Source organism: Monodelphis domestica, chromosome 3 (genome assembly GCF_027887165.1).
Source record: "Monodelphis domestica isolate mMonDom1 chromosome 3, mMonDom1.pri, whole genome shotgun sequence".
NCBI lineage: Eukaryota > Metazoa > Chordata > Mammalia > Didelphimorphia > Didelphidae > Monodelphis > Monodelphis domestica.
The window spans coordinates 181,537,242-181,609,330 of NC_077229.1; the positions used below are offsets into that span (position 1 = coordinate 181,537,242).

General features: G+C 36.4%; 1 long non-coding RNA gene across 1 annotated transcript; it reads left to right on the forward strand.

Annotated features, from left to right (window-relative positions):
* The first annotated feature begins 13,841 nt into the window (after positions 1-13,841).
* On the forward strand, positions 13,842-39,396 carry LOC130458352 (uncharacterized). The gene is made up of 2 exons (XR_008917577.1): positions 13,842-14,123; positions 38,985-39,396. It is a non-coding gene; the product is annotated as an uncharacterized LOC130458352 (long non-coding RNA).
* The last annotated feature ends 32,693 nt before the right edge of the window (positions 39,397-72,089 follow it).

Sequence of the window (72,089 nt, forward strand, 5' to 3'; positions counted from 1 at the left end):
GAAATTGACGGAATCTCAGCCACAGCAGGGGAGGGGCCCCAGGAGATATTCTGCAATCTGGGGAGAGCAAGAGTTTCTGTCAGAGAGAGGCAGTTAGCTCTCAATCCTGAGACAGCCTAAGGAAAGGTCTGGTCAAGACTTTGCTCCTGAGAAAAACTTACATCTTTTTCCTGGTGATTTGGACACCCTTCCCCCTACCAATTCCCAACTGAAGTGGTGAGTGTTGGAGAAGACAGCCAAGCAACTGACAAGATCACCTCACAGCTCCTGGTGCCCTGAGTTGGAACTGTGCCTGTGGACCAAGACCAGGGCCATCCAAGCCTGAATCTCTCAGGGGTCCAAGGTTGCCAAGGTCTGGGTTCCCCAACTTTAGGAGGGAAGTAAGGGTGGCTAGAATAGGGATGCCTTTTTACCATATTTCCTCACAAAAACCCTTCTCGCAGCCATTTCCTTGTGTTATTCCCCAACTGAATTAGTTTAGAATAAAGGTTGTCATTTTTCCCCAACTGACTCTAGTATGAGTGGGAAACAGTTCCAGCTTAAGAGGAGGTAACTCCCTCTTTGAGGAGCAGCCCTAGCTGAGGGGAACTACTCACTCATCCTCTCCTCTCCCTTGGCCAAGTTAAACAGCAGCTGTTTCCCCTGAACCCCAATTTGAGAAGGGAGGTCTCTACTCTTTCTCCCTCTCTCTCTTTACCACGAGACTAACCCTCTATTACAGAGCTTTACATTAAAAAGTTAGGGAAAGAGAAAACCTTAAAGTATTGGCCAATCCAGGTGCCAGAAATGTCTGAATAACATTAATATATTTGTAATATTAATGTTATTCAGACATTTTTCAGTTGTCTGACTCTTTGTGACTGTGTGTGGTTTGCCGATTCCTTCTCTAGCTCATTTTTCAGATGAGAAAATCAAGGCAAACATGGCTAAGTGACTCGCCCAGAGCCACATAGCTAATAAATATCAGAGGCCAGATTTTTTTTTTAAACCCTTACCTTCCGTCTTGGAGTCAATACTGTGTATTGGCTCCAAGGCAGAAGAGTGGTAAGGGCTAGGCAATGGGGGTCAAGTGACTTGCCCAGGGTCACACAGCTAGGAAGTGGCTGAGGCCAGATTTGAACCTAGGACCTCCCGTCTCTAGGCCTGGTTCTCAATCCACTGAGCTACCCAGCTGTCCCCTCAGAGGCCAGATTTTTTAAAAATAAATTTATTTTGGTAAAAATATCATCCTGGTTTGAAGTCCAGTGCTCTATCCACTGTGCAACCTCAATGACATCATCATCATCATCATCATCATCATAACTTACATTTATATAACATTTTAATGTATATAACATAATATACAAATATCATTTCATTTTATCCTCACAACGACAGTAGGAATAGTTACTATTATTATTAACATTTTACAAATGAGGAAACAGGCAAAAATGAAGTAAGATACTTGATAATAAGAATCTGAGGCTAAGTTTGAACTCAGTTGTTCCTGCCCTGAAGAGTAGCACTCTGTTCACTGTACTAACCTGTTACCTAATGAATAGTTGTCAAGATTTAGCAATTTATGGGACACAATGTGCAAAGTGAGCTTACAATAAAAGTATGGTTCTCTACTGTGTTGAAACATAAAAGTTGGAGAATAAACAAGATAAATGAAATCCTAATAAAAATAGACACATCTGACCCTTTTATTTGTCCCTAAGCCTTGTTAAGATAAGATTCATAATTTGAATATGTCTATGGAACAATAGACCTTATTCTAAAAGAACAGAATAGATAAAAGAAGAAGCAGAATAGCCTTATATATTTACAATATAATGTTTTAATACTGTAGTTACAGTAAATTTTGTTAGTCAAATTAGCAAGGATATTTTGAGGTCCAGACTTTTAGTACTGGTATTTGTTTGTCAGGCCATCAGTAAGCTTCTATTGTAAAATACGACCTGTTTTGTTTTCCTAGTTATTATGGCATCACTTCATTTTTATAGCCTGTAGTGATATGTTGCATAATTTTCCACTGTCCTCTTGAGCAATCTATATATCACTAAGTCAGAGCTCCTAAAATCTAATCTTTTTGTAATTTCTGGTAGCAATGACCTGTTCCTGAATTGCCACCATTGACGTCTCCATTTCCACAAATTAATCTACATGGCTCAGATATTTTTTTAATATGTATTGACAAATCATTACCTGAGTTCATGCAAATGTATCCCATGAAATTCCTTTTGATGAGATTCTGGAATTTTATCTATTTTTAGGTTGTATTTAGAGTTGAATCATATTTAATGTGCTCAAAGATAGTCTATCAGTCCTTTCTTTTTGGCAAGGAAGTATTAATATTTTTTATAACAACTTTAACCTTTGAGTTTGGTGTGTATTATATTGGTTATGGTCAGCATGTGTAAACCTTAAAAATTTCACAGACTTATGAATGTTAAAAATTTTACTCCACATTGAGGAATCCTCTAATTCCCTACTTGAAATAATTCCTTACCAGATAGTGAGAACTCTACTTGAATGTGAAAACTCCTTGCTATGAGAGTATCCCTACTCCACCCCTACTTAAGACTGCTTTAGGACAGAAAACTCCTTGCTAAACAATGAAAGTACTTGAAAACCATACTTATAAAGGAAAGGAGTTCTTTGAGCCATGCCTGTTTTTGGAATTGATACAATGGGATGCTAGATGCCTATAAAGGTGGGGCAACTTGTAAACTACTTAGACCTAAAAGGTGAAAACTTACTCAGAGGTTTTCTCTTAATGAAATTAGTCAACACAGCAGCATTTTTTCCTGACTTACTAAAGAGATTAATCTACTCAGCTGTGAATTCAAAATGGGCTGTCTTTTGGAAAACATCTACAGTGATTGGTAGATGGAAGAACTTAGGGGAGGTGACATAGGAGATTTTGCCCTTAAAAATAAGAGCTCAGAGAAGAGCTGGAGGTCATTCTGAAACATTCAGATTGAGGAGGTCATTCTGAAACATTCAGATTGAGGAAGGACTGATTCTGAAACATTCAGATGGAGGAGGGAGCTGGTGAAAGCAGCTGAGATGATGCTGGCCTGGTGTCATTAGAATCCTTGCTTAGGCAGACCTTGTGGTGAGTGTTAAAAGACTGACTGACTGATCTCTCTCTCTTAAGACTCAGGTCTAGGCCATGTTGGCTTAAGGCCCTTCATACTTATTTCCTTTTTCTCTCTTTCTCTCTTTTCTTTAATTCCACATTTGTATTAATTAAAATCTCTATAAAACCCAGTTGACTTGGGTATTTGAATAATTGGGAATATTTCCCTGGCGACCACCTTATATTTGATTTAAAAACCTAGACACTGTAGTGAAACATATTTTCTGCGTTCAAATTTACTCACCCTCTCTTATATCTATCACAATTTATATCTTCCACTATTTTAATCACTACAGTTTAAGAGCTTCACTATTTTAAATCTCACAATGTTTTCCAAGTCTCTTATGGTCCATTTTATAATTCCATATATTAAGATTGAAATTGTATAAGTTAATTAAGGGTGAGGGGTCCATTGATTATCCTACACAACTTAAAAGTAATTATCTTAGGTAAGACCACTTCTTGATGGAATCAATCAATCAGAATTAGGTGTGAATAAGGCATGGACAACTCCTTGAATCAATCTAAGGTAGTTCAACTAGATGTGGCAGGAATTCTGTTCCAGTTGGGTGAGAGACTTGGTTATGTACTGAGAAGCATGCATAAAAGTAGAATCTAATTCCAAAGAGGGACTTGAAGTGTCTAGCAGTAGAGAAGGAGTATGGACATCAAGACCTGAGCTAAAAAAATTAGCAGCAACTACTGATAAAGTGGAGGGTATATAGTGAGAAAGAGAAAATAGGACAGTTGTGGTTGTGGTTGAAAAGAGAGAAAAGGAGGTTTTTCTATCTGCTCTTAGGGCCACCTGGCAACTGAAGACCATTTGATACTTCGGTACACAAGACTACAACTATTGCAACTAGTAAGAACCACTCCTTTAAGGACTGAGAGAAGTCCTAAGAAAATGTTTCCTCTGTCTCCAGCTTTCCTTACCAATATTTGTTTATTCACAAGGACTATAAAATACTCTGTTGATTCTATACCTAGTAAACTAAATTTTGCTTCAAGCACAAAGAGACCACGGGTCAGTTAGCAAAAATATAAATGAAAATTAAGGCAGAGACTTAACTTCTGTGTAAATATTAGAAATTTCCCTAACTGGGGGCTCAGAGGAATTATGATTACATTTTTAAGTTTTCATTTAAAACAAACTCTATATAGTAGTAGAAGATATAACCATGTTGACTTGAGGGGATAATCCATTGCTCCAGGCTTACAACCAATCTAATTATTATAATGGAGTTATAATGCCTTAAATATGTTTTTTTTTTAATTCAGATTTGAGTTCAAGGTGCCAATAAGTCTATTAACCTATTAAGCCACAACTTTCTCCTTGTTATCTTTATGCTAGCTACATCTTGCCTGGAGGACAAGATATTTTTAAAAATTGCCTTAGTTCATTGGTTAAATTTTACCACTGCATTAAATCCTGAAGCTTTCTATCTCTATCCTTCCATGACAAGCATTAAGAATTGTATATTATCATAGTATAATATGTTGCTATATTATATTAACTTCAAATAATACTTTGATGTGATTAGAAAAGGATTGCTTGGCTAGAAGGAGCTGTTTAATGTTTTTTTTTTATGAAACCTTTCAGACTGATTTCATCCAAGTGTATCAAATGATTAATAAAAAGTTCTTGATTCAACTCATTCTTTTATTTGAAAATTATATCCAGTTCTCTTTTCAAGCGATAGCAATAAATTTAAGACTAGACTGAATTATAAGGGGTTTAAATATCTTGAGAAATACCATGCTTTCTATAATTATTTTTGGTTACAATGGTGTGATTTCATCAAGAGAACAATATTCAATCTGGCATCAAGTATCCCAATGTTCTCACCAAATATCTTTAGTATATGACAAGTCATAAGTCCAAGACTACAATTGTCCAAGACAGTGTAAATGTTACTTATCCACTGGTGACTGGAATTTTTTGATACATCCTTTTCCCCCTTCAGCAAGTATGTCAGTTTTTGTTTATGGATTTTTAAAGACCTAATTTCATCCCTGGCTTTTTGGTCACCCTTCTCCTTCTGGTCTGATTTTCTTTGGATGTCATCTTTCATTTTCATTGCCCCATCTTTCATCTCCTTTGCCTCATTTTCAAGCTGATTAGTTTTGGCTTTCAAGACACTATTTTCTCATTTTAGTTCAAGTGCCTCTCTTTCCAAATGACTTATCTTGCTTTTTAATTTCTTTTCCCAGTTGTCTTCAGCCTCTCTTAATTGTGTTTTGAATTGTATTTTGAGTTCTTCCAAAGCTTGTGTCCAATTCACTAGAGTTTCTGTGTTTCTGCTTAATGTTCCTTGATCCTTCTTTGTTACATTTGCTCTTTTTTTTAAAACCCTTACCTTCCATCTTGGAGTCAATATTGTGTATTGGCTCCAAGGCAGAAGAGTGGTAAGGGCTAGGCAATGGGGGTCAAGTGGCTTGCCCAGGGTCACACAGCTGGGAAGTGCCTGAGGCCAGATTTGAACCTAGGACCTCCCATCTCTATTACATTTGCTCTTTGTTCATTGCCTGGATAGAAGCTGTTGATTGTCATTTCTTTTTCTATTGTTTGCTCATATTTGTCCCTTATTTTTACCCTGTAGTTGTCTGTAGTCTTGTTCCTCTCATTATGTGCTTGATATGTGGGTATGGGCTTTTCTGTCAGCCTTTACCCTTGGTACTTAGTCAGAAAGGCTCTCAGAGCAGTCTGTGGGGGAGGGGTATTGGAGCTTGAGCTTCCCTGCCCTCTGAAGGCTTGATAAGATTAAACCTAGCAGAGTTGATCTTGCAAAGCTTGATGAGCCCTGAGTCCAAAACCTGTGTGTGTGTGTGGGCAATATGGAGTGTCTCAGCTGCAATTGGGCTGCCTTCCCTGAGGTTCTCTTCCAGCTGCCTCCCCACTGCCTGTGTTGAAAGCCTTGAGCCTGGCACAGCTTTGCCCACAAGGGACTCCCTCCAGACTAGTGCCCTTGCTTGCCCAGAGATTCCAAACACTGCTGGAGGCTCAGTACTGTAGGTGGGGGAGGGGTTCTAGGACCTTCCCTCTTTCTTCCCCTTAAACTTGAGGGTTCTCAAATTCAGGCTTTTGGGAGGCTTACCTTTTAAGTTAAGTCCAGCAGGAGGGTTCCTTAGCTCTGTCCTATTGATACATTTGGTTTTCAGTCCCCTAGAAGCTTTTTTATTTTAATTGGTGAGGAAGGGTTTTCAGAGGTCTGAACTTTTTGCTGCCTCTATGCCAACATCTGACTGTGCCTCCCCTGTTTATGGATTTTTAAAACTGATACAGTCTATGAATACTTTGAACAAAATATATGAACATGTTAATTGGCTTATATTTAGAGAGGTCCTTGGTGTTTTCATCTTGTAGGTAAATGATGTAAGTGTCTCACTAGTAATTCATATACTGCTGAGGAACATTTGAGTCAAATTGTCTACAGAGGCATACAGAATTCCTTCAACTTCTGATCACAGAAGGACCAGGAATGGATAGGTTACAATTTACATAGTGAGTGTCATCACATTATTTTTTTTCCTTTCCACTCTTCTGACCTTCCCCCTTTTCCTTGACAGGACCACTTCCCTCTAATACCCCAACTAAACTTCCTGATTATCTTTTACTCTTCACTCAATTGAAACTGTTTTCTACAAAGCTATCAATGATGTCTTAATTACTAGACCTGGTAGGCTTTTCTCAATTTTCATCCTTTTTTACTTATCTGAATGAATCATTTCACATTTTGAACACTGTCCTAGATATTAACTCTTTCTTCTCTGGGTTTCATAATATGGTATAAGTGTGTCATATACATTTTTTTAATATGGACACTTTAAAATATTGGATATAGTATTTATAACCACATTTTAAAATCTTCCAAAAGACTTTCAGTGAGTTTTGAATCTATTTATTAAGAACAAAGGAAGGCAAACCTTCCAATTAATCTTCATGGACGATAGATTGACATCAGAGAATTCTGAAATTAACTAACCAAATTTCAACAAAAAGCTTTGTAAAACTGGTAGAAGGGATTAGAGAAGGTGTACTCTGATTCAGTAAATGCAGGCAAAAATGCACTTTTTCCATTTGATTCTATGAATTTTTATTATGTATTATATTCAATTATGACAGAAGTTAAAATTACTTTTAATGGTCCATAAAATCACATCAGCACAAAAAGAGGTACCCTTAAACCAAACTCTTAGTGCATTATTTTCTTATTTCAAACATATGGAAGAATCAGGTGAGATGATAGTTATTACATCCTCAGAATTTTTTTGTGGGGGTTATGTTGTATTAAACTAGTATGAGAGCTTTAGAAAAATTATAAGGAAAATAATAATAACTCAAAGCTTCATAGTGGTAGGGGTTTTAGTTCTTAGAGGAGCAAATTGCTCCCCACCATTCCTCAACAGAAAGGCATCTTTGAGGAATAGGAAGAACCAAATGGGTTTTGGCTGATGCTCAGTAAATATATCTAAAAATATGTTTCAAATGTTTTCAGTTCAACTAAACTCAAAACACATTTTTTCCCCCCTGGCTCTTTTCTCCTTCATTTTTAAGTGTGTATATGTGAGTATGTGTGTTTCAGGGAAATTTCATCCATGTGGCACTAATTTTCACTTAACTCATCATAATATTGTTTTGTAAGAGAGATTCAATGTCCAAGAATTCCCATGAGCCCTTTAAAAAAATAAACCTTTTAAAGTCTTTATTTCTTAGAAATAGGAAGTCATAGAAACCAGGATTCAAAAAGAAACACTCCTACAGACCCTTTCTCTGCCAGGGCAAGATTATTCTCAACTTCATTTTATCTGGATAAATTTTAGCTGTCTGGAGTCACAGGACTTCTATTTCATCTCTGAAAAGATCATTCCATTAGCCAACTTTTATGTAATGTAGTGCCATTTGAGCTTAGGAGGTGTTTCCTTGCCCCTGTGTTATGCTGAAAAGCAAATAGTATCCAGTTTGATTTCAAGATGTCCTGAAGTATAATTTCTTTGGAGAGAAATCATCTCTAAAATCTTCTCCAGGTTCTTCAGAGAATGATTAAATTCTCAACCTTTGTTCTCAAGCTATCTTCTGACTTTTCAGAATATCTCTGGAGTTTATTTAGTCTGTGTACAAAAAGGTTAGAGTATTACTAAAATAACAATGGTTTTCATTGCTGTAAGAACATAGAGAAAGTTCTAGAAAAGTCATGTTCTTTATTGTATATGTGACCTTTAACTTTCTCTGGATCATAAATTCCTCATTTGTAAAATGAGAGTTGAAGAAAGTAGCCCCCGAAGTCCATTCCAGCTCTTGACTTGGAATTTATTAGGGAGAATGTCCTATTTTCCAGAAATTACCTGTGTTTTCTTCATTATTTACTTCATTATTTAATAGCTCACCCTAGTGCACAGGACCAACAGATTTAAACATTGAGTCCAGTTTTCCTGCTGTCTTCTTCAACTTTTTAATTACTTTCAGTCATGGTAAGTGTAAGCAATGGATAGAGACCAGTGATGAGGCATGGTGGTAGTATAACAGATCTTTTCTTGAGTTCCAGTAACATGAAACAAACTACCCATTGTAAACTTCAAACTAGATACCATAGAGGTATCTAAAATTCAGAATTTTAAAAACAGAACTCATCTTTCCACTTTATCCTACTTGTTATGAACTTCCATATTGCTATTGACAACATTTCCATTTTTTTCAAATCTAATCAGGGTTGAAATGCTGGTGTCATCCTCAAACTTCAATTGCTGAATCATGGTGTTTTATTTTTAAAATTCAATTGTATTTTACTTTCAGGTCAGAATCCTCTCTGTCCCAAGTTCCCTGACTCACTCATGGAAAGAGCAAGAAAAATAAAACATTACAAGTATGTACATGTGTATAAAACAAATTCCTGAATTAACTATGTCCTCCACCAAAACTAATGCTTCTCCCTGTACCCTAAATCCATCATCTTTCTATTTTGAGGTAGATAGCATGCTTCATCTTCTGGAACTGGTCATTGTGTTGATCAGAGATCTTAAGTCCTTCAAAGTTATTTGGCTTTATGATATTATTATTATTGTATAAAGTGTTCTGATTCTGCTTGCTTTACTTTTTATCAATTTATATGTCTTCCCAGATTTCTCTGAAACCATCCCATTTATCATTTATTTCAGTACAATATTCCATCAAATTCCTATACTATAAATTGTTCAACCATTCCCCAATTGATGGGAAACTCCTTAGTTTGCAATTCTTTTCTATCATGAAAAAAGGTCCTATAAATACTTTTGTATGTATGTATATTTTCCCTCTTTTGTTGGTCTCTCTGGGTTATATATTTGGCACTAATTTTGCTTATTCAAAGGATATTCATGTTTCAACAGCATTTTGAGTATAGTTCCAAATTACTTTTCAAAATGGTAGAAACAGTTCGTAGGTCTACCAGTTGGGCATTAATATGCTCCTCTTCCCAACAACTCTTCCAGCATTTGTGATTTTCCCTTCTTGTTAACTTTGCTAAAATCTGAGAGAGTTAAGGTGGCACATCAGAGTTATTTCCATTTCTCTAGAGTGATTTAGAGCAGAGGTGAGTAACTTGCAGCCAAATAGGCAAAACTCCTGAATACCTCTGGAAACCAGATTAAAATGTTAATTGGGCAATGTTTATGTAGCTTGTTTTAATATATTGTGTGATGCTGATTTATACTTAGTTTATGCCTGACTATTTTTCAAATTTTCCACGACTTTTTGTAAAATAGTGAATACTTGCCCCAGTATTTGGGATCTTTGGATTCATCAAACACTAAATTACTCTGCTTGCTTGCTTCTGTATATTGTATAACTAATCTTTTTCACTGATCAATTTATTTTTTTTATTTTAAACCCTTAAGTTCTATCTTAGAATCAATACTTAGTATTGGTTCCAGAGCAGAGGCAAGGGCTAGGTAATTGGGGTTCAGTGATTTGACCAGGGACATACAGTTAGGAAGTGTCTGAGGTCAAATTTGAACCCAGGACCTCTCATCTATAGGCCTAATTCTCTATCCATTGAACCACTTAGCTGCCCTAGTCAATGCATTTCTTAAAAAGGACCAAATTGTTTTGATGATTACTTTGAATTGTATTCGGTAATACACTATACTATGTGTTGATATGATGCTGCTAGAAACTTTTCCTTCACAGTTTTTCAATAATTTTCTTGATATTTTTGAAACTTTGTTTCTCCAGATGAATTTAAAATATATTTTTAAGCTCTCTAAAGTAATCCATTGGCAATTTGATGTTATAACAATGAATAAGTAAATTAATTGAGGAAGTATTGTCATTTTTATGATATTGAGTTGGCCTACCCATAAGCAACTACTATTTCTCCAAAAACCTATATTTCTTTTTATTAGGTAAAGAGTGTTTTGTAATTATGTACATATAACTCCTGTGTTTGTAGATAGATTCTTAAGCATTTTATGCTATTGAGAGCAATTCTGAATGGACTTTCTCCTTTTATATTTTTCTGTTAGATTTTTCTTTTTGATATATAGAAATGCTAATGATTTCATCTTATATCTTGTAACTTTGCCAGTTTTAAATTATTTGTTAGTTTTTTTAGTTGACTCAGTGTTCTCTAGGAAAACTATCATATCTTCTATACAAAGTGATATTTTTTCTTTTTTTTGCTTATATTTCTTCAATTTCTTTTTCTTTCCTTATAGTTATAGTTAGCATTCCTGCTATATCAATAAGAAATTGTGAAATTGGACATCTTTGCTTTTTTCTTGATGCTATTTAAAAGACCACTACCTTTTCTCCATTATATAATGCTATTTCTTTGTTTTAGATAGATTCTAACAATTATTTTAAGGAAAAAACTTTTGTTTCCGTACATTTTAGTACTTATAACAGGAATGGAGGTTGTATCTTGTCAAGTCTTTTTTCTACTTCTATCGATATATGATTTTTGTTGTTTTTTTTTGTTATTTTTTATGTTCAGTTATGTTTATAATTTTTTAAAAACAGAAATAGTTCTGCATCCCTGTTGTAAACCCAGCCTGGTTGTAGTATATGATCTTTGTGGGATTCTGTATTCTCCTAACTAATATTTTCTTTAAATTTATTTTTTGCAATGACGTTCATTCAAGATATTTGTCTATACTAGGTTTTGATTCTTCTTGGTTTCTATTTTAAGACCACATTTGGATCATAGAGGGAACTTGTAAGGACCTTTTCTTTTTCAATTTTTAAAGACAGTTTATTTAGGATTGGGATAAATTGTTTTTTTAAACTTTGGTCAAATTTGCTTGTAAATTCATCTTGTCCTGGGTTTTTTCTTCTGAGTGTTCATTTATGACTTGTTCAATCTCTTTTTCTAAGGTATGGTTATTTAAATTGTATATTTTCTTTCTTATAATTTGAGCAATTTCTATTCATATATGTTATTATTTCATATCCCTTTCCTTGCAAGCTACTGCCATAGTTCAAGACATTTTTCAGGCCCACCTAAACTAGTACAATAGCTTCCCATTTGTTTTTTCTGCCTAAAGCTTCTCTTCACTTCAATATGGTCACAAATACAGCTACAAAGTGTGTGACAAGATCATTCCTCATCCCTACCATCACAATATGTCTAAGGGGATGTATTAGTACCTTATTTATTACATCTAAAAACAAATGAAAGTTCCTTTGTTTATTATTTAAAACTTTTCATATCTTGGCTACTTCCTTTCTCCTCCACATTCTATCAGCTAGCCACACCAATCTACTTTTTATTCCTCAGCTGTGACATTTCATATCCAATTACTAGCTTTTCCTCATGTCTGAAATGTATTCCTTCCTCACCTCCAGAGTCCTGAATCCTTGCGCTCCGTTAAACTTCAGCTCAAAAACCACCTTTTATATGAAGACTTTCCTGATCTGCTATGCTGCCATCTTTCTCAAAACAATACTATATGTTTAATATATTTATATATGTACATATTATACATATGAACAAGTAGAAGTTGCTTTCCTTTACTTTGTATCCCAAGCACTTAGCAAATTAAAGAAGAATTATCACCATCCATTTTGCAATTGCACCCCAAAAACCATGGGACCTCTAGGGGATGCAGTGGATAGAGCACAGGAGTCAGGGAGACCTAAGTTCAAATTCAGCTTCATAAATTCACTGATTGTGGGATTCTGGGCAAGGCATTTAACCTATTTTTGCCTGCTTCCTCAACAGAAAAATGGGGATAAACAATAGGATTGTTGTGAAAATCAAATGGGATAATAATTGTAAAATGCTTAGCATAGTGTCTGGTACATCACAGGCATGCTATAACTGCTTATTCCTTTCTCTTCCCTTTCTATTGGACCTGTAATTGAAATTTCTTATGTGTTTTGCATATGTATTTCCAGAACAGTACAATGTTTTGCCCAAAGTAAGTGCTTAATATATGCTTTTACAATTACTATAATAAGCATAAAAACACTTTTTTAAAAAGTGTTTTTTTAAAAGTTCGAGATTAAAACACTCCAACTGCATATCAGGTTTGTTCCAAAGACTATTTTTTTTCAGTTCACCAAGGTTTAAAAGGCAAAAACTTTTCAGAGATCAGGATGCTTCTGCATATATTGCATGAAGTCATATTGAATATTAAATTCATATCTCTCATTTCAGAAAATATGCTATTCTTGAAAATTGGGGATAAAGAACCATATTTCTGGACTTTCACTATATCATATTCCTTATTCTTTCATAATTTTTGTTTGTGCTCAAAAACCTTCTAAAATTCCAATTGATATTAAAAAAAAATAGTGGTACATTTCTTCTTGGCTGCTTGCAGGAATTCCTCTTTGTTATTGTATCCTCCAAAATCAGTTTTCTGGGTGAATTAAAGGTGATTTTCATCCTGGTAGCATGCAGTGAATTAGGTCCATTTGAAATATTTCTGTTGGATTTTTTTAATGGGAAGTTGTCTTTCATGGTTTCTTAAAATATACCACTTTAGTACTTGAGAGTTTTGTGGAAACACAATAATTTTAAAATGTTTAATGCTTAAGATTTAAAATATTCTTGTTTCATCCAACCTACAAATTTGTCACTTTTTTTCTAGTGCTTCCAAATGTTTTTTTTTCAGTTGAGTAAGCTTACAGTTTTCCTTTCTCTTTTCACTATTATTTTACCATTTCTCCTTTAGTAAGATAATTTTGCTTTCTATCAAATTTAGTTTTGTTTATAATTATAGATATTTCTGAATTATTTAGTGCTACAACCACTACTAACCAATAGTTATGTAGTTTTGCTATGTGTCAGGCATTTGATAAATATTAATTCATTTGATTCTCATAACAATCCTGGAAGATAGGTATGCTTATTATCTCTTTTTTTTACAGATAAATAAACTGAGGCAGAAAGCTGTTAAGTGACTTGACCAGGGTCATAGAACTAGTAAGTGTCTAAGACCAAATTTGGATTCATATCTTCCTGAATTCAGGCTCAGGACTATAAGCACTATTATCACCTGGCTTCTTGATATTCTTTAGTCACTTTTAGTTCTTTTTTATCTCATATGTTTTGCTAATTTATTTGACAAAAATTCCTTAAATACATTTATTATATGTTTGTCTTGAGAAAATTCTAACTTTGTTTCCTGATGCGTATTACAGAGATGAAATTAGGAATATATTGATAAGGTCATTTGATAAGTTAAGGAATTTTGTAAGGTTGTCTCAGAGGCTGGGGAGTGATTGAGGCAGAAAGAATTCTGTGCATGGTTTGGAACTGGAAGGAGGAAGGGCAGGGAGAGTTCTGTGTCAGTTAATCCCTGATTACTGTGGGGATTAGCCAGCTCTGTTCTCTCTCTGAGGTGAAAGAAAGAAACTCTTGAAATATCTTGAGGGTTTTTTCCTTTCCTCACTGTGGGAAACGTCAGGAAGAAGACTGGTTTATACCTGCTGCTGTGACAACTTTTGTTTGAAGGAAGAAAGACCAGAAGACCTGCTTGCCTAGACTCTGAGTCTTACGTCAGAGCCACACTCTGTTCAGTGAGTCTCTGACATTTTGGCTAACTGTCTGTCTTTGTATACTTGAAGACAACCTTAATATAGATAATTTTACTTACATATAAGGATTTAGTTAGCCTAGTTACATAGCATTTTTGGGTTTAGTTATTGATAAGGAGTTTGGAAGAGTAGCTTGGGTGAATTCCCAAGAACAAGAAGAAATTTGCCTTGTGGTAAAAAGAAAGTGGGTGGAGAATTTAATTTCCTTAAAGTTAAGGCATTCTGCCACAGTAATCCTTATATTTAACTATGTAATACAAGTAAACAGATTTTATATATTTAATAGTCTCCAAGGCAGTTTGTGCACTGAGCCCAGTGAAGGGAGGTTCACTCTTGGGATTTCCTTCAAGGAGGAGAATGGGAATATTTTGTAAACATCTAGCAAAGTATATGTAACCATATCCTCCTTTTTAACATATTTATTATTATCATTATTAAATTTTGTATGTGTATGCTATATATTATGTTTTTTATAAATTAGTAAATACAATATAATACTACATTATGATAGATAATTAGATTGAAAATATGGCAAGATCATCCATTGCATCCCAGGCCATCAGCAGTCCTCCTGATTTTTGTCTTGCCACTCGACTTAGATGACTATTGACGAGAGAATGAGACTGAAAATTTAGTACAGCTCTGCCTCACTTCAGTTCATTTTACTTGCAAGTTAAGGTATCATAACTGGTGTCATTGGTCCTCTCCTTTGAAATGAAGGAGCAACATTAATAGTAGGAGACAACACAACTAAGGGAATAATGGCTAAGAAAGGGAATTTTTGTCTGCATAATATTGGGATGGTGAGCTGATCCATAAAGTAGCCAATTGCTATGTGCTTCCTAAAAACAGTAGTATTCATTAGATCGCTGAGATCAGGGAAAGAGATGGAAAGATAATTAAGGGAATTGGGGTGGGGGGGCATGAACAACAACAGAAAGATGGCAATATGGATGGTTTGGGTAGTTGAGTAAGACATGAAGCATGATCTGGGACTAAATGTTGCAAGCTAACTAAACCTGTACTTATTAAGTCACCATTTGATACATTTTACTCCCAAAGCAGGAGTTTTAAAACTAAGTGGATTAACTTCCTCTGGCTCTAGGGTCATAGTTATTGGATATACAGTGTAAAGAACGGACAAAGTAAGAATCAGAAAATAGTGTCAACGTAAATGTCAAGAAGACTTGGGTGGATTGCTTATATAGATAAGACAATAATTTAAAAAAATGAAAATGGCATGGAGTAATAATAACAGCTACTAGCTCACATTTATGAGGGACTTTCTATGTACCAGGAACTGAAGCAAGCACTTTATAATTAGTGTCTCAGTTGATCATCACAACAATCTAGGTAGGCAGGTGCTTTCATTATTCCCTTTTTTATAGGTGAGGAAACTGAGGTAAATAATAGTTAAATGACTTGCCCAGGGTCACACAGCTAGTGTAAAGGGTGAAATTATGGTTGAGACTGAAAAAAAAATCAAAATTTAAGTGGTTGCTAAGGGAAATCCCAAATAATAAAATACCCAAGTCAGCTGCCAAATTTTATGGTGATTTAATTGATATAGTAGAGAAGATTTTAAGAAGGAGGAAGGAAGGGGCTAGGATAGATAGGGCAGCCAGATAGGAGATCTAGAAAGTAAGGTTTTGAGTGTGAAGGAGGAAAGAATCAGCCTGACCTCCAAAGAGGCTTAGCTAAGATGCCCAAACCTGAAATCAGCTCCAGGGCAAAACTTACCACCCAACACTCCAAGATGTCGGAATGCTTAGCATGCTGCCAGCCAGAGTTGTCTCTCCAGGGAAAGAGGAGGGGTCAGGAAGTACCGTGCCTTATATGGATGTTTTTACATCATTTTTTCTGTGTCTCATCTGTACCAATGAGGACTTAGCTTGACCTAGGACAGCCCAGAGGTCTGTCCTTTTTTTTTTTTGCACATGTCTGTTGAAGGCCATTTCCTCAGATAATTAAATTTTGAATTTGATGCAGACCTTCGTAATCTTGTTAAACTAAGAAGGGCGAAGAATGCCAAGTTTCCAAGATCTGATTCTGTTATTCCAAGTATCTCCATTGTTATTGATCAGGAAATAACTAAATCATATCTTCAAAAAAATGGTCTGATTAGGATGGAATAATTTTGAAATTCACACTAGTAAGTATCTATGGCTAGATTTGAACTCAGGTTTCTTGACTACAGGCTCCATGACATAGCCATTGTGCCACCTAATTTGTTAATGCTATTATTAATGCAGAAACTAGGCATAAGAAGTATGACAAAGAAATTCTTCTGAACAGAAAATAGAAAATGAACTATGTGGATAAAATTCTATTTAGATGCACCATATTGAATTGACCTCAATTGTTTTCATAACCAGCATTGTCATTTATACTTATTTTTTTAGAAGAAATGTTTCCCTGATGACTCTATTTTGACATCACAGACATTTCTGGAAATATCCCTCAGATGGAAGTGAATGTTTATTCATGGCCTCTGAATCTTACACATTGCCATGGAATTGAAAGTGCATTAAGGAGATATTCTTTTTGCTTCTCAAAGTAGGAGGGAAGGACCAAAAAGACAGACACAGGCAATCAGCGGATACAGGTCCCTTCTTCAAAGTTTGCACACAATACAAGGATGAGGCAAATTCTATACACAGCAAGATAAAATGTATTCAAAGTATGTCTTGTGGCACTTCACTTCATGTGAATCTCATTTTCTAACAATGCCAGATGGCTATAGGAAAAGTCACTCGGACCAAATTTTGCCACATTTTTTTTTTCCAGTGACAATCCAAATTTACTTAATTTCCTCCAAGCAATCATTTTGTGATCCTTTTACATTAAGCCTTCAAGTTTGTTTAGAGAGTGTTTTCTCCTTAACTTGTCTTTCAGGCAGGGATTTTTATTTTCCATATCTTGGACAGGGCTAACATCACTTCTAGTAACTAATTAAAAACTACAATGATTAGGTTGCTAAGATATGACTCCTTCTCTGGAAACAATTATTTTATACTTAGCTACATAATTATTTGTAGAGGGATGTTGCCTATGTGTTTAAATGTTTAACAATAAGCTCTAATATATATCTATATATATACACACACACACACACACACAGGACATTCTTTTTTTTTTTTTTAAACCTTTACCTTCTTCTTGGAATCAATATTGTGTTTTGGTTCCAAGGCAGAAATGCTGTAAGGGCTAGGATTTGGGGGTTAAGTGACTTGCCCAGGGTCACACAGCTGGGAAGTATCTGAGGCCAGATTTGAACCTAGGACCTCTTGTCTCTAGGCCTGGCTCTCAATCCACTGAGCTACCCAGCTGGTCTCCCCCCCCCCCTCCCAGACATACTTTTAAGTTTAATATATGCCACTTTTTAAAGTCTGGTCAGTCAATAAAATGTCAAGCCTTTTTTTCTTTTTCTTTTTTTTTTGGTAATTTCTGCTGATTTCAGAGATCTAAACACCGACACCAAAAATTTTTAACTTTTGAAAAAAAAATTGTAATTGGTCTTCTGTGGTGGCTCCAGCATACATCTGGTCTTAAGCATTAAAGACTATGCCTGTCTATAGACTGCCCAACACTAGTTATGTTCTTCCTAATCAATCTCCTTCCAGGATATGAAAAGTAAGCTTAGTTGTCTGAGGAAATAGTAGAAAGAAGACAGTAAGGACAAAATTTCAGGAATTCTTCCCACAGAGAATGTGTAGACACATTCTATGGAGTTAAAACCTGAGGTGCTTGACTGGGTTTTTCTCCCATCTCCAACAGTTCAGTTATAAAGGGAGTTGTAGAAAATCCCATTTTTAAAAATAAAGTGCAGTTCTGGAAATGTAAGATATTTACTTGCTAATTCAAATTAACCAAGTTCAATTCAATTCAATTTATAGGTAGTAGGCCCTTAATGATAGAGGAAATAGTTCTACTGTATTCTGAGCAGCTCAAGTCTGGTGTATGGTTCTTAGTACTGGATATCACATATTGGGAACAATATTGCTAATGGTTACAACTTAGACTGAGGTAACTGAGATGTAAGAACACTTGAAGCCAAAGTCTATTAGTATCAGTCGAAGGATCTGGGATGGTTTAGACTGAGGGGGGAGAAGAGCTGGAAGAACTTAAGAGAGCTATCTTCAAATCTATAAAGGGCAAGGATGTGAGAAAAGACCCCACAGCTGAAGTGGGAACAATGGATAGATTCTAGAGAGAAAATTTTAGATTTGATGTAAAAAATAGCTGTATAAAAATAAAAACAAACCAAACCGATTAGAGCTGTTTTAAAAGGGAAATAACTTTGTGAGATAATGGGTTCTCCTTTAATGGAAGCCTTTTGGTCAAAGGCTGGGTGATTACTTAATGGACACTATAAAGAAGATCTTATTCAGGTCCAAGTTGGTCTAGATGATCTTTCAAATCCCTCCCAAGTTTAGGATTTCGTAATTCTGCAAATTCTCTATAGTGCAAAATATCTCATCTCTGATGGTCAATTAGCAAAGTCTTTCTAGTGCAAGGGTTTCTGAATTATGAATGTGGAAGTTTGTCATCTGTGTGTCTATTGGCCTTCATCAGTTCATTTTGTTCCTATGAAGTTGTTTTTCATGGAACTTGTTTTATATCTAACTAGGAAGTAATGGCTTGCCTTGATACTGTGATCTACAATTCAGATAACCCAGGCTTAGGTTGTTTGGTAGAGTTCTCTTGTTGAGAGGTTAGTCAAAGTTATTTTTCCTCAAGAACTATTGGTAGAAAAGTTTGTAATTTTAGAAGATGAAGAATGCCAGAATATCTAACACATTTTGTTCTTAAATTGTACACTGTCTTGCCTTTATTTTTTTAATGGGGTAAACTCCAAAGCTCTTTTAAAAATTCCAAATTACAGGAAATGGGAGGACAGAAAGGTTCAGTCTATTCATTGTACTTTGGGAAGAAGCAGTCCTCTGAGCTTTTAGAATCATAGTCAGCCTCCAAATATTTCCTGATCCTTATTTGAGAAGGGACAAGCCTTCTGAGTGCTGTAAGTTTTAAGCCCTATTTTGTGAACTCCTCATCAAAGTTATTAATATCTGTTTATCCCTAGAGAAAGGGAACAAAGAGTGTTGGTTACATAGTTGCCAGGTGAAGAACATCTCCTAGCCCCATGTGTAGAACAATGATTATTTTTCAATGTCCTTGGCATCCTACTGTTGTGGGAGAGACACACCCAAGTTTGTAGCCCTAAGAATGGGAGAGTCAAACTCCATTCAATCCAGAAGTAAGAAAATAACTTTATTTGAAGAAGAGGTTCATGATGGCAATAGCTTGAGGCTACTCAGGTAGCCCTAGAACTGATGGATTAGCCCAGGGGCTAATAGAGCAGCCTCTCTGGAGCTGATGGATGTGGGATCCCAGGTGTGGGATAGCAACTCCAGCTGAAGAATAGTAGCTTTGGTGCTGTTAGAGTAGCATCTCTTTGGATGATGGAGTAGCCCTTGATGTTGTGGAGTAGCAGCCCCAATGTGGAGTTGGGGCCTGAGATGTGTGTCAGGGTTTGCATATTTATTAGGGTCTGGGATCTTGTCATCTCCCATTCCAGAGAAATCTTTACTTTTACTGAATTCTGGAGAATAAGCATGGCCAAATTTAGGTAGAATTGTATGTTTGGGTTTGATGCATATACCATTGGGAATAAGGAACATTTGCAGTTTTTGGGGATTCTTCTGGATAGTGTAAATCTTGAAATCTCTCAGACTTGTGAATGTTAAAAAATTTTCATATTGAGGAATCCTCCATTGGAACAAATTCCCTACTGGAAAACATTCCCCATTTTGATGTGAGAACTCGCCAGGATCAGAAATGGGAGGACCTCTACTCCACCCATACTTAAGACTGCTTTAGGGGAGAAAACTCCCTGCTAAACAATGAAAGTACTTGGACCCATGCTTATAATAAGGCAAGGAGTTATTTGAACCATGCCTGTTTTTTAGAATTGATACAATGAGATGCTAGGTACCTAAAAGGGTCGAGCAAGTTTTCTCTTAATGAGATTAGTTGACTCAGCTGTGTTTTCACTGGTTCAGATTTACTGAGGAGATTAGTTGACTTAGCAGGAATTCAGATGGGCAGTCCTTTGGAAAACATCTACAGTGATTGGTAGATGTAAGGACTTAGGGGAGGTGACATAGGAGAAAAACCCCTATATAAGAAAAAGCAGGATCTCTTAAAAAATCCTTTTGGAGGATCTCTGATGAGCATCGCTTGGGAAGAATCTCTTGAGAGAGGCTCTGGAGAAGGGAAGCTCTTGGAGGACAATCTCTAAGGAGGTCTCGCTGGAGCTCCTCTGAGGGGACTCTGTCCCTCTGGAGGCTCTGGAGAGAGGCCCTTTGGAACAGTCTCTGGCTGGAAGGCTCTTTAAGGAGGACTCTGGCTGGAACTCTCTCTGGTGAAGTCAGCTGAGATGGAGCTGGCCTGGTGTCACTAGAATCCTTGCTTAGACAGACCTTGTGGTGAGTGTTAAAAGGCTGACTGACTGATCTCTCTCTCTTAAGACTCAGGTCTAGGCCATGTTGGCTTAAGGCCCTTCATACTTATTTCCTTTTTCTCTCTTTCTCTCTTTTCTTTAATTCCACATTTGTATTAATTAAAATATCTATAAAACCCAGTTGACTTGGGTATTTGAATAATTGGGAATATTTCCCTGGCGACCACCTTATATTTGATTTAAAAACCAAGACACTGTAGTGAAACATATTTTCTGAGGTCAAATTTGCTCACCCTCTCTTATATCTATCACAATTTATATCTTCCACCATTTTAACTCACTACAGTTTACAACATAACGCTTTTAACTGTTACAGTTTATCCCTCATCAATTTTAAATGTTACAATAGCCTGAGTTCTTTGTGGACAAGTCCCACTTTCCCCTCATTGTCTACCTTGTCACTGGGGGAGATATTACTGCCTTTCTGGAATAGGAACATGGAGAGGGGGGATGCAGTATGGTCCTAACAGTTCAGAATTAAGGTAAATAAAGAACAATATGAGTAATTAATAAAAACAGATTAGGCACAAAGTTCATAGCCCAATTACTGGGCTTATATGTTACTGAATCAGTACTAATGATCAATACCAAAAATATATGCTTGACTAATGCTGCAGTTGTGAGGAAAGCAAGATTGCCCAATATGAAGGTCCCACTCCTAATACTACTCCTTACTGCCTGCTGCCAATCCCCATCATTACTCAAAAGATGATACTGTCAAAGACTTCTTCAGTATCTCCAGGGAAGGGAGGCTCCTTTCTTCCAGGATGTCCATTCCCTCCAGCCCTTAGCACAGTGTTGGGTATGTAGTACATGCTTAATAAATGTTAATTGATTAATTGATAGGTGTTTAATAAGTGTTTGGTGACTTCACTTGATTTAATTGTTTTGAGTGGTAGTAGGGTTTCTCTGAGTAGATTACAGAATTCAGGAGAGATAGTTTGGTAGAATAGAGTCAGAAAGTCTAAGATTTAAATCCTGTCTCTGGAAAAAAGAAAACAACTGGCTATGTAACTCCCCTGTAAATTACTTAATCTTGTGGTTAACTTTAATTTTTAGCACCATTATAAAGATAAAATGAAAGCATGTGGAAATGTCTTAAAACCTGTAAAGTGCTTTCTAAACATCAGGTAGAGTTAATGCTTTGGGAAGAAATCCATAAAACTTTGTTGTCAATAGTGAAGAATATCTACTAGTAAAAATGTCAAGGAATAGAAATGTACATGACTCTTTACAAGATACTTCTCAAGATGTTTCTGATAATCTAATCAAAAGCATCTGAAGTGGGGCAGCTGGATAGCTCAGTGGATTGAGAGCCAGGCCTAGAGATGGGAGGTCCTGATTCAAATTTGGCCTCAGGCACTTTGCAGCTGTGTGACCCTGGGCAAGTCACTTAACTCCCATTGCCTAGCCCTTACTGCTCTTCTGCCTTGGAGCCAATACACTGTATTGACTCCAAGATGGAAGGTAAGGGTTAAAAAAAAGCATCTGAAGCCAAAGGGACCAATACCTTCCTACTACATCATTGCATCCTTCTCACAACACACTGGACATCACCCAAAGGTATATGACATGCATTTTTGCCTTTTCCTGAAGATGGCATTGATAGAGGTCAAGGAGGTGGGTATGGATCCTCAATGAAGAAACAGTATTCTTCACCATCCTTGGCTGGGCAAAGTGATTTCCTTCTTAGTGATTAGGAAATAACCTCATGATGACTGCCTTAACTCTTCAGGAAAAAAAAATGGTATTTGATTTTATTTAATGTGGAATAAACATTAGAAAACTAAGTACCATAAATAAATAACCTGAGAAATAGATTTTTCCTCAACTTTTTAAATTTCCTCTATTTTAAAACATGAAGCAGATCTTATAAAATACTTCAGAACAACTTAATAATAGTGAATGTTTATACAGTTCATTAAGATTTGTAAGCCCCTTTACATATTTTTTTGTTTGATCTCCATTTTGGATCTGCTACTTTGCCTGGTTTTATCTGCCTGTAACCAGATGCCCTTCTGGGGATAAGCCAATCATTTTTAAAAAAATTAAAATCTATTTATTTATCTGTTATATAAAATATTTTGTTGACTTTCTCCTTCCTTCCCTTTCCCCCTTTAAAAAAGGCATCATTTGATTGATAAAAACATATATGTATATAAGTTACATCTTACATATTTCTATTTATCACTTCTTTTGCAGTCATTCTTTAGAGACATTCTTTAAACAATATTTTTGTTACTGTATATAATATTCTCATAGCTCTACTCGTTTCACTCATTATAATTTCATTTAGGTCTTTCTATGTTTTCTCAAAATTAATCTGTTTACTATTTCTTACAGTGCAGTTATTTTATCAACAATAATTTGCCCCAACTTATTTAGCTGTTTGCCAATTGATGGGCATCCCTTCAATTAAAGAGAGCTGTTATAAATATTTTAGAAACATAGGTTCTTTTCTTTTTTTTCTGTGATGACCTAAGGGAAATAAACTTAATAATGGTATTGCTGGGTCAAAAAGGCATACATAGTTTTATAACTCTTTGAGCATAATTCCAGATTGCTCCCCAAAATGGTTGGATCACTTCACAGTTCCACTAACAGTGTATTAGTATCCCCATTTTCTTACATCCTCTTCAAAATTTGTCATTTTGCCCTTTTATCATTTTAGCTAATCTGATAGATATTAGATGATATTTTAGAGTTGTTTTGATTTGCATTTCTCTAAACAATAATGATGTAGGACATTTTTTCATGTAGCTATTTATAGCTTTGATTTCTTCATCCAAAAGCTATCTGTCCGTATCTTTTGACCATTACTTCTAAACTCTCCCTCATGCTGCTAACTCAAGCCTTGAATGACACTACCTCCTTTAGCCTCTTCTCTCCTCTGATTAGGAGATTGGAGGATAGAGTACCAAATTCCTCCCAGTGCTTTCCTTTATAGAAGGCAGAGGCTGGACTCAATTCCTTTCTGCATCTGCTTCCTGGCATGGTTTCAACTACGGGGAACAAGATGCTGTTGGACTTGGTAGCCTGTAGTATCCCTCCCCTTATGCTTTTCTTCCTCTTTTGTGTGTGTGTGTGTCACCGTGTGCATGCGTGTTATCTTTCTGTTTAAATTGTAAGCTTTTTGAGGGCAATGACTATCTTTCATTTTATTAATTGTCTCCCTAGTGTTTAGCACTCTATGTGGCTTATAATAAGTGCTTAATTGGATTTATAATTGGATTGAATTAGATTGGATTCTCAGAGTGACCCTGTGAAGTAGGTGCTATTCTTATTCTCATTTCATAAAAAGGGAACTTGAGATTGAAAGAGGTCAATTGATTTTCTAGGGGTTTAAGGCAGAATTCTAACTCAGATTTTTCTGCATCTTGAGAAGTCCACTCTGTCACCTACTTGCCTAGATGGCAATAGATTTTGACATTACCTAGAAAAACAAGCTGAGACATTCAAGACAATTCTGAAGTGTAGTAAATGTGATTCCAGTGATTCCAGTGATAAACAACAGGTATTTACTTTCTTGGGTGCAATTTTTCACTGAAGGTAGTTCCTATTTTGTAGAAGGGAAAGTGTACGCAAATGTGAAAGTATGTTTTATATATGCTTATAATATATATGTATGTTGATGAATTTTTGTCTGAGCAAACCTAAGACTGTTGCATGCCATTAGAAAGTATACTTTCTGCTCCTGTTATTGTGTTCTTGCAATGACGCATTCTAAATACTTTTTAGCTCAATGCACCGGAAGCCATTTGCTAACCAGAATTTTAAATATTAATGCTAGAGTGTTTAAGACATGTCCATTAAGGCTGGTAAAGTTGTGTTTGATTAACGGGCTTTTCATAAATGCACTGACACAAACTTTTTTTTTTAATTAATTCAGCCTGCAAATGAACATCCTCCATTTCGCTATCATATTTTATCAGTCTGTAAAGTGCATTCTCACTTCAGTTTTCAGCTCTGAATGCAGAACACTTTGTGAAAAATGACAGAATTTTAATGAGAAAGTGAACAACATGCCATCAACACCCTTTCGCCAGTAAAAATGGCACAACATCAAAGCTTTAAATCATGTTCCCTCCACACCTTTGGACATCTGCGATTCTGTCTGAGTCCTCAAAATCTGCTCCATCTATCACCAGGTGCAGCCTTTAAACACGGAGGCTCTGTCTACTTCACTGGTTGGCATGGCAACAGTTGTCAAATCATCCCTTGATAATGCTCTTTAATTGATTGTATAAATTATTCTGAGATATGTGATTGCAAAATGATGTACTGAAGCTCTTAAGTGAGCAGATCAGACGATCTGCATTTAAAAATGCATTGCATTCCCTGCCCTTATCCAGGAAACTGACCCTCTTACTAGGCTGAAACACTCAGGATGAAGCGTAAACATTAAGCATTAAGGAAAAGTTTAAAGCCAAGGCAAAGATAATTGCTACTCCAAGTGCATGTTAACCATACTGAAGACCAGGGTGCAATATACAGAACACAGATGTAAATCCCGAAATCACATATAGAAACATTACTTACTCAAAGAAGCTGTAATTACCTATCCTGTGTTTGTGGCCATATGGGTTGAGAAGTCATAATGTGCATGGAGACACAGAGGCAGCATATTTTTTCATTAGCCTACTCTTGACTTTTTTCCTTTTTCTTTTCTTTCTTTCTTTTTTTTTTAATCTCAGGACTCTCTCTACAACTGATTTTGTGCATTGCCAGTTGTATTGGCTCTCCTTTTTCCTCCATCACTCAATGGAATGGTATTCTGTAATTTCTGGCATTTCTATTAAATCACGAGTAACATGGAAATGATTAGCATTTGAAAACATGCAGAAAGCACCCTGCTCTTTTCTTATTGCCAATATACTAATTCTAGTTATTTAGAGAAATGGTTATGTTAATTGTGTTCTATGTGAAAAAAAAAGGCAATGGACTTTAGAATTAAGAAAATAAAAGTTTCCCACAATATACTGGACCTGGTTCTGCCATCTTGGGCAAGTCACTTCAACTCATCTGGGTCTCTTATATTATTTATAAAATGTATAGGTGTAGGATTAAATAGATTCTAAAGCCAGTTCTATCTCTAGGTATTTAAGAGATGGTTAGGATTATAAATATGAATACTCACTGTTTCTGTCTTTCTTGTCCATTTGCATATGCATGTTTATGCAAATATAGACATCACCCATCATGTTCAAAGATAATACTGTTACCCAGCAATACCACTACTAAGTCTATATCCGAAAGAGATCAAAGATAGGAGAAAGACTTACTTGTATAAAAATACTTGTAGCAACTCTTTTTGTGCTGGCAAAGAATTGGAAACAGAAGGGATGTCCATCAATTGGGGAATGGCTGAATAAGTTATGATATATAATTTTTTTAAAAAAAACCCTTACCTTCCATCTTGGAATCAATACTGTGTATTGGTTCCAAGGCAGAAGAGTGGTAAGGGCTAGGCAATTGGGGGTTAAGTGATTTACCCAGGGTCACTCAGCTGGGAAGTGTCTGAGACCAGATTTGAACCTAGGACCTCCCATCTCCAGATCTGACTCTCAATCTAATGAGCTACCCAGCTGTCCCCATGATATATAATTTTAAAAATTATTTTTTTACCCCAGATTATATGTTGATACAAATTTAAATATATTAATTTCCTAATATTTAATAATGCATGTTTTCTCTACTCCTTCCACCCCTTTCCCTCCTCAAGATGATAAGGTATTATGATATAAGTTGTACATATATTGTCACATAATGCATATTTCCATGTTTATCTTATTGTGAGACAAGACACATATTGCTTACACTAGAGAAAAACTCATTGAATAAATGTGGTGTATGATTGTTTTTTTAAAAACCCTTACCTTTCATATTAGCATCAAGACTGTGTATCAGTTCCAAAGCAGAAGAATGATAAGGGCTAAGTGATGGGGGTTAAGTGACTTTCCTGGAATCACACAGCAAGGAAGTGTCTGAGGCCACATTTGATCCTAGGACCTCCTGTCTCTAGATCTGGCTCTCAGTTCAATTAGTTGCCCTTTGGGGCATATTGTTGTAATGACATACCATTGTGCCATAAGAAATGATGAATGGGACAATCATAAAACAAATCTGGAAATACTTTATAAAGTTATATAAAGTGAAGTGAGCAGAACCAAGAGAATGTTAGATATAATAATAGCAATAATATACAATGACTAATTATAAATAATAATTATTATCAGCAATCAAACTGTACCATTTTTCATTTTATCTTCTTCATGAGTTTTTTTCCATATATAAGTGATCTGTGTCTTATTTCACAACAGGACAAACATGGAAATATCTATGATACATGTATACTATGCCATCTTACAGAAGGGAGAGAAAAGGAGGGATGGAATGAACACAAAACATAAAATATCAGAAAATGACTATTAAAAATTATATCAACATATATAAAAGGGAAAGAAGACAAAATAAATATTTTCCCATTCCCCCAAATTACACCCCCAACCAAAAAAAACCCCAACTAAATCCAGAAATATAATAGTATTAAAGTATGCAATTATAGTTACATTTCATGTTTAGGTGAAGGTGGTGGTTCATCATCCTCATAATGTACATGGTACTTTATGTTTTGCAAAATGCTTTATATATTTTTCCCATATGATTTTTTGGCTTGCAGTTGTAGGGGATAAACTTAATATGGTTTGATTAAATATAAGAAAATGTGGTTGCTGATATTATAACTCAAGACAAAATGACTTTTTAGTAGCTTTTATTTACAAAATAGAGGGAAAGAGTAAAGAAGAAAAAATGTGAAAGAGGGTAGAGTAAGAAGTCTAGCTAATCACCCTAAATTTTTCTCCAGTGCCTGGCTCAACTCAGGCAGGGCTCATTAACCCTCCATTGGAGGACTCTCAGCCAGAGGGCCATTTAGCCAGAAGACATGTGGCCTCCTCCTGAAACTAATCTCTCCAGAAGTCAAGAAAGGAGGCAGCTTTTCATTCATTCACTCTGTAGTCCAAAGGGGAAGATCCAAAAGCAGTTTTACTATGTCCTAGTTCCACACTGAAGAAGGTTCTCCACCAGTCTCCAGAGCTTCAAAAAAGCTCTAAGACCCCATAACAGGAAGTTTCAGCCACTTTTAAAGGCCCTTCTGTATATCACTTCCTGTTCTTTCCCCCACTTTAGGGGACCAAGTGTAGTCTTTAAGTTTGCTTAGGACTGCCCAAGTGACAGTCAGGTGCTCCTGGAGTTGTAAACCTCTTTAGTAAGTAGTTTGTGGACTTTCCCTTCTTTAGGGCTAACTAGGGATATATTCACTTTTTGTTGATTAAATTTAAAAGTAAGCAAGGGGAGAGTTAATACCATCTTCACACAGTCATAGTTTGCATAGGTTGTGATGACTGCCATTCTTTCCCCTTTACACATCAAACATCTAATTATATGATGAAGTAACTGAATCATGGAATTTTAGATCAGCAAGGACCCAAAGCCTCTCATTTTTCAGATGTGAAAACTAGATCTTAGAGATTTTAAATGTCCAGTTAGAATTCAAAGCAAGGCCTTTTGACCCCCATTGGTTCATTAGCTATACCAAGTTCTGCCATATGCAAACTGCAAAGAGATAGTCCCTGGCCTCAAGGAGCTTATATTCTAATGCGTAAAGATGTCACATAACTGAGAGCAGAGGGCTATGTATGTAGAGAGAGATGGCATCTGTATGGGAACATAATCTGGAAATTCAGAAGTAGAATTGGGAGAGGACTGAATGTTGATTGGCCTAGGTTTCTTCCTGAAATAGAGGACCCCCAAAGGAACTCACTAGGATGACAGAAGGATATTCCTTGGTGAGGAGCCTACAAAGGTAGACAGATGTCCCAGAGTTAGAAGACCCCAGATTTTGAGGGAAGTTCCAAAGTGAGACAGTAGCTAAGGCATCATGATGGCAAAACCCTGGAATTCAGAAGTGGAACTGGTAAGGGTGTGAAGTGTGAAGGATGGCCCAGCCTTTGTACTTTCTCAAAATGGAGGTCCTGGGCAGGAACTCATGAACAGGAGAAGAGAGGCCAACATGGTAGAAGAATGTTCCTGAGTGAAAAGGCCTGAATCAATTTGTTTTACATCCATTAAGGAAACTTTGAGAATAAACCCATTAAAAAGTAGTTGCAAGTATTGTGATAGGCATGGATATACCATAAAAATGAAACCAGAAAGGTTGTCTGTGCTTGGTCCAAGACCAAATCTCCCACTACTTACTCTTCCTAATCTCTTACCACCTTCAAGCCATGATTAGATTTCTTGTTTTCTTGGCACAGTCTGTGTCTTTTTTTACACCACTCTGGCAAGGTAGCAGAATTCATGAATTCAGTGTATCAGTTGCTTTGTCCTAAACACTACACGGGACAAAAGGATAAGCAGGATAGAGGTGGTCCCTTCTGTCACCGAGTTTACAATCTCATAAAGCAGAGAGATAAGAAGAGCACAAATGTATAGGACACATTGATAGGAATGGATGAGAGACAGTGTGAGATATGGATATAGAATCTATAGGAGTTGGAAACTAATTGAATATAGGAGAGATAAGTAGGAATCCAAGATAATACCAAGATTTTGAACATGGGAAGATGGATAAAGCTGCTGACAGAAATAGTGAAATCAAAAGAAAGAGGAGGGTGTGAGGAGAAGATAATTAGCTTGATTTTGTATCTATTGAGTTTTAGCTACCAGAAGAATATCCAAGGAGTGCTATCCTACATGTAGATGGATGGAGGTGCATACTTGGAACTGGGTAAGGAGGTCAAGGATGGGGGTATAAATTTGGGGATTATTTTATAGTTGTGAAAGAAAAGATGAGGTACTGAATAATATTGACAAGGAGAGATGATAAAACTTTAGGAAACACCTAATTGAAGAAATCAGAAAAAGGAAGAGAATCCAACAAAAGAAAGAGGAAAATCTGATTTTTTAATCTTGTTGTGGAGAGTCTTTGAATGTCAAACCATCAATGGTTCATTCAAAAAACATTAAACACCATGTGTTGATCATTATGCAAATACAGAGTACAGTCTCTCTCTCTCTCTCCTCCTTACCTTCTATCTTTGAATCAATATAGTGTTTTGGTATCAAGGTATCAAGGCAAGAGAGTGGTAAGGGCTAGGTGATATGGGTTAAGTGACTTGCTCAGGGTCACATAGATATCAAGTGTCTGAGACCAGACTTGAACCCAGATGTAACCATGGAAAAATGTTCTTAATCAATTATATAATTTAAAATAATAAATACATAATAAAAATAAATAATAAATACATAAATAAAATATGAAGCAGATGTGAACCCAGGATTTCTTGTCTCTAGTCTAGACCTGGCTCTCAATTCATTGAGCCACCTAGCTGATCCCATAATATTTCTTTAAAGCCCCTTTTGTATGGAGCTAGTGAGTGATAAAAAAGGCAAAATATATTTGTATAAAGGAACTATTACTTATATCTGTCAGAGAACACAAGATATTGCCCTTGTAATGGATGAACATTTTTGTGCCTTTTAAAAGAAGAAAAATATTTGTATTCAATATAATGTATATGTATATGAAAAATAGCTTTTAGAAGAGAGTTGAATAGATTTGAGCAGAAAATTATCTGGCATATCAATATAAAGTCTCAAATCTCCTTGTGATAAATATTTACTAATTCCTCACTTTTGTGTGGCTAATTTTAAAGAGAAAGAGAATGATATTTTATTTATTGAAAATGGAAAATTGTGTAAAGTTTCCAGACCATCAAAGAGATGAAGTATATGTTGAAGTCTTCAGAGCTATAAATATTATGTGAACTTTGGCTCATTTGCATATAAGTATTTTATGACTAAATAGGGCAAGGATAAAAATTAAATATAAAAAATTTGGAAACAAGTGATTGAAAATGGATTGTGTTTTTCCTAGGGGAAATTTGAGGTGTTGTAACTTTTAAAATGAAAGATGAATCATTAAGAGTCAGGAGGCTCTCACTTAAGTCATAGGAAGTGAACCTAGAGAAACCCAATTATAGAAGAACCTAACCTAAAAAACTAAGGATAGATACTGAAGGAGTTGAGGACAGAAAAGTTTTAGAGACTGACAGGCAGTCATCTGCAGAAGACTTCAGCACAATTGATTGCTGATTTACTTCATTAATCAGGAGCTTTATTGATGCCTATTGCCCTTTAAGTAATTCCCCCTAAAGTTCAAGATGAAGGTGATGAAGTCCATAGAGTGCTGGGTCCAGAGTTAGGAAGATTCATCTTCCAGAGTTCAAATCTGATCTCAGACACTTACCGTGTGATCTTGGGCAAGCAATTAATCTTTTTTGCCTCAGTTTCCTCATCTATAAAATGAGCTGGAGAAGGAATTGGGTATCCACCTAAACATCTTTGTCAAGAAATGACTGAACAAATTAAAGTTGAATCTTTTCATAAGGATTTGTTGCTCTCTGCTGCTACCTCTGGCAGATGGATCTCTCAAACCACTTTTGTACTTTTGTGAGCTGGTTTAAATAGTGAGCCATAGCTGTTTGCTGCTAGTTCTGTTCTCAATGAACAATGTGGCATCCATGAGTGAATAACTAGCCTGTCTGAAATGTGCAGTTTTCTGGCCAAAGGGCCTGACATTCAAATGAAAAGATCCATAACATCCCATAACATTTTTAAGGATGATTATCAGTTGAAAGAGTTTATAAATAGAGTTTATTCAAGTAAAGAAAAAGATTTGTCTAGATGAAGAATGTTGGAGACTAGTAGTCAAAGTGAGAGAAAAGTGGTTTAATGTGGGAAAATGGACTTGAAATGATCCATGACATCAATACGTTCCTTTAGTTTAACGGAGATTTTGTTCCAGAGGGTGATTTTGCTGTGAGCTTCTTGAAAGTGTATGGGTGGACCCTTTAGCATAGATATTGAATGTTCTGGTGAGAGTGTATGACCTGAGTTTATATTTTGATGTATTTAAAAATTCATTGACTTAAAAATTCATTGATATATAGTAATTTCTTTTCTATTAATAAGTGATTATGTTTAACATCCAAAAGCATTGTTATTATGAGTGTAAATATCATACAATTTGTGAGTATTTTACCTTGTGATTAACGTATTGAATAGATATACTCATCAAAAAAGAAAAAAGTAATGAAGAGGCATAGAATATTTCTCTTTAATAGGGTTTCTCAAAGGATTCTAAGAGTTTGAGTGTCACTATATGGTAGGAATTCCCTGGGAATTTAGACCACCATAGTGAGGCTGGCAAGTGAGCCACTGAGAGAAGAGTGAATATGCCAATTAAAAGAATGAGTAGATGTCAACATGCCATATATGGATGGATGTATCTTGTGTGACTTTGGTGGATGAATATTCCACGTCACTGGAAAACATCACAAAAAGACATTAGACCATGTTTTGGGTCCTGTGTATATGTTTAAATCAACCAATTATGGGCTTGGGCCAAATATTGCCCACTGCCTGTTTTTGTATGACCCAGAGCTATACAAAAACAGGTGGTGAGCCAAATTGGGCTCCTGGGAGGTGGTTTGTTTGCCAATGCCTGGACTAGATCTTATAGATCATTTGGCAAGCCAATTTTCATGTTACTCTATGGAGGTACAAAGAAAAAATGATGTAGTTCCCTTCTTTAAGGAGCTTATGTTTTATTGGGCAGATATCACACGCACACACACACACATATGTATATATCCCTGCCACACACACAACATAAATATATTTTTTTTGGAGGGAGAAACACTAGCAGTTGAGAGGGATGAGGAAAGGGTTCGTTTAGAAAGCTAGACTTTGAGCTTTGAAGGAAAGTAGGAATTCTAAGAAGTAGCTGTGAGAAAGGAATACATTCAAGCATGAAGGACAGCTTATGCAGAGGTAAAGAGATGAGACTATAATACTATGTGTGGGAAATGGCAAGAAGGGCAATTTGGCTGGATTAGAGTGTATGAGAAAAGCAAGCCTTAACTTTCTCCTCTGTAAAATGAAGATTCATTATTGTTATTTGTTTCAGGCTCTCTGTGACCCCATTTGGGGTTTTCTTGGCAGATACTGGTATGGGTTGCCATTTCTTTCCCCAAATCATATTCCACATGAAGAAATAGATATAGAGTTAAGCGACTTGTTCAGGTAACCCACCAAAAAAAAATGTGGTCTGAGGTCTCATTTGAACTTAGGCAGATGTCTTCTTGACTTCAGGTCTGATGCTCTATCCACTGTGTGACTTGGATCTGCCCAACATCTGCCCAAGAAAGGAAGATAACACTTATATAATCCATCTCACAAGGTTGTGAGGAAAATACTTTGATGACTTTAAAGTTGTGATTATTATTATCTTTATCTTATTATTGTATTTTTGATGAAATTGATACTGGCCTGGTATGTTATTGCCCCCTTGCTGTTCTAAAAATATAAATAATTTATATAATATATCATGTTATAAATCTATATAATTATATATCTGACAAATTATATATTAAATAATTATATTATATCATACATGATATATGTTGTTTTATATTGTTGTTAGTTGTTCCATTCATGTCCAATTCTTTGTGACCTCATTTGGGATTTTCTTGGTAAAGATACCAGAATGGTTTACCATTTCCTTCTCCGTATTGTTTTACAAATGAGGAAACTGGGACAAACAGGGTTAAGTGGTTAAACCACCAAGGGTCAAATAGCTAGTAAGTGTTTAAACCCAGATCTGAACTCCAGGAGTGCTCTGATTCTTCCTGACTTTAGCTGGGCACTTTATCTACTGCATCACCATTACCCGGTTGCCTATTTATAATTTTATATAGTTAATGTTCTGTGATCTCTTGCATACATAGATAAAATTATCACTTTTAATTGAAATTTTTAACTGAATAAATGTATTGGGAAGTATATTCATCTTTTATAGGTGCATAGAAAAAATCTTTGGGGCAAGAATGATTCTTATGTACCTTATCCTATTCTCACATTTTTTTTCAAGATTATATATACAATTGTAAATAATAATTTTCTGACTTTTGTAATCAATGTTCTCTTCCGACCTCCTGCCCTTCCTCCCTTCCCAAGATGGCAGGTAATATGATATAGGTCATACATGTATTATCATACAATACATATTTCCACATTCCTCATGTTGTAAAAGAAGAAACATTACTTACTTAGAGAAAAATTAACTAAGGAAATAAAGTGAAGATTGGCAGGCTTCAATTAGCATTCAAATTCCATCAGTTCCTTCTGTAGCAATGGATAGCATTTTTCGCATGAATCCCTTTAAGTTGTCCTGGATCCTTGAAATGCTGATAATAGTTAAGCCATTCAAAATAGATCATTGTACTTGCTTGCTGTAACTGTGTACAACATCCTCCTGGGTCTGCTCCTTTCACGTTTCATCACTTTAAATAAGTTTTTCCATGTTTTTTTGTGATCATCTTGTTTTTAATTTCTTATGGCAAAATAGTATTCTATTACAACACTATACCACAATTTGATCAGTCAATCCCAAATTGGTGGACTTTCTTGCAGTTTCTAATTCTTTGCCACCATGAAAAGAGCTGTCATAACTATTTTTATACAACTAGGTTCTTTCCTTTGGGATAGAGACTGAGTAGTGGTATTGCTAGGTAAAAGGGTATGTACAGTTTGATAGCCCTCTTGGTATGATTTCAAATTTCTCTCCAGAATGTTTGTATCAGTTCACAGCTCCACCAGCAGTGCAGTTTTTATGTTCCCTTCCAATATTTGTCATTTTCCTTTTTTTTTTTGTCATATTAGCCAATCCGATAGATTTGAGGTAGTACCTCAGAATTGTTTTAATTTGCATTTCTTTAATTAAGTGATTTGAAACATTTTTTCATATTACTAAAGATAGTTTATTTTTTTCATCTAAGGATTGCCTATTCATATCCTTTGACCATTTATCAATTAGGGAATGCTTTGAAGTCTTATAATTCTGACTCATTTCTCTATATATTTGAAAAATGAGGCCTTTGTCACAGACACTTGATGTAAATTTTTCCTCCAGGTTATAGTTTCCCTTCTAATCTTAGTTGCATTGGTTTTGTTTGTGCAAAAACATTTTTAGTTTAAGGTAGCCAAAGTTATCTGTTTTATATCTCATAATTTTCTCTTTCTTGTTTGGATAGCCCCCATGGTAGTGATTTCTTCTACTAGAACTCTAGCTAACATAAAAACTTCTGCCTCTGTAAACAGACTCACATGATGTGACCAGTTGTTCATAGCATCTTTGACAACATATTGTTGGTTGAATTTGTGTGGATATTGTTCATGGTATACATATTGATTTTAGTTTTGGAAATTATTCATTCTATCCAGAGTTAAACCACTTTGGGTTATACTCCACAAATTCAGTGGCATATACAGATCATCAGCTTTTGCTCTTTTTCTGTGAAAAGATGTATATTTATTCCACAAAGTATTTCTATAAATTTTTAACATCTTTATCATGCACTCTGAGAACATATATTAATCCTTTCCTCCTTTTTGGTTAGAAAGTATTCATCTCTCTGCAGTTGCCTTGGGGTGATGAACCTGGTATTTTGTTAATTTTATATAAATTTTTGTTTGGATAATTTTTTCCTTTTTTTAAGTTGTATTTTTAAACATTACAAGTATCATTTTTTCTTTCCCTTCTTCCTTATCCTATGAAGTGAGGAGAGAAAATCATAAGAAATACAAATATTCAAGCAAAAAACAAATCCCCACATTCACCATGTTAAAAAAAATCAAGGTTTCCTCACGCATATTTAGTCCATCTTTCCACCAGATTTTGGGTAGCACTCTTCATCATCAGTCTCCTGGAATTATGGCTGGTTACTGTACTAATCAGAATTCTCTCTTCTAGTTTCTGTTAGAATGTTTTCCAATTTTATCAAAATTTTTTTGATAATTACTAATTTCGTTGTCAGCCAATTTATTATGACAAAAGTACACTTTAAGAACATATGACACTGGGGCAACTAGGTGGCTCAGTGGATGGAGAATCAGGCCTAGATTTGGAAGTCCTGGTGATGGGGGCTGGAACCTTTGAATCAGGCACTAAGTGACAATGGACTAGTCCCTTGTCCAGGTGCCTGCATATTTCCAAGGCCAGGAATGCTTATTGGGACACTGGGTTCCATCCAATGAATAGCCATCAAGGGGAATTCCACTCTTTCCCACCTGTGTAGGGCTACACAAGGGCCATTGTCTATCTCCCCAAGCCTAGCTTAGGGTAGGGGGCAGTGGGAACCCCACTTATTGGGGAGGGTGGCTCCACTACAACCAGCCTGAGCCATCTCTCCCCAATAACCCCAATAAAAGCTTTGCCTGAGATGAACAGAGCTCAAATGATAAATTATTTTGGAGCAAGACTGAACCACAAACACACACAACTCTGGTTCAAATCTGACCTCAGGCACTTCCTAGCTGTTTGATCCTGGGCAACTCACTTAACCCCAATTGCTTAGCTCTTACTTTTCTTCTTCGTGGAACTCAAGACACATGGTAAAGCTTAAAAAAGGCTAATGTATTTTTAAGTATCACCTTTGTTCATTGGTTTTATTTGACCTCTATAGTCAAGTTCATAGCCTTTGGTCTCTATTTTTCTTGACATATTAAAAATTTTATACTTATTGAGTCCAAATAATAATTTTAAATTATTGGAGAATATTTTTATGAGAAGAAAAATGATAATGATGAGGATGATGCTAAGTGGCTTAGGGGATAAATACTGAACTCAAAGTCGTGAAGACCTGAGTTCAAGTCGATAATCAGTCATGTCTAAGTTGTGTGACTCTGTACACTGTAGGGGATTAGGAAGAAGGGAGAGATAAATGCTTGTAATTTAAAAAAATACAATAAAAAAGAAAAATCATCCAAGTAAAAATCTGTACAAAATTAACAAAACACTGGGTTCATCTCTCCACTACAGCTACAGAAAGATTAATGTTTTCTAATCAAAAAGGAGGAAAGGGATTGATACATGTTCTCAGAGTACATGATAAAGGTGTCCTCTGTCTGCTTTGTTTTTTTTTTTTAATTTGTAAAATGAAGACAACAACAGTACCAAATTGTCAGAGTTATTCTGAAGACAAAATAAAATATTTGTAAAATGCTTTGCAAACCTTAAACTACTCTAGAAATGGTGATTACGGGTCACAGATTCAGAGATGGAAGGAATATTAGGAGTTATCTAGTTCAACCCCTTTATTTTATAAATTAAGATATAGGTCAAAACCTGTTCAAATTCCCACAGGTTATCAAATAGTAGAAGTTGTTTGACTCTAGTTGCTCTGTCTCAAACCCAGTATTCTTTCTAATATAGTATGCTAACAGTCTGTAAATCACGTTTTCTTCTTATTATTTAAAACCCTCACCTTCATCTTCAAATCAATACTAAGTATTAGTTCCAAAATAGAAGAGTATTAAGGGCTAGGCAATGGGGTCTAAGTGACTTGCACAGGGTTGCACAGTTAGGAAGTGTCTGAGTCCAGATTTGAATGTAGGATCTCATATATCCAGGCCTACCTCTATCCACAGAGTCACTTACTTGCCTTCTTATGTTCTTTCTAAAACACAGTGCTATCAGTCTTTACTTTCCTTATCTGCAAAATGGGTATAATTATACTTACAAACCTACCAAATAGGAATGCTGTTAGCATAAAATGGCAAAATAACCAAATCTATTTTTTAAACCACGAACTAAGCCTTAGAACAATTTTATGTAGGATAGATTAATAGGGAATGGTACGTGGAGAGATTGAAAAAAGGCAACCAATTAGGAGTAAATTGTAATAGTCCAAGTTGAGAGGCTATAAGGGTATGAGGAAAGTGGTAAAGTGAATGTAGAAGTGAAGAGAGAAGAAAAAGATACTAAGGATGCATAATCAACAAAATACAGAGTCTGGAATATGTTAAGTAAAGATGAAGCAATAGATGATTTGATAAAGGTAGTTAGAAGAAATCAGTCAACAAATTAGCAACCATTTACTAATGTGCCAGACTCTGTGCCCAAAGCTGGGAAGATAAAAACAAAAGTGAAACAAATCCTGTCCTCAAGAAGCTTTCATTCCTTCAAGGGAGACATCTACTCAAGGGTCCTTCCACCTCCAAATTCAGATGATTCTAAGTACGTATGTTTGTACATGCAAACTATATACCAAGTAATGTTGGAGAAATGGGGAGGGGAAGAAGAACAGAAGAGGTGACATGGAGAAATAGGACTTGAGGAATGGGTGAAAGATGGAACGAAGAGCTGCTAGAGACCTCTCCATCAAATGAGTTGCAAATATTATTGGCAATGGTTGTTAATTATTTCCAGCTTGTTATAACAAAATGATCTAGAGTTAATATTTTGTATCATTTTCCCCAGGGCAGAATTGCTTCTTTTTGGAAAACAACTTCAAAAACATTTTAAATATATATTTCATATATATGCACAAAAATAGCATTTTCCCCTAAAATTACATTTATTGACAAGCACATCATGACAAAATAAAGAACTTCATTTTATGTAGACATCTGGAGTGGAATGCAGAAATTATCTTTTATATTCCACAAAATAATGTGCCAAATTATCTCCATTCACTCTCCATTTCTAGACCATACTCAATGGGCACATTGTACAGGAAACACCAACATTTAAAGAGAAATCAGGGAGAATGAAAGCCTGGAAGGTACATGTGTGTAGGCATAGCATCCCTCTGATCACGCTAACAGAGCAATAAAGGGATAAGGAATCCCCTGGACTGCTTTTGTATGTTATGACATCTCTGGTGAAAATGAACTCAAACAGAAGGGTGAGCTTCAAAAAGAAGGGCTGTGGGTCTTTCCTCAGCTTCAGTTTTTTCAACCATCACTCAGGATTGTTATTAAGATCAAGGAGGGCAATATTTCTAAAGTGCTTAGCACAGTGCTTGCCACATAATAGGTAATTTCCTCCCCCCCCCCCCAATAAGATCTTTGCTATTCTTCTTCTACTTTGGATCCCTTCTTATTTCCCTATCATTGGAAGCCAAATCAGTGTAAAAGCAATAGCAAAAACAATAGAAAGAAGATGTTCTTATTTGAGGATGGAATAATAAAATGTTTTCTCTACCTTTTGTATCCCTCACTCTAAAATTATTATAAATCAAGATAAAAATGTTGGCCGACAATTGTAGGGAGCAAAGTAACAGCAGCTACAACAGTGGAAGAAAAGGCTTGAGAAACATACATTCATTAAAATTAGGGTTTAACTAGATGCAATGGAAATATTTGTATCCTTACCACCATCATCCTAGCTCTGATTCTTCACTTGTCTCTCTTAGGCAAATATGATCCGTATGCAGTCTACTGTACCCGTTGTACTTAAGGATTCCCAACATGGAGCATCATCTGAGCAAGATGTCGCCATCCTAGGATCTACTCCTAAATCTCTACTTGTCTTATGTGTAAAGTTGGCCAAACTATATTAACTTCTCCATCTCTGTAATATTTAATCTGTTTTCAGGGCATTCAACCAACCAACTAATCATGCAAGTCTGGTGGGAAGCATGATGGACTTGGAGACAGAGTTTGGCTCAAATTTCACCTCAGATACTTGCTAGCTTTAGGACTCTGGGCAAGTCCCTCAATATTTTTCAGCTTAAGTTTCATCTATAAAATGGGAGTAAAATAGCATCTAATCCATTGATTTTATTCTAAGGATCAAATGAAATAAAATACAAAGAACTTTGTAAACCTTAAAGTACCATCTATATACTATTACTTTAATTATTTATATTATTCATATAAATTCTGGGAATTCCCAAAACAAAATCCTACTCTCAAGGAGCTTGCATTTTGTTGGGAGAGACAACACACACATATGCTGAATAAATATTAAATAAATGCCAGGTATTTAACTACAAAGTGGACAAAGAGGGAGGGTACTGACCTAGGACTATAGATGTGAACTGTTACTGTTTAATTTTATTTTTTTTACTTTTAAAACACTTAACTTCTGTCTTAGAACGAATACTACATATTGGTTTCAAAGCAGAAGAGCAATAAGGACTAGGTAGTTGGTTTAAGTTATTTGTCCAAGATCACACAGATAGGAAGTGTCTCAGGCTAGATTTGAACCCAGGACCTCCCATCTCCAGGCCTGACTTTATATCCACTGAGCCACCTAGCTGTCCCTGTTATTGTTAGTATGGGTATTTTCATTGGTCTATCACAGAACATTTTACTCCCATTCACCATTACAGCAAGGAAGTGAACCAGAACTCTTGGGAGCAGCAATGTTTGTAGAAAACAGGTTTTTAACATTCTTACTTTTTCTAGTTGATCAAAAGACACACTTAGGTCAAAGGAATAGCATTTAATGAAATAATATAAAAAAACTAAAAACTGGTGAATGGAGGTGAGGAAATTGCTTTCAATCTCCACATATTCTGTTTTATTTAATCACAAGTGCTGAACTGGTTACAGAAGACTGAAAAAGGCTGTTGACCTTTGTTTCACTTCTCTCCAGCAACAAAGCAAAAACCAAAGCCACAAGTCTGCATTTGTTACAAATGAAATAAGATTTATGGACATTTTTAGCTAATTAGAAGGATGACTCAGAGATGTTCCTTAGAAAGGGAACAATGACAACAAAAAAATGGAGCTCATGGAGTTAGTTTTAGTATTTCGAGATAACTAGAAATATAATTTCATAAACTCTTGATCCTCTTGTATGGCCATGGTAGTGATGACCCTTTGCCAAATGACCCAGTGAAAATAATTATAGTTTATGCATCAATATTCCTGATAGAGGAGGGGGAATTAGGAGATTTGAATGATATGAGGCCTTCCAAATTAAATCACAAATTTTTCACAAAATCACAAAATAAATTAAATCCAAAATAAATCAAATAAAATTAAAATTAAAAAAAATTTGATGAGCAGCAGATAAGAGTTCTGGCCCTGAAGTCAGGGAGACTCATATTCCTGAGTTCAAATATGATCTTAGTCATTAGCTAACTTTGTGACCCTCTTTACCTCACTTCCTTGTCTGTAAAATGATTTGGAGAAGGAAATGGCAAACTATTCCCATAATTTTGCCAAGGAAACCCCGAATGCAATCATGAAGAATCTTAAATGCCTAAACAATAAGTAATTTTGTATTTGATATATTCAAAAGAAAGGTGAGTATGAGGAAAGATGATAAAAATATGTTGAAAAAATATGGTTAAGGATGAAAACATAATAAAATCAAGAGAGGCTAAGGGCTTATCAACTACAAAGAATCTATCTGCCTATTTGACATACATACTAACCTTGAGGGAAGAATTAAGAAGAATATGGTGAGCACCTCAAAATGTCACAAAATTGAAATTATATTTTACACACAGGAAATGACTGCTTACTAATGTAGGAATCTTATTCTGTATATACCCAGACAATAAAGAATGAAATCAACAGCACATCAGAAGGAAGAATAGCTTTTAGAAGTAAAAATTTCATGAAGTCAAAACTACTCTAATCTAAGCTATTTTAAGCAAACTACTGATGTGGAAAAAATGGGAAATAAAATAGCAACAGACATTGACACAGATTGTTATAATTTGCTATAGACATTTAATGAAACTCATTTACCACAAAGAGAAGTCCAAAAAGGCCTAGAAACAACTTTAGACAACTAACATTTGATCTTTTTGCCAAGAGGGGAGATATGAGGGCTAATAATAATGCTACTTCAGGATATAAAATCATTGCAAAAATTTATAGAGGCATATGTAAGAATCGGAGGAGTATTATATAACGAGATGGAATAGAAAGAACAATACATTTACTGAAAGTATAACAAGGTTACCAATAAAGTCAAATCATTCTAAGAATATTAAAAAAAGTATCACTATCTCCATTTCCAAATAAATCTCTGGCATTTCCACTAATCAGGAAGTCACATCTGTAATAATTAAAGAAAAACATAAGAAACAGCTCAGCAAAATTCAAAGATATATCAACCACATGAGATTATATATGAAATGGGATTATATATGTAATGGCCCATACATAGACCCTACCTCTGCAAAGAAAGGAGGGAGATATATTTCTTCATCTCTTCTGGCTTTTTTTTTCCATTTTAATTGCACAGGATTCTGTTTCTTTTTGTTATTCTTTTCAGTTATGTTGTTGCAGTTATGTGCATTGTTTTCCTGGTTCATCTTACTTGGCATAATTTCATATATCTTCTGGCACTTCTCTGAAGTTTTCATAGTCCTTGTTAACCTTCCATTCATTCAACTTACTTCATGTACTATCATTTAGGTTTAGCTCTTCCCCTATTGAAAAGGCACCTACTTTTTCCATTTCTTTGCTCTAACAAAATGTGCTATTCTGTGTAAGGAATTAAAATTAAGGGTTTGACTAAAATATATGAAAATTATAAATAATATTATAGTCACCGATTTAAAATATTATAGTTCAAGTCAAAATGACTTTCAATAGTTTTTATTTACAAAGTAGATGGAGAAAGTGAAAATTGAGAAATAAAAAAAGAGGGTAGAGAAGACATTTAGCTTATCACACTAAATATTGCTCCTGCGCTCAACTTAAGCCGAAGTCAATGACTTACTGACGATGACTCCTGAAGCTGACCTCTAGCCCCAGAAATTTAGGGCTTTTATAGTGACTTCTTGTCCCTTTCCTCTTCACAGGGGCCAATCACAGCTCTCAAATTGTCTAGCACTGCCCTGGCGGGGGGGGGGGGGTGTTGGGGGAAAGGGAGGGCGTGGCAGTGTCTTGCAGGATCCACTTCTCATCCTCTGGATGTATAAACTCTCATCAAAAGTATTCACAATTTCCTGACTGATTGAGTTGTTACGCACTTTAGCAAATGACTTGCAAAAACACTTAGTGTATGGTGGGGTATTAAGTAGGGGTAATAAAAGAAAATCTGATTCACAGTTCACAGTCTGGTGAAGTAGGCTTTCTTAAGTCAGTGTTAACCAAGTATTAACTCAAAATAGACAAAGAGAATAAAGAATTCCCTTTCACACCTGTATATTTTGATATAAATCTTTATATTATTCTTTAGCCATCTCAGTGTTGTCCAATTCTTTGTGATCCCATTTGCGGTTGCCTTGGTTGTCTTCATAAAGATACTGCAGTATTTTGTCATTTCCTTCTCCAGCTCTTTTTACAGATGAGAAAACTGAGGCAAACAGGGTTAAATGACTTGCCCGATGTCACATAGCTAATATGTGTCTAAGACCAGAAGATGAGTCTTCCTGTCTCCAGGCTTGCCATTCTATTTACTGAACCACCTAGCTATCCCACATATTTCTATGAGACTTTTCTTTTCTGACTAGCTCTTTGAGGTATATGCCTAATAGTGGGATCTCAGAGACAAAGCATGTCTTTTAGTCACTTTCTTAGTATAATTGCAATTTGTTTTTTTAAATAGTTTAATTCACATATACACTGATGTTGTATTAGTGTGGCTGTCTTTCTACAAATGCCTAAGGAACAACTGTTTTTATCTTTTTGTCATTTTCCACAATTTTCTAGTTGTGAGATAAAATCTCAAAGCTGTGTTGATTTCCTTAGGTCTTATTATTAATGGTTTAGAACAAATCTTTCATCTAGTTGTTTATAACTTGTAGTTCTCTTAAGAACTTTTGCTCATCCTTCTCTTTATTCAACTTTTTCACAGTTGGCGTTACTCTGAGAGACTCGTATCAGAGATTCCTAGTCTTCAGTGACTCATCTTTCCCCTATGGGATAAAACTAAATAAATCTGCCTTTTTGTCAATTACAAACTCAATAGTCCTTAATCTTTCCACAGTCTACAGAAATTTGATTTATAATTTTGTTAGTTAAAATCTTTATATCTCTAAAAACAATTCCATACAAATGAGTTGATGGGCCATAATGCCCTGCAGCCATTGTTACTTCAGTAATTTCTCTGCCTTTAAATAGGTCCTCTCAGTACATTTTCCTGAAGCATAATTCACTATGTGGTCCTCCTGACAGCTTGTATCTCTTCAACATTTTATCTGAGAAACGATTTTCTTTCACAAGTAGAACTCATCCTTTCTTCCCCTTCTACAATAATTCTTTTTCTGTCTCAGCAAATAATCATTCATATACAAAATGGTAGTATCCTGTATAAATATACTGGGAATATATTAAAAGAGAATGAATACAAATAAATATAAGCTGAGGAAGGTCACTAGTAGTTGGAGAATGAAGGAAGTTTTCATGTAGAAGGTGGTGCTTAAATTTTATCTTGAAAGAGAGGGATTTCATGAGGTGGAGGTAAAGAGGGAGTGTAGACCAGACATAGGGATGACCAGTTTGAAGGCACAGCAAAAGGAGATGAAGTTTCATTGTGAGGACTAGAGAGAAGGGCAGTTAAACTGGGTCACAGAGTGTAGGGTGAATAATAGACAATGAGGATAGAAAGATTAAGTTGCGCTGGGGTTGCAATGGACTTGAGGAACAAAATAGAGGAGATTAAATTTTATCTTAGAGTTAATAGAGATGGAATTGATTGAACAGGGAAGTGACAAGATTACATTTATATTATAAGTCATTTTGACAGCTGTGTTCAGGATAGACTAGAGTGATAGGGAGAGTTTTGAGGCAGAGCAACCTCTTTGGTAGCAATGATCTGAGCTCATGACCAATGATGTGAACCTAAACAAAAGTAGTGGCTGTGTGATTAAAGGAAAGTCAAATGTGAGAGATGTTCTGGATGTAGGAACACCAAAGTATGGCAACAGATTGAATATGTATGAGTGAGTTATCAGTAATATAAGTATTCAAGACAATGCCATGAGACACATGATTAAAAAGGCTATCTACCACCATAGAATAAGGGAGAATAAGGAGTTAAGGATGATACTGAGGTTATGAACATGAGAGGATAGGAAAATGGTGACAACTTTGACAGTATTAGGGAAGTTTAAAAGAGGGGTGGGCTTGAGAGGAAAGATAGTGAATTCTGTCTTTCACATGTTGAATGTCATATGTTTCTAGGACATCCAGGTCAAAAAGTTCAATAGGAAGTTGGTGAGGCAAAAGAGAAGCTCAGAGGAGAAAATGAGACCAAATATACAAATATGGGGACTATCATAGTGATAACTATTAAACCTATGTGAACCAATGAGTTTTCCAGAGAGACAGTGTAAAGAGAAAAGAGAAGGCCCAGCACTGGGAAACACCCACAGCATGATAGAGATGATGAGCTAGCAAAAGAGATTGAAGGAAGAATGAGACAATTGGAAGAAAACCAGGAAAGAATACTGTTACAAAATCCTAGAGAGGAAAGAGTGTCCAGTAGATGATTGTCAGTAGTGTCAAATGCCTAAGAGGGGCTGTAAAGGAATGAGACTTGAGAAAAAGCCACTAAGATTGTCAATTAAAAGATTGCTGGTGACTTTGGAAAGAGGAGTTTCAGCAGAGTAATGTTCATGGAATTCAGATTACAGAAGGAAGCATCAGTCTGCTGGAGAAGAAGAGGATGGGTTCAAGGGCATGTATGGATGGATTGAATTTGACAAGAAAAATGGCTACCTCACTATAAAGACATGGGGAAAAGAGAACATAGGAGATGATTTCAAGTCGTTTGGAGATGAAGAGAGTGGGGAAAAAGAGAGATCAAATTGAATGCCTCAATCTTCTCAGTAAATGAGTTTTGATTCTTAGAATGTTGGTGAAGTTGGGAGGATTGTTGAGGGAGACTTTAACAGAAAAAATGAGGCTTAGAATCATGTATGGAGGAATAAGAGGACTGCCTTGCTTCTATGAAGACTCAATTAAAGGTGGATAATGTGAATTTATAGTATACCAAATCATGGTCAAGTTCCATCTTGTAGTACTTGAGTAATGAAGAGGAGGAAGAGGTTAGTGGAAATAATCCAGTTCAGGTATGGCAAGGGATGAGTCATAATAGAACAAGGGAGTGATGGAATCAAGTTGATAATATGAAGCTGAATTGCTTAAATATAGGCTCAGTATTGGAAAGGGAGGAAAATAAAGTAAGAGCAGGGATAGTGGGCTAAAGAAAATTGGTGGGTAGAAGGATTGAACATGGGTGAAGAGGATGAACATGGGTTCAGTAGGAGTGTGGCATACCTACTAGATGAGAGATATAATTATAGATTATGGTTAGATAGAGGGATGTCAGAATTTTTTATTAGGAAGTAGAACACTTGTGGGTAATAGTGACAGGTACACTGTGATCATTCCTGTGTAACCTTAAGTGGAATAAAGGAGTAGTTCATAGGGTTTGTTTAATTATTGAGAAGTTAGGGAGTTTGAGGCAGCATCAAGAAGAATCTTAAAGTTCCCTAGTATAAATTCAGGAGCTGAGAAGGAGACAAAAATAGTGATCCAGGTGCTAAAATCCTTGAGCAATGAAAGAGAATGATTTGAGTTGGGTTGATAGACAATGGCCACTATGATTTGAACAATAGGATGGATCATTTTGATACCATGAACATCAAAGAAAGAGGATGCTGAAAGATGCTGGCTAAGGGAAAGTCTTTAACAAGAACTGTTGAAAAAAGACTGAATCCAACACTGATTCCCTTGGGGCACCACTGGGTATCTATATCACCCCTTAGATCTATTACTGTTTGTCATTATTCTTTGTTTATGCTTCTCTCACTAGTCTTCCACTGCTATGAATGTGTTCATCTGCAGGCCAATTTGAATTCAATTTTAAAGTACGATTTCATGAGATTCAATTAAGTGCTTTACTAATGCTCAAAAATACAGTGTCTACAGTCTTCTCTTTGTACTCTAATTTTGTCATTTAACTGAAAGGAAATCAATCAAGTTACTCTGGCATCATTTGTTCCTTATAGACTCATGCTGTTTATTGCTCCTGATTCTGTGGTCCTCTTGATTCAAAAGAAGCATTTCTTAATATCCCCCTACTATCTTGTAGATAACTGAAGCTTGATCATGTTTGTTTCTTTTTTTGGAAGTCAATGGCACATTTTATTTTTCTTAATGCTTTGAGACTTCTGAGTCTTCCTTAAATTTAGAAAAATAGGTTGTTGTTTTTTTGTAGTCTGGAAAAATTCATTGAGCAATACTGAAAAACATTTTTTTGAACCTTTATCTTCTGTCTTAGAATCAATACTGTGATTGGTTCCAAGGCAGAAGAATGGTAAGGGCTAGGCAATGGGGGCTAAGTGACTTGGCCAGGGTCACACAGCTGGGAAGTGTCTGAGTCTAGATTTGAATTGTATAATTAGAATTTGCTCCCCAGAACTCTAAATCCCAGCATCCTACTTCCCTTCTCATGTTATAAACTTTTGGAGATAAAGTTTGTGTGTGACTCTGGCCCTCTTGCTCTTTTTTCCCCTGATTGTGGCTGGGAAAGCAGGTTTTATGCTAGCCAGGAGAATATACACTCATGGGTTTACTTTTTGTTATATAATTAGGTTTAAACTTCTATTTCTTTTTGTTTATTTTCTTTCTACTTTTAAGAGATTATCAATAAACTTTATAAAATATAATACTTGGAGTTATTGGCTATTAATTTAAATCTTACAGAACCTAAGACCTCTTGTCTCTAGGCCTGGCTCTCAATCCACTGAGCTACCCAGCTGGCCAAAGGAACACTTTTGAAAAAGGTAGCTCCATTATATATGGCTTAATAATTTTGATCATAGTGAGTTTTTTCAAATATTAACTTGTATCATTTCTCCATTGCTTATATTATATTATAATGTTAACACAAGTGACCTTTTAAAGAGATATAATAGGGAACATATAATCTTAGAAAAGAAATGGGAACTCACTTATTAGGAAATGGCTAAATTAATTTTTTTACTCAGTTGTAATGGCATATTACTACCTTGTTAAGAAATGATAAATATGAAGAATTTTGAGTAATGTGGCAAGACAGAGATCCCTTGCTTGGCTTTTAAAACTGTTTGCATCACTCCATGATGCCATTGGTCCCCTTAGAAAATGAAGGATCAACAACAACCTACCTCCATCCTAACTACTTACTCCTATCCCACTTTATTTCACTTTCCATAGTATATCTTCTAGTTATTTGAGTCTTCTTATAATTTCTCACACATAGTACTCCCTCCCTCAGCTCTGTATCTTTTTACTTGTTGTCCTCATGCCTGGAATGTTTGTCTCACTTCTACCTCTCAGAATCCCTAGTTTTCTTCTAGACCCAAACAAACATTACCTTCTCCATAAGATCTTTTCTGACCACCCCACACTCCCACTCAACCCACATTTACTAGTTCCTTCCCTTCCAAAGTTATGTTTCATCTTCATGTGTTTTCTACTTTGTTGTGCTCTGAATATAATTATATAAATAGATTTGGTCCCCTCCACTAGAATATACACTCTTTGAACAGAAGAGACTTGCTGCTATGGGCAGACTTCCAAATGGAGGGCTTCTGATACTCTAGGGCCAACTTCTGGAACTTTGCTAGTGGTCTTCCAGCACTTTGGGTTGACTGGAGATAAGTGATACCACAGAAAGCCAAACCAGGGATAGGTGGCCCAATTGTTATTAACACTGCGAATAGAGAAAAGATACCACCAATTTTGTAGAGATGCAGACTATGGCTCTAGAAAACTGCTTCCGTTGGTTTTTTATGTTTTAATTTTTACTTTTTCCCAGCTTATATATAGATATAGTTATAATAATCATTTTTAGACATTTTATAATCCATGTTCTCTGCTTCCCTACTATCCCTGCCCCCTCCTTGAGATGACAGGTAATATGATAAAAGTTGTTCATGGACTATCATGCAATATATAATTCTGTGTTTGTCATGTCATGAAAGAAGATATATATCACTTGTATTACAGAAAAAGTCAGGGAAGAAGAATAATATGCTTCAATCTGCATCCAGACTCCTTTTGTCATGAATCTCTTAGAGTTGTCCTGGATCCTTGCTTTGCTGATAATAAATGTTATTCACAGTTGATCATAATACATTATTGCTATTACTGTATACAATGTTCTCCTTTCTCTGCTCACTTCACTTTATATCACTTCTTATGAATCATTCCAGGTTTTTTGTGATCATCTTGTTCGTCATTCCTTATTGTGATATGGAAATCACATTAAAAGACTGATATATATTAATTTAAGGTCACCAAGGAATTCAGCTATGTAATTCCTAAATGAAAACTCAAGTCAGCAGTCAACCTTTTATGGAGTTTTTAATTACTAACAGGAGGAAGAAAGGTACGAGAGAGAGAGAGAGAGAGAGAGAGAGAGAGAGAGAGAGAGAGAGAGAGAGAGAGAGAGAGAGAGAGAGAGAAAGGGGAGAGAAGGGAATAGGGCTTAAATACCCACTCTGCTTAGGCTGGGCCAAAGGCCTAAGGCCTTGGATAGCCGAGGCAAAGAAAAGAGATCAGTCCCTATCACTCACGTGACCAAAATGGAGAAACAGTCTCAGGGCCTCCACTTCAAGCACCAGGCTCCAACTCCCACACTCTCCCTCCACACAGGAAGTCCCAGCCTCCTCAGCTCTCCTCTACCTCACTTCCTGTGTCTCACCTGTGCCAATGGTGGCTCTAGCTTCACCCAGGACCGCCCAGAGGTCTGTCCCCTTTGCACATGTCTGTTGAAGGTCATATTCTCAAATAATTAAATCTTGAGCTTTGCTGCAGCCCTTCCTAAATCCTGTTACCCTGAGTAGGGTGGAGATTGTAGTTTCCAAGACCTGATTCTGTCATTCCAAGTATCTCTATTGTTATTGATCAGGAAATAGCCAAATCCCATCCTCTAAAGAATGGTTTGAACAGGGTTGAGTAGTTTTGAAATTCACATTATGGTACAACAGCATTCCATTACAATCACATGCCAAGACTTGTTCAGACATTCCCAAATTGATGGACATCTCTTCAATTTCTAATGATTTGCCACAACAAAAATTATTTCAATAAATATTTTTTTCATAGGCAGGCTCTTTCCCTCTATCTTTGAGCTCTTTGGGAAATAGACTTAGTAGTGGTATTACTGTGTCAAAAGCACTGTATAAACGTAGACTGTGGGATGGTTTGCTTAATTGTTTTCCTCCTCATTTTTAAATATTTTTCCCCTATGGGACCACTTACTAGGGAGAGGAAGAATAAATTCAGATATAAAGGTAATACAAAAATAAAACTAAGATGTTTTCAAAAGGAGAGTATGTTTTATTTATATGGCAGTAAGAAAGGAAGTTGTATATAGTTTAAGTAGACATTTATACAAATGCTAATAAGTATTATCATTAAGTCAACAAATAATCATTAAATACCTTCTATGTACCAGTCAATGTGCTAAGCACTGGGATACTAGAAAAGGCAAGAATAGCCTCTGCCCTCAAGGAATGTAATGGGGGGTCTCAACATGGAAATAACTGGGTGCAAAAATATGTTTTGGATAGGGGCAGCAATAACTGTTGATTTGTCTTATTCAATCATTTTCAGTCATGTCCAACTCTTTGTGAATACACTTAGGGTTTTCTTGGCAAAGATACTAAAGTGGTTTGCCATTTCTTTATCTAGGCAGTTTTTACAGATGAAGAGTTGAATTAAAATTAAATAATTTATGTAGGATCACACAGATAGTAAATGTATGGGGTCAGATTTGAACTCATAAAAATGAGTCTTCTTGAATCTCAGCCCAGTGTGTTATTCATTATGCCATCTAGCTACCTTGGTTTATCTTAGAATCACAGAATTCTAGATTTCAGTGGGTCTCTAGGGGTCACCATATCTAAGCTTTATTCAAATACCTCCTAAGACCCTTTTAAGCTTCTGCATAAATACTTCTACTAAGGTACTGCCTTTATAAGAAATTCTTTGGAGAGGAGCATTCTTTGTGCTGAAGGAAATTTTTATTTCTTTTTGCATATCAAGTGTATCACCTGGGTTTCCCATTGCTTTTCTTGCATTCTTGCTGCTTAAAGTTCAACTTCTTTTTTATACTTTATACCTTTATTGAAGTTTTTCAATTTCCATTTTGCACACAAGTAGCTGCTGATTACAAGCTACAGTCTTCTTATATTCATTATGGATCCATCCTTTGTTTTTCGATTTCTTGGTAATTTTTAATTCTTCTAAGATCTTTGTAGTCTGCCCTTTGAAGCAATATGGTATCACCAGAAGCATTTTGGTAGAGCTTCTGGTTTGAAAAGTGCTTGTATACATTATTTTAGTTGATTCTCACTGCAATACCGGGAGGTTGGTGCTATTATTATCCTCATTTTACAAATGAGGAAACTGATGCTGAATGAGGTTAAGTTTCTTGCCTTGGGTGAAGGATCTGGTCAAAATTCAAACTGGTTTTCTTGACTCCAAATCCAGCACTCTTACCTGTTATGTCTTTTCTTTCTTCCTAATTCTAGTTGTTTAAAATCTCTGACAAGCCTGCAATTGCACAGTACAGTTTGGTTCCAGGCCCTGTTTATTGACCAAATATAGTATTAATGCCAGTCACACAGGATCTTTGCCAAGAAAACCCCAAGTGGGGTCCCAAAGAGTAGGACGTAACCAAAAATGACTGAATGAGACAAACCAAGCTGCCACTATCCAAATTAAGTGATTTGCCATTAGATAGATGTATTATTTCAAGCAGTGTTTTCTCCAGTTTAATATTAGGTAATATTGACAAATGAGCTTCTCCTCTACTTCTCCCCACTCCAATGTCATTCCAGTGAACAAAAATGAAAAATGAAATGGTGAAAATGCAAAGTGATGCCTAACCTGCAAAGCTCTTGTTTTCTAGTTGTTTTCATGATCTCTTTTCCTCCTTCTAGTGCCTTGAGATGCTTAGAGCCATGGTAGGAGAAACAATGATTCCCTTAATTGTCACACTTACTTTTCTGCAGTGAAGCAATTAATGAGTGGTCAGTGCAGCTGTGGCTAGACCAAAAGCATGCCTACAGATGATTTCTGTTCCCTTCCATGTATGCCCTGGAATATATGACTTCATAGAAATAATATTATGAGAGCATAAGTTGAAGGAACAGGGGATGTTTAGCTGGAGGAAGAAAACCTAAGGGTGGGCTAAAGGGAGAAAAGCTAGCTACCTTCAGGATTTGGAGGTGAATGTCATCTAAGAATGGAGGAGTGGAGTGAAAGGAAAAGGAACAAACATTTATTAAATGCTATAAATTCAATATACTATATGCCAGGCCAAGTATTTCACCTGAGCTAAGTATTTTATGAATATTATTCCATTTGTTCCTTTTAACAGCCTTAGGAAATAGGTGCTACAATTAACCCACATTTTATAAAACTGAGGCAGACACATTAAGTGATTTATCCAGAGTCACACAGTTAGCTTCTGAAGCTGGGTTTGAATTCAGGTCTTCCTGACTCTAGGCCCAGTGCTCTCTATTCACGCTGCCACTTAGCTGTCTAGAAAAGTTACAAGACTTGTTCTGTTTGACCCCAAAGGATAGTTTAAGGAACAATAGGTTGAAGTTGTAAAGAGACAAATTCAGGCTCTGTGACAAGGAAATCACTTTTAAAGACTGATATATATTAATTTAAGGTCGCCAAGGAATTCAGCTATGTAATTCCTTAATGAAAACTCAAGTCTGCAGTCAATCTTTTATGGAGTTTAATTACAATAGGAGGAAGAAAGGAATTAGAGATAGAGAGAGAGAAAAAGGGAGAGAAGGGAATAGGGCTTAAATACCCCTTCTGTTTAGGCTGGGCCAAAAGGCCCAAGCCCTTAGATAGCTGGGGCAAAGAAAAGAGATCAGTCCCTATTACTCACGTGACCAAAATGGAGAAACAGTCTCAGAGGCCCCCACCTTCAGCTTCCCTCAGAGCAAGCTTCTCAGAGCACACCGCAACCACTCCAGCCAACTCCTCAACCCCCCACCAGTCTTCAGACCCCCCTGATCTTTAAGGAAACCATCCAAGTTGCCTCCCCTCAGTTCTCACATCTACCAATCACTGTCCATCAATTTCCCTGTGCCAATGGAGGCTCTAGCTTAACCCAGGACCGCCCAGAGGCTTTGCACATGTCTGTTGAAGGTCATATTTTCAAATAATTAAATCTTTGCTCCTTTGCTACAGCCCTTTCTAAATCCTGTTAACCTGAGTAGGGTAGAGATTGGAATAATTAAATTTTGATCTAGGCTGCAGCCCTTACTCAATCCTGTTAGGACTGAATAGGGTGGAGATTGATTCCAAGTATCTCCATTGTATCAATTATAAAATCAATCATGACTCAAAGAAATTCCTGTTCTATGCTTAAGCATAGGTCAAAGTCCTTTTCATTGTTCAGCAAAAGGTTTCTGTCCTAAAGTAATCTTAAGAAGGGAAGAGAAGGAACCTCCCATGCCAATGGGGTTCACATTCCAATAGTCAAGACCCACTATCAATAGGAAATTTTTCAAGTATGAAATTTCCCAATGGTGAAATTTCCAACATTTATAAGTCTAAGAAATTTTGAGGTTTACAGCTCTCATAAATGAAGTGGACCACTCAGAGGTAGTGTTGTGTAATAAAGCCTAGAAAGTTAGTGTGGAGCCAGAGTGTCAATGAAAAAGTATATATACTCCATTCCAAACTCTTTGCTAGGTGCTGGGGATGCAAATATAAAAAATGAAGTAATCCCTAATCACATGGAATTTACATTTTAATAGGAGTGACACTAGTAGCTAATAATTTTGTTGTCAGTCCTTTCAGTGGAGCCCAATTCTTCATGACTCCATTTGGGGTTTTCTTGGCAAAGATACTAGAGTGATTTGTCATTTCCTCCTCCAGATCATTTGATAGATGAGGAAATTGAGGCAAACAGGGTTAAATGACTTGGCCAAGGTAGCTAGTGTCTGAGGCCAGATTTGCACTCATAAAGATGATTCTAAGTCTAGTGCTCTAGCCACTGTGCCCCCAACAACATATAATATCTGACATTTATGTTTTAAAGTTTACAAAGCTTTGCCAATACTGTCTTATTTTTTTCTTCATAGCAATCCTGGGAAATAGATACTACTATTATTCCCATTTTATAGGTGAGATAGGTGAGGGTATGCTCCTTTTATTGGTTGTCTGAGTTTTTAAAACTAGTGTGATTGAATCATTTGCACATTTCAGACATGCCTCATTTCTACCATCTTTTTGGCTATATACTCTTTTCTGTGACCCCAACTGCAGTATGTCTAACTCTTCATGGCCCCATTGTAGTTTTCTTGGCAAAGATACTGGAGTGGATTGACATTTACTTCTCCAGCTCATTTTACAGATAAAGAAACAGAGGCAAACAGGTAAGTGTAAAAATTAAATTAGTTTCTCTACTAAAAGTATTATATTTTATGAGGTTTATTAATGATTATTAGAAACCAAGGATACAAAATAATAAGCCACATGCCTAGGGCATGATTAGCCCATTCACAGCCTACTTATAACATGTTTCAATCTCTGAGTAGAGGAAGAGAGAGATTGAGAGGCAGAGAGCCCTTTAAATAATAAATTGTGATCTCGTCCAGGTGGAGACTCAGGTGAGATTATAGGGAATTCTCAGAAGTACCAAGGACTTCTGGGGATTGAAGTCTGGGGGTTCAAATCTCCATTTTTACATAAGTGACTTGCCCAGGATCAATAACTTATAAGTATATGAGGCTGGATTTGAACTCAGATCTTCCTGATCCCATCCCCAGTGCTGTATCCACTATTCCATTATAGCTGCTGTTACAGAGGCTGGCACATAAGAAAAGTTCCAGGCTGAAGAGTGTGTGGAAGTGATCATCTTGATGGGGGAGAGGCCTCAGGAGATGGGAATCTGAAGGAGGGGAAGACTGGCTGGTAGAGAAGTTGGTCTCTCAGTCTTCTTGAGAAGCCAAAGAGAGAAAGTAGAAAAAGACTTTTCCTGAGGGTTACCCATCTTTCCTGCTGGTAACTGGAAATCTTTCCCCCTAACATTTCCCAATTGAAAAGACTATTGAAGAGGAAACCTGAGAAAGACATTTTAAATCTGTCTGACTTTACTTCAGCTCCTGTTGCCCTGAGTCTAAACTGTGGCCAAGGGGCCAAACCCAGGGTGAGTCAACTTGACTTTCTCTTAGGGGGCTCAGGCTGCCAAGGCCTGAGTTCCCCCCAAACTCAAGGAGGAGGAAAAGGGTTTTAGAGACAGGGATCCCCTTTTCCCACCTTCCTTTCCCATTTTCCCCTGCTAGTTATTCTTTGTATTACCATGATTGAGTTGACATTAAAATAGTTATTTGTTCCCCAAGTTGTGAATCAAGTGTGAGTGAACAGATCAAGGGGAGACTCTTTGGTCTCATGTAGTGGAGGAGGGACAAGAGGGACAAGAGTGAATCTGGGAGAGCAGCCCTTCCTAAGGAGGGAAGGCAGAAGGGGGAAAATCTTCAATACCCCCCCCCTTATCTCTGAGCCAACCTGGAACACCAGCTATCTCCCATAAACCCCACTTTGAGAAGGGTGGGTCTCCACTCTTCTCTTCTTTATTCTGAAAGACCTTAATGGCACCACAGAATTAAAAGAACCCTATTAAAAAAAAAAGCTTTAGTGACCAACTATCACCAACTGTCACCAACTTTCATCAACTGTCAGTTGTAACTCCTGAGGCTAGCAGCCATAGTCTCTGGCTCTGCCTAGGGGTTTCCACTGTGACAAGGGAATCACTTTAAAAGACTGATATATATTAATTTAAGGTCGCCAAGGAATTCAGCTATGTAATTCCTAAATGAAAACTCAAGTTTGCAGTCAATCTTTTATGGAGTTTAATTACAATAGGAGGAAGAAAGGAATTAGAGATAGAGAGAGAGAAAAAGGGAGAGAAAGGAATAGGGCTTAAATACCCCTTCTGTTTAGGCTGGGCCAAAAGGCCCAAGCCCTTAGATAGCTGGGGCAAAGAAAGGAGATCAGTCCCTATTACTCACGTGACCAAAATGGAGAAACAGTCTCAGAGGCCCCCACCTTCAGCTTCCTTCAGAGCAAGCTTCTCAGAGTACACTGCCACCACTCCGATCAACTCCTCAACCACCACGAGTCTCCAGACCCCCCTGATCTTTAAGGAAACCATCCAAGTTGCCTCCCCTCAGTTCTCACATCTACCAATCACTGTCCATCAATTTCCCTGTGCCAATGGAGGCTCTAGCTTAACCCAGGACCGCCCAGAGGCTTTGCACATGTCTGTTGAAGGTCATATTTTCAAATGATTAAATCTTTGCTCCTTTGCTACAGCCCTTTCTAAATCCTGTTAACCTGAGTAGGGTAGAGATTGGAATAATTAAATTTTGATCTAGGCTGCAGCCCTTACTCAATCCTGTTAGGACTGAATAGGGTGGAGATTGATTCCAAGTATCTCCATTGTATCAATTATAAAATCAATCATGACTCAAAGAAATTCCTGTTCTATGCTTAAGCATAGGTCAAAGTCCTTTCCATTGTTCAGCAAAAGGTTTCTGTCCTAAAGTAATCTTAAGAAGGGAAGAGAAGGAACCTCCCATGCCAATGGGGTTCCCATTCCAATAGACTATCAGTAAGAAATTTTCCAAGTATGAAATATCCCAATGGTGAAATTTCCAACATTTATAAGTCTATGGAATTTTGAGGTTTACACCACACAGCATCAAAAACATCTTGATTCCTGGTGGAGGGGAGTACAAGTCAGTGACCAACTGACACTCTGGTCAGTTGGAAAACTGAGGAAGAGAGGCCATTTTAAAAGGGATGCTGTACCAGGGCTGTCAATGATAAGATCTAGTCATCTTGGATCCCATCTAGCTAGAAGCAAAGTGTGTGTGGATAACAACCATTTTCTAACTGTTAACTCCTGGCACTTAGAGCCTAGAAAGATCTAATGGGAAACATGTTATAACTAATACTGTGGTCTGCTGTGCTAGGAATAATTGCAATTTATTGGAGCTACTGTATCATTTATAAATCAGTGACAGGGATGATAGACAATGTTCTGGGAACATTAACTGATATGACTATGGGATGGACACAGTTACCAATGAATTATCTAGATGTAAATTACCTCTGGCAAATCATACCGCAAGTCTAAGTTGTATTCATGGCAGTGACTAACATCTTAAAGTTATCTGGTGCCAACCTGATCTTCCAAAAGAAAACTGTACATGCTGTAGTCTTTGATAATAGATTAGAGGCATTGCTTGGTGAGATCCCTATTATAACTGAGATATGCCAGAATTACATGCAGAGAAAACAAAGAATGGGGAAGGGAACCAATGGGGAGACTGGGGACGAGATGGGACAGACTAATAAGGACAATGTAGTTGCTAATACTAATACTGGGACACCATTAGGAGCAATAGGGGGAAATGACCTTGCCAATAACATACAGGCACAAAACAACAAGGCATCAACTAATGCATCTGCTAACAATCTTGCAAATGCATTAGGGGTTCAAAAGATTATGCCTTTACATGATGTAGCTAAGGTCACTGATAACTCTTGCATTTTATATGCAAAGGTTCATAAGTCATTCACCGTCCATGACTTAAGAGTCTTTATGTAAACTCATGCCTAAATTTTTATTAGAGCCTCATCTCACAACTAAAGAACTAAAGAGAGCATTTTGCCTCTATGAACCAGAACCTTAACCCCTCGAATTCAAATGTGAACTTCCTTTATTTAGTATAAATTGCATTAATTTAACTCTTACTAGATAGTATTTAAATACCCATTTCTTTCAGTTATTCCATTCTGATATTTTTTTTTACATTTTCATGAAAAATACTTATACCATAATAAGATGCCTGTTGTATAACATATAAATTATCCTGAGAAAAAGATCAAAGAGTGATTCTGAAAATTTATGCTACTTATTATTTTGTCATTATCTTTTAATTTTGATATTTAGTCATACATTATTGACCTGTAACAAGAAGTCTCTTTAAAACTATTGCCACTCTCCTTAATTCTTGCTTATTTTCATGGTTAGCATATTAATGTGAAATGAAGAAATATGTGAAATCTGGAAGCAACATGAAGATATTTAGTTATTGGTGCTATGATAATCTCGATCATATTAGAACAAGTCTTCAAAATTGAATTGAGAATATGAAGCAAGCAACACTATCTATCAATCACATAATAAAAGAGATAGGATCTTTCTGTGACACGCTATGCAGTCCTCAAATGTTCAATTGAAGGTAGATGCAGAGAAGCATCATAAAATAATGAAAAACTTTCTTATCTCTTCTACCTCAACAATAGTAGGACCTAAAGTACTTTACATTGTTTTTAGCAGTTATCTTATCCATATCACTCACTAATCTGCTTTTCCAAGTATTCAATTTATCTGAATTGAATAAAGAGGAGTAGGAGTTTTCTTAAGTAATACATTCAGTGCTCTTCTTCTCAGTTAGGATGAGCCACAATTTGAAATGACCCTGAAGTTTCCAAGACCAATTGCCATATGCCTCAAAACAGACAGAACACATCAAAAGATCTATGACTTTTGCTTAAAGTAGCAAAAAAAGGTTTATTTCTGAACATAAAGGTAAAATCATTATGGTTTGTCAGCAGAAATCCTAATGTGTATAGACATCCCAAACAGATAAAAGCTAAGGAATATTATAATGAAATATAAAAATATGGCTAATATTTGTCAAGTGCTGGCTTGATGTTATTTGCTAATTGCCTTCCACTTCAATGAAAAAATAAATACTTGTGTATATGATTAAGATTTATGCAAAATATTTTTCTCTTTAAAAAGTATACTCCAAATATGATTTCTATACAATTGACAGACTTATAGTAGACAACATCAAATTCAATTTAAAAAAAACTTGCTATTTTGTCAAACTTTTTTCTTTTCTTTACTAGTGTTATCATATGGGTTATGGATACCCAATGAAAAAAATTTAAAACCTTTTCCAAAAGTCAGGATAAAATAGAAAACTTATTCTTGATTTATAGTTGAGAGATTATTATTTTTTTTAAATAAAGAAAAGATATTTCAATATAGAATCAAAGTTTCCACATTTCTCAGAATTCTTCAGCTAATAATATGGCCATGACAAAGAATTGGAAATTAAGGGGATATCCATTAATTGGAGAATGGCTAAACAAATTGTGGTATATGATGGTGATGGAATACTATTGTGCTATAAGAAATGATGAACAAGATAATTTCAGAAAGAGCTAGTAAGACCTACATGAATAGATATAGAGTGAAATAAGCAGATCTGGGAAAACACTGTACACAGTAATCGCAGTATTGTGGAATGATCAACTATGAAAGACTTAACTACTCTCAGCTATACAATGGTCCAGGACAATTCTGAAGGACTTATGACAAAGAATGTTATCCACCTTCAGAAAAAGATCTGTTGCAGATGGAATGCAGATCGAAGCATACTATTTTAAAATTTAGTTTGTGTTTTTATTTTGGGGTTTCTGTTTATTATCATTATTTTCTTTCAAAAATGAACAATATGGAGGTCTGTTTTCCATGATGATACATATATAATCCAGATCATATTGCTTCCTATTTCTGGGAAGGGGGAGGGAAGGAAAGAGGGAGACCATTTGAATGATATAACTTTAGAAAACTTATATGGAGAATTATTACATATAATTAGTAAAATAAAATATCTTTATAAAAAGTAAAAAAGGCCATGATAATTATTGTAACTCCCAAAAGCTAACACTAAATTGTTTCTGTTCTTTGATGTTTTGCTTAAGGAAATAATTCTTCACAAATTCATATTGTATTGATTATAATGGCACAAGCAAGAGTAATTTTAATTAACTGGGGAATTAGTCCTACAAATAATCCAGAAACTCTCCCTTTAATTACAATGAACTTCATAATGTCCCATGTCGATGTTGGTAGAGATGTGAAGTTCTGGAATAATGGTCATCCTGAGCTTGGAGACAAATTTTTTAAAATGTCCAAAGGTACCACCATTAGTGATCTAAGTAGAGCTCCAGGACAAGAGGCCATCATTTGCTGCAAAGGTGGGAGTCAACTGGTGTTATCTATTTGGCTTCCATATTATTAATACTTGGCAAGATAAACTGGTTTATTCCTTTCCCTCAGTTCTGTACACCAATATGCTACTGTTTCTATATCAGTAACTGACTACATGGCGCTTTAGGCTGGGTTCACCTGCTGCTGGGGCAGCCCCTGAAGGTGGGAAAGCCCAGGCAGTAAGAGATGTCGTCTTCCCTCACTGACTATATCCACTCTCCCAGGGAAGTTGTGACTCATAGCCACAGTGGACTTGTCAGGGAAGTGACTCAGCACTTTAGCACCTTAGCACCCACAAGGACTGGGCAGCCTGGAACAGAAGAAAGCTGCAGGTATAATTGTTGATATTCATTTTCTGATATTTTATGATCTCTGTTTTTCCCTCCCTCCCATTCCAATGTGGCAGGTAATATGATATAGGATGGAGGGCAGCTGGGTGGCTCAGTGGATTGAGAACCAGGCCTAGAGACAGGAGGTCCTGTGTTTAAATCTGGCCTCAGACACTTCCCAGCTGTGTGACCCTGGGCAAGTCACTTCACCCCCATTGCCTAGACTTTACTGCTCTTTTGCCTTTGAACCTATACCCAGTATTGATTCTAAATGGAAGGTGAAGTTGTTTTTTTTTTTTTCTAAATACAATATAGACAGTTCCTTTGTTATTCAATACATAATTCTGTGTTCATTATGTTGTGAAAGAGTATCCATGTTGCTTGTACTAGAGTAAAATTCATGGAGGAAATAAAAAAGAATGGGATGCTTCCATCTATATTCAGACTCCATCAGACTTCTCTTGGAATTTTCCTGGATCCTTGTCTTGTTGATGAGAGTTAAGTGTCTGAATGTAGATTTAAACTCATGAATATGAGTCTTCCTAACTACTGGTCTTGTACTCTATCCACTGCGTCACCTAATTGCCCATCTCTCTTTTTAAAAAACTTAACTTGTGTCTTAAAATCAATGCTATGTATTGGTATCAAGGCAGAAGAGTAGGAAGGGCTAGACAATGGGGGTTGTGACTTTCCCAGAATTACATAGCAAGGAAGTGTCTGAAGCTACATTTGAACCCAGAACTCCCATCTCTGTGCCTTGCTCTCAATCCATTGAGCCCTCTAGTCGTTTCTCTGTGCATATTTTAAGGAATTTAAAATGATTTAAATATCTATACCAGGAAATATTGAAAGAAAGTCTGAAAAATACCACTTTGCTCTAACGAATTAAATGCCATCTTGTGTTCAAGGAATCAGAATCTTGTATTCTCTAGAGCACGGAGACCTATACTGACTGTGTTACCTCCCTGCTCAAGAAGTTTCAATAGCTCCCTATTGCCTTTAGGATACAATACAAAGTGTTTGGCATTTAAAGCCTTTCACAATCTGGTTCCATCGTATCTTTCCAGGCTGATTATATCTTAGTGCCCCTCTCACATTCTTAAATATCAGTGAAATTAATCTACTCACTCTTCCTCTACATATGATATTCCATCTCTTACATCTATGCATTTGGACAAGTTGTCTCCCATGTCTGATTTCCACTTCCTCCTCATCTCCACCTCTTGGAACCCCTACCTCCCTGCAAACCTCATTCAGGTTCCAACTCATCTAAGAGTTCTTTCCTGATTTCCTCTGGGGCTAGCTCTTCCCTGAGTTCCCCCAGGATGTATTTATTTTGTATTCATCTGTGAATATGTTGTATCTTTTTATTGGACTAGATAGAAGATCCTCTTCAGTAAGGACTATGGCACTGGATCAGGTGAGCTTAATGCAGTCCCTGACATACAGTAGGTGATTAATAAGTACTTGTTGATAGATTACAACTAGATCATCCAGCCAATTATATGACTTCAAAGATGCTACTTACAATAAAATATCATTTGTGAAAGAAAAACTTGACTCCTTTTAATTCCACAGTTTATCTCACAACTTCTTTCTTTCCACTCACAGAGCTTTTACTTAGAGCCTCATTACTTCTTGCCTAGATAATTGGAAAAGCCTCCTAATTGGTCTCTTTGCCTCTCTCTGACTACCATTCCAGCCTATCTTCCAGGCAGTTGCTAAACTGATTTTCCTTAAATACAAATCTGCCTGTTACTCTGTCTATTCAACAAATTCCAGTGGTTCCTATTGCATTTAGGACCAAATACACAGTGCTCTGCTTAACTTTTAAAGTCCTTTATGACCTCATCTGAATTTATTTTTCCAGCTTCATTGTTTCTTGCCTTCCCACACTCTGCAGTGCAGCCAAATTTATGTCCCTCTTGCACATGGGTGAGCTAGTAAATATTTTACAATTGTCTCTCCAGGGAAAAAATGAACACAGGATACACTTTTAAGTTTAATCTTCATTATTAACATTTCTCCATCACTTTCTGAAGTCTAGACAATCAAGAAAATAACAAATTAAGTACTGAATTGTCGAATTTCCTAATTTCCAACATATAAATGCAAATTTAGCAATTGGTGGGGAGGCTCTTTGAACTAGTTCCAGCACTCCCCTGCTTATACACAATATGTTAACTTTCCTCCCTTTGCACTGGTTGTCTCCTATGCCTGAATTACATAACTTACATGTAAGTAATACTATTGCCTCCCCTCTTTTTTCTCTCCCTTTTCTGGATTTATGCAAGTAGTTTCTTTGTGTAGAGCAGGGCAGCCTTCATGGAGGCAAGGAACTCCCTGTTACAATAAATTATATAATATTTGGAATACTATTTAATGAAACAAAACAAAGAAATGTACAATCAGAGTCTTGAAGATACAGTGTAGAATTTTAGGGATTAGGTCATTCATCAGGTCAGGGCTAGTCAGATCCAGATGGCAGATGACATGAAGAAGAGTATAACCTTCACAGACTGAGCACAATGTGGGTCATACAATGACCAGAGTACCAGTGCAATCCAGAGATATTATGGGCTGGATGGCAGTATACATGGCTAGAATGTTAAAGGTTTCAAATACAATCCATATCTGATTTTCTTTATTGACTTTGAGGATCTGGGGGAGCGTCTTTGGACACAGTAGGGTACTCTTTAGGAACCACACATAGTTCATTATCTAAAATATGGCCCCAGATGTTCTTCATGTTATCCCAATTGGTGACAATATCAATAGAAAGCATCAGGCTCAGAATGCCTCTCTTTATTGTTCCTTTCTCAAATTGCTGCCTTGTGGACCATACTTATTGTTCCACCCTGGTATCGGAAATACTTAATAATGAAAGCTAAGATAGACACAGAGACGTCTCCTGTAAATCCAGATTTTTACATTCTAGAGCTATAATCAACAATGAGGATAGCAATATCGTCTTACATGCTGAACTTGGATGTGTGAAGTTTAAACCCTTAAAACAGAGAGGAAGTGGTGTGGTACCTAGAGTGAAGGGGTTGGGAGTGGGTGGATGAGAGAGAAGTGCATTGTGGAGACTTACTCTAGATTACACAGATAGGAAGAGTCTGAATCTGAAACTGAATTCAAGTTTGGCTGAATATCTTGAAAATAAATTCTTTAGTTCCTTCAATTAATCCTTCAGTTCCTGCTGTATTCTCCCTTATAGAGATATTATGTTCACATATGCTCAAGACCAATTGTTCTTACTATTTTTATTTTCCTTATTGAGATTTCTACTTCTTGACAGACAAATATACTTGTATATTTCATAGGATTCATTATGATAAGACAGACTACACATATATATGTATTATAATACTCATCCATTTTTTCTAGTCCCTTCTGAATTTGAATCAGTTTGCAAACACTTGCCCTCAAAGCTTTTGCATCAAAATATAAAACCCAATATGAATTTCTTTTCTATGCCTGCTTCATGAATCTATAGGTTAAGCTATTTTTTCATGCATAGAGTATAGAAAAAGATCTGTTTTTAACAGTAAAAAGGAAACTTTGAATTTTAATGACTTCTTTCTTGAGAAGAAAGTCTCTTGTGTCTTTCTCCACATTAAAAAAAATCCAGTGTAATATTTCTGAAGCATTTTTCATACGAGTCTTCCTTCCAAAGCTTGCTTGTATTAAGGTAAGCCTGGCTTCTCCAAGGTTCTCTCAGTGGGTCCTACGAAGCTGGTAGGATGCAAATATAAGTCTATATTTCAATGAATGTCTGATATTCCCTAAATTAAGTTTCAAGAGATTTATCACATGGTGATTGGAGATCAGGAAATGAATTATTAAAAAAAATAAAAGATGCTATCATCTGCATTGATATGGAGGGGTGTGTGTGTACCTGTGTGTGCATGTGTGTGTATATATATATTCACACTGATGAAATTGCAAATCCCTAAATTATTGAAACACATTTGGTGCGGAAGTCTAACAATAAAAAATATCTTAACTAAGAAGATTCATCCTTTCCTGAATAATGGTACCAAAATGACATTTTTATCTCATTACATAATACAGTTATATTTCGCAGTCTTGAGCTCATTAGAAGAAAGCTACTATATGACTGTGTTACATATAGTCCCATCATACAGATACAGCTGAGCTCCCAGGGATGTGGCTCACAGATCTTTCTTTTCTCGACTGAAAGACTAAAGCTGCTTCTTCCCATTTTTCTTTGTTTTCCATGCAGTATAACATCTTTGACTCCATAGATTTTAGTATACCTAAAGGAAATTATTGATAGTCTTGGACTTCTTATTTTATGTCTTCTTGAGGACACTGCTTTATTTTTATTTCATATTTGTTTGCTCTCTATATAAGAATAAGAAAGGGGAAATGAAGACCTGTGACATGCAAATGAAGAAGGGCTTCCAGCAGGACAACATGCCCAATTGCTAAATTTATTTCTGAATGGTGAAATCAAAGAAAAAAACAACTCAGGGAGACCTGAGGTGTTTTCCTGGATATGTTTAGTGTGAATTATTCTGTTTGTAGACACTCTTCTTTTAAATGCTCATCTTACATGTAAATGCATAAGGCATTTTCCTCTAGTCTAACACATTCTGGGATCCCCTGTGAGTTATCAGCCTGGGAGAACAGCCTTGTACAGCTCTGCTGTCTACTCATTGTGTCTACTGTAGCTGTGTTTGTGTTTATTTTGCTAGTTATATGTGTTCAGCCAAGAATTCCAATATGCGATTCTCATTTTTGCTTTCCAGGACAGTTCTCTGGAGGGGAAGAAAATCAATGTACACCTTTCCTCTGTGGGATAAAAGTAAAAGCAATTCTTGACTTTAGCAGTCTGTAAAGAAACCTGAACCTAAGTACAAGCAGAGCAACCAGAGGTAATCTTCCTCATTTCTTTTCTTTTCTTTTTTTAAAAATTTGGCATACGTATACATATATGGTATATTCATACACACTATCTCTATATACACATGTATTTATGTACACACCTATATACTATGTATGTGTGTATGCATATATGTATATATTGGAAGACATTCCACAAAATTGGCTTTAAAGCCATTGGTCCTCCATGCTTCATTACTTTACATGAGAAACATGCAATTAAGAGACCTGGCAATCTCCAAGTGCTGGGTGGATGGTGGTGCTGGGACCATAACATATTTGTTAGGAGAAACCCATAAAAAGGCTTCGTGTTGAGGGCATATTTTAGGTAAATGTTTTAGTGCTATCGAGGGAAGTGATTGCTTAAGACACTTAAAGGAGGAAAATGAAGAGGGGGAGAACAAGGAGTTATTGCCTTTAAAAAACAATCGGTTTTGAGGCTCTAGTTTAACTCCCCAAAGGGTGATGGGAAAACATCCAGCTCAGAGGCAGGGCTCCACAAAGGCCTTCCTCGATTCAGCAGTGCCTGAAGTTCATAGAAATATTCTTGCCAACCAATTATGATTACTCTCTGCCTTTAATTACTTTTTAACTGACGGGGAATTCAAGATCTTTATCGGTCTCCGCTTTGCTGAGTTAGACAGCTGAGTAATATAGCAAAGGGCAGAAAGAAGGTGGGGTGGGGGTGAGGGGGCAGAGAAGCAGAATGGCAACTAAAGAATGCTCTTTGAAAGAACTTAAAAAATTTTTTTTGATATGGTCTTTGTTGGACATTTCCTCCCCTTATCTACTTGTATTTTCACTTTCAAGTTGATAACACCCAGACTGAGTTGAAACACGGGCGATATTCCTGCCATTCTCTTCTGAGTTCATTGTGACTTTTTTTTTTATCATCAGCAGAAATAGAGGAAGACTGAATTAAACAGGAGCTGCAGAACTTGGCAGGCCGATAACAATACAAATGGATTTTCTCTAACAGAGAAAAACAGCTGTCCCCATTATTTGAATGCTTCACCTTTCTCCATTCCATTAATTGGGTCTTTGATCACAAGTTGAGGTGGAGAGGCCCTGATAAGGAATAGGTTATTAGTAAAGTAGCCTAAAGGAATGAATTGGGCCTGGTACTTGCTGCAGAAGATGAGATAAACTCATAATGCCTGTGTATGTGAGTGGTAGAGAGTGATAGGGCCCTCAGCCTGCCCTGAACTGCTTGCAAAAGGGAGAAGACTAATACTCTAATGCTATGATAGCTAATGCAGGATATAAATTTAGCTCCCGGGAGTGGAATAGGATAAAAATTCCATAAAGAGTTTTTTTCTGTAAATGGCTTACACTTTTATATCAAACTATGTCAGAGTATTCACTAAATAAAGTAAAATAAAGCAGTTTCTTGATCTTGCTATTGGTTGAACATAACTGGAGGCTCTCCGAAAAAGAAGCAAAGGGGGAAAATGACTGTTAAATTTGTTCACCAAGACATTAATAAGAGCCCCCTTTGAAGTGTGGTAAAGCTAAATTGGAGGAATTAAATTTGATTGAATCTAAGCCTGTTTATTTTTCATTTCTGCCGCCCCTGCGTTGAACGATTTGTAATACTTCATTGGAAATCTTCAGGAACTTGCTATCATGTAATCCATTTTTTTGCTGGCGAATACGACCGCAGGGGACAAGGCCATATTGGTTTGTTGTTAATGTACTGGAAAGAGGTACTATGGAGAAAACAGTTAATATTAAATTACGAACACAAGGTTATCTTTCCGCCGCACATGCTCCACTGCCCTAGGCAGGGGTAATCTGTTAATAGCATTCAGCCACAATGACACCATTAAGGAACTGAAGCTACACATCTTTTGCAAGCTGAATGATGTATAAAGCTGGTTTTCTATCATCCTCCGTGCAATAAATTATCCATGCTGCTAAAAATGGATACAAGACAGAAGTTTGATAGAACTCGCACCCCAGCACAAATGAAAGGCCTGGTTGGCAGGAAAGGACAGGAAGATGGGAGGGCTGCCAGTGATGCTTTTATTGCTGTCGTTCTCTCTAGCCCTGCTCCAATTTTTCAGGCTTTGAGGGCTGGGGGTGGCCCATCGCTTAACTGGGCCTGGGCGGCATCTCTCCCTGTGGAGTGATGAGTGACTGAAGGAGAGGGAGAATGGATTACATATACAATTATGCAGATGAGCACCTTGGCAAGATTTGTATGTCAGGTCTACTTTGAATGAATCATTGCATTTCAACATGGGTTTCTGATTGTGTATGCCCGAGTAGGGAGTGAGGAATGTTATAAATGGCTTGCATTGTAGAGTCCTCTCATTGGCTCAGGGCTTATAACCTACTCATACTCATTGCCCTTCTTCATATTCCTTGTTCCATCAAAGGATGGAATAAATAGCCAGGAAACGGTTTAAGATTATTTCCCATGATCCCTTTTACTTGCATATATTCATCTTATTTTAAAGGAACATAAGTACACCAGGAACTTAAGGAACACCAAGGTTCATGTGCCACTAGTGGTGACTTCAGGAAAAGAGCTGTTCTGAATTGTGATGACTCTTTCAGCTGAACAATTAACCATCACCTGGACTAAAGGAAAGCTTGATTGTTATGCAGGAGATATTAAATAATGTCCTTCCATCTCGTCTTTTTGAAGAGCTGAATTATTTACTTATCCATTAATTCCATTCAAATTGATTAAATACTTAATATATGCAGATTAAATAAACATTTAACAAAATCATCTACTCTGCACACAGCTGTATACTTAGCACTGAGGATACAAGAATAAGAAAAGGATTTAAGCCTTTGACCCCAAGACCTTATATTCTAGAGGCAGGGATTGAATGTACAGTTAGATAAAGACAGACCCAAAATAATGGAGCAAAGAAGTGATTCACAGGACAAATGCTCCAGGGAAATTTGAGGAGCAAGAGAACATTTTCCATTTGGTGGAGGACATAACACCTGAGCTGTCCCTGAAAGAAGAGATGGATTCAAAAGTTGAAGATGAAGATATAGTATATATAATCCAAATATTGGCCTAAGTGAATGCCGGGAGACAGGAAATGAATTGTTGAGTTTGGGGAATATGATGGCTAAGACATAGAATGTAAATGAGAGCAACATGAAATAAGGCTGGAAAAGAAAATTAGATTAGAAAGGCCCTTACATTCCAGGTTAGGCAATTTTTGTATTTTATTTTACAGGTGATTGGGATCCACTGAAGATTTTTGAAACAGGTGGTGTGACAGAAATAGATCTGTGTCTATGGAAGATTATTTAGCAGCTGTTTTAAAGGTAGATCAATCCATGAAGAAAGAGACTGAAGGGAGATCAGTCAGAATTGGGGAAGGCCTTATATTAGACCACATGATAGGTAATTAGGGCCAGACCCAGAGGCTGGTATTCTGATTAGAGAGAAGATATAGATAAAAGAGATATAGAACCAGAAGTAATATGACATGGTAGATAATTGAATATGGGTGGTAAAGGAAAGCATCAAAGATGATGCTGAGGTTTCAAGCCTGTATAACTGGTAGAACACTGGTGCCAATATAAGTAGGGAATTGCAAGGAGTAGCAGGAGGAGGTTTAAGGAGAAAGATAATCAATTCTGATTATATGATATTGAGATGCCAATGAAAAAGCCAGGTGGAAATGTCCATTAGACAAGTGAAGTGTGAAACCGAGACTCAAGTGAGAAAATAGGACTGGTTATATAGATTTTGTCATCATCTGGGTAGATGTGATACTTGAAAGCACAAGAGTAAATGAACCCTCCAGTCTTATAAAGAGAAAGTCTCTACAAAGAAAATAAGAAAGGCAAAGACTAAACCTTGGGAACATCCATATTTTATGTATGGGAAAATAATGAACCAGGTAAGGAACCTGAGAAGTTATCAGTTAGGCAGGTGCTAGAGGAGAACTAGAACCTAACCATATAATGGAAATCAAGTGAAGAAAGATTATCCAGAAGGGGATAGTTGACTGTGTCAAATGCTGCAGAAAGTTCAAGCCCTGAGAAAATATTTAGCAATTAAGAGATTGCTGATGATTATTGAGAGAAGAGTTTCAGCAGGTGGTAAGGTCAGAAGACCTATAAAAAGGGACAGAAGTAGTGAAGAAATAGAGACAAAGTACTATTCTAGGTTCTGTGGTGGATACAAAGATATATTAGTCACATTCCTTGTCTTCAATAAATAGACCATACAATAGACCATATGATAGATGATTAGGACCTGAACCAGATGTTGGTATTTTGAATACAAAGAATATAGATACAAGATATATAGAGCCAGATGTAATAGGTCTTGGTAAATGTCTGAATATGGGTGGGAAAGGAAAGAATCAAAGATGATGCTGAGATTTTAAGTCTGTATGACTGGGAGAATATTGGTGCCATCATCTGAAGTAGGGAATTGGAAGAAGGAGGAGTGGATTTCTAGTTGATATACATAAATGTAATCAATCAATAATATAAGTGCATGGGGGCAGCTGGGTAGCTCAGTGGATTGAGAGCCAGGTCTAGAGATGGGAGGTCCTAGGTTCAAATCTGGCCTCAGACACTTCCCAGCTGTGTGACCCTGGGCAAGTCATTTAACTCCCATTGCCCTTGCCACTCTTCTACCTTGGAACCAATACACAATATTGATTCTAAGATGGAAGGCAAGGGTTTAAAAATAATGCAAGTGTAGGATAGATCAAGAGAGATCATTAGGGACTGGAAATGTAGGGAAGATGTGAGAGAAGTGATCCAAAACTGGAGGGAAGTTCATGATTCACAAGAATGAGCTTGAAGTCAACCCCTAATTTCATTCTGCCATCAGACAGAATGTATACCAATGCAGACTTCTTAGTTTATCCTGGATGAAGAAGGAGATATTTTGGCAGAAGGAACAGAACACTCAAAAACCAAAGAAGAATAAGAGCTAAGAGAAGACAATGGTATACAAAGGGAATAAGCATTTATATAGTGCCTATACCTGCCAGAAACTGTGCTAAGTACTTTGCAAGTATAATCTTATTTGATCCTCACAATAATTTTGAGAGGTAGGTCATATTTATTTTGCCCATTTTATAGTCAAGGAAATAGAGGCAGACAGACAGATTAAGTGATTTGCTCAAAGTCATACAGCAAGCAAGTGTTTGAGACTAGATTTGAATTCAGGCCTTTCTGACTCAAGACCCAGTGCTCTATCCACTGAGCAATCTATGGTGCTAAAAATATAGTAGAGGAAGAAAAGGTTCTCTGATGATATAGATCATCATTTAGTCAAAGCAAAAAAAAAGAAAAAATAATTCAAAGATATTTCATATTACATAGCAGTTAAGAAGGTTGTGTAAAAAAATATAAAGGTTGAAAGTGATGGGCAACAACCAGACAAATCGCAGATGAGTTTGAAGTTCAGTTTGGCAATAGAAAACAAGAAAAGAAGAATTTTAAGTTATCTGATGATGATGAAATATTTGAGCAAGAAGCAGCTCTAGAATATGAAGACAGAAAATATGATAACATATGATAACACATTATGATACAAGGCAGACTATGGTAGAGGGAGAAACAGAGGCCAAGACAGAGTATTCTTTGAAAAATTTAGGTGGGAAGAGTTCATTTTCAAGTGATTGTTTCACAGAATGCTTTATGGAGGAGATGGCATCTGAACCTTAAAATAGGAGATGGACTTCAATAGGAGGAGATGAGAATGAAATGCATCACAAGTATTAGTAATGACATCTGCAAATATAGGGATATTGGGTTAAGATAGGATGAGGGTAGGGAAAAGCTTATAGATAAATTTGATTGTTATAAAGGGAGCAATATCAAATAAATCTAGAAAGGTAGGCTAGAATTGTATTGTGGAAAGTCTTTTAAATGTCAATTTGTATTTTAGATTATAAGAATGTGAAACCATTAAAGCCTGTGTGTGTGCATGTATGTTCAGGACAGTGAAGTACCAAAATTTTACCTTAGAAATAATAATTTTTTTGCCAGAAGAGGAGAAAGAATAGCATCAGAGAGGCCAACTAGGAGGTTATTATAAAAGCTCAGGAAAGATGGCCTAAAATGGGGTTGTGGCTATGTTAGTGAAGAGTTGAAAATTAATGTTAATAGATCTTGAGGGGGTATTTAGAGGATTTGGCAATTGATTAACTGTAGGTGAGGGAGAGGAAGAATCATAGAGGTTCTGACACTGGAGAAAAGAATGGTTCCTTTCACACAATTTAGGGAAGTTGGAAAGAAAGATAATTTTAGTTGGGTAGAAAGGACATAGATATGGATCATGGATGCCATCTAGTTTGACTCCATCATTTTTCAAATTAATAGGCTAAACCCTAGAGGGGTGAAATATCTTGTCCAAGTTATGTAGCTAATAATAGGCTAAGCCAGAATTTGATCATAGGTCCTTTAAATCCGAATTCCATTTTATCACTATAACATGCTAATGAATTTCATCTTAAACACATTGACTTTGAGGGCAGAGTCTGTGCCTGGCATTTCTCTTTAATGTCTCTGAAGTACCTTGGACAGTGGCCTAGACACAGGCAAGTAGTTGCTTACATAATTGACTCCACTTGAATTGAGATGTTTTCCAGGTGATTCTGAAGAAAAGCAGTTCTCTCGGTCATTGGGGAGTACCTTTGCCCTCAATTATTAGGGCTTTGCCTGCAGTGATTGTGAAGAGTTTGGCTTCTGGGGGAGGCTTTTTTTTTCTTGAAGAGTTGAGTCTAGTTCACAAAAGCTGTGAGGTTGACAGCCCTGGAGGTTTGAAGTTCCTTACTTATTGATGGAATAGATTTAACTCTGGCAACAGCAATTTAAAATTCTTCAGCAAACTGACACCTGGCCTTGAGAGGACCAGCCTGGGAGCTATATCTATTGCCCTTCCCACCTTGGGTTTCTCTGATGAGGCAGCCAATAAGAGAGACAGTTGTTTTATTTCAAGGATTTTAATGGAGAAAAGAGCCATGTATTTAAAGACAATTCTTTTGTCTCTTACACTCTGTGGGGAATAAAAGACAATGTCTCCCCAGGTAGTCATATCTGTAGGTTATCTTTCCTTATATGGCCAAAAGTAGAGATGCCCTTACAGTATGACTTGGGAAAGGAAAATAAGATCCTCTCCTGAGGTCCTTCATCAGCTAGTACTCAATTGCAAAAAATGTATTCTCCCGACACTGCCAGGCGAACTATAGCTACAGTGAGAATGTTGTGTACTTTATGAAGAAGTGCATGCCTCCGTGGTGTTAGATAATTGT